This window comes from Xenopus laevis, chromosome 1S (assembly GCF_017654675.1).
Source record: "Xenopus laevis strain J_2021 chromosome 1S, Xenopus_laevis_v10.1, whole genome shotgun sequence".
Classification (NCBI taxonomy): domain Eukaryota; kingdom Metazoa; phylum Chordata; class Amphibia; order Anura; family Pipidae; genus Xenopus; species Xenopus laevis.
The window spans coordinates 142951799-143004274 of NC_054372.1; the positions used below are offsets into that span (position 1 = coordinate 142951799).

At 39.4% G+C, this 52476-nt stretch overlaps 2 protein-coding genes across 3 annotated transcripts; one reads left to right on the forward strand and one right to left on the reverse strand.

Moving 5' to 3' along the window:
• Positions 1-7529: 7529 nt before the first annotated feature.
• On the reverse strand, positions 7530-41690 carry hira.S (histone cell cycle regulator S homeolog). Of its 2 annotated transcripts, XM_018244118.2 has the most exons (25): positions 41393-41690; positions 40291-40353; positions 37911-38021; positions 37624-37714; positions 36988-37082; positions 36734-36829; positions 36024-36184; positions 28846-29013; positions 27308-27421; positions 26725-26795; positions 23061-23166; positions 22612-22827; positions 19602-19687; positions 19267-19461; positions 18283-18441; positions 16861-17059; positions 16346-16450; positions 15499-15647; positions 14867-15028; positions 13672-13730; positions 13456-13561; positions 12349-12471; positions 11363-11526; positions 10323-10411; positions 7530-8324 (listed from the first exon to the last, which is right to left on the reverse strand). In XM_018244118.2, exons 1-25 carry the CDS (start codon positions 41673-41675, stop codon positions 8208-8210), a joined length of 3288 nt encoding a protein of 1095 aa, XP_018099607.1. In that variant the 5' UTR covers positions 41676-41690; the 3' UTR covers positions 7530-8207. The 2 variants fall into 2 exon arrangements, with proteins under 2 accessions (XP_018099607.1, XP_018099608.1); XM_018244119.2 differs by lacking the exon at positions 19267-19461.
• Positions 41691-44943: 3253 nt separating this feature from the next.
• mrpl40.S (mitochondrial ribosomal protein L40 S homeolog) lies at positions 44944-49656 on the forward strand. Its single transcript, NM_001095356.1, is given in 4 exon segments — positions 44944-45049; positions 47324-47398; positions 48512-48667; positions 49156-49656. Coding segments are annotated over 3 exon segments (477 nt in total). The 5' UTR covers positions 44944-45049; positions 47324-47387; the 3' UTR covers positions 49466-49656.
• The last annotated feature ends 2820 nt before the right edge of the window (positions 49657-52476 follow it).

Below are 52476 nucleotides of genomic sequence, written 5' to 3' on the forward strand. Positions count from 1 at the left end.
TTTATGTAACAGAGCACAGGCCATACGAGCCCAGCGCCTTATGTCCCAGATCTGGATATTTGAACAGGTGCCTGGAACTATTTGGCTCCGGCATTGGTCCCCTAAACTTGTGCCTGGCATTCTCTGCTTCAAATTCTTACAGGCAGGAGTCGTAGGACGTATCCCTGTTATCCTGGTTGTCTAAATACATGCCTCACTGTAGGCTCCTGTTTAGGCTTTTGGCAGAATTACCTGGTTCCCTATTTTAGGGGCTGAATAGGTGCCTGGCACCCAACCCTTGTTCTTAGTGGCAGCAAGGTCACCTGGCCCTGTGGCTCCTGTTGAGAGTCCTAAATTTGCCACAATTTGGCTTGTTTTGGTAGCCAGAACAAGCACCACAAGGACTGCCCACCAATATTTGGTTTCTAATCGAATCAATGTGAAGAACAACCTACATTGTTTCAAATGAAAGTTCTTTTCCTCTAGTCTAAAGGGGTGGGTAAAAAGGTCCCCTGATATTTGTCTATAATGTATGTATGTATATTTTTATTTGTAAAGCGCTCCTCGAAGGCAAAGCACTGTACAGCAAAACAATAAATTAATAGTAACAAACAAGGGGTCATTGGAATAAAAAGTAACAATAAGTGCATTATTAGAAATACAATTCACATAAATATAAAAAATATAATTACAATACAGATTAAGTGCTCAGTGTCAAGGAAACAAAAGGCTAGAGGACCCTACCCCGTAGGGCTTACAGTCTAAATGGGAGGGTAACATACAGACACAATTCAGAGGGGTATTAAGGTGCTGTGGGTTACAGTTTGTTACACTGTTATATAAGTGCCAGTTCAGGTGTTATCCAGGTGCTCTCAGAGGTAGTCTTTGAGTTTTGTTTTAAAAACACTGAAGGAGGATTCTCTCCTGACAGATTCTGGAATGGCATTCCAAATGTAAGGAGTCGCAAGAGAGAAGGGTTTGATACGGGAAACAGCAGTGGTAGTGGGGGTACAACCAAGCGGTTGCTCTGAGAGGAGCAGAGCTTTCGGCTATAATGCCCTCTAATATACTTTTATGTGTAATCATGTCCCCTTGCATGCATCTTTTCCAGGGAAAACCCCAAACGTAACCTCAATATTTAAGTCTTCCATCCCTCTAACCAATTTAGTTGCAAGTCCCTGCACTCTCTCCAGCTCATTTTAAGGACTGTAGCCCAAAACTGCACCACTTACTCCAGATAAGGCCTTACTAGGGACCTATACAGAGGCATTATTATGGTTTCATCCCTTGAGTTTATGCCCTATTTATGCAAGACAGAACTTTATTTGATATTGTGGCCACAGAATGATACTGCCCAGAACCAGACAACTACAAAAACCCCTAGATCCTTCTCAGTTAAGGAAACTCCCAACACACTGCCATTTGGTATATAACTTGCATTTATATTATTTTTGCCAAAGTGCACAACCTTGCATTTATCAACACTGAACCTCATTTTCCAGTTTTCCAATTTAGTCAAATCATTCTGCAAAGCAGCAGCATCCTGCATGGAACCTACTGTATAGTTGTGCCCAATTTTGTATCAGCAAACATAGAATCAGTACTTTCAATGCCCACCTCCAGGTGATTAAAGGGGGACTCCGGCTTCCAAGCCAAAATTTGATAGAGGCCCACATAACACAGAAACCGCCAATACAGTTAGGTCCGTAAATATTTGGAAAGAGACAACTTTTTTCTAATTTTGGTTCTGTACATTACCACAATGAATTTTAAATGAAACAACTCAGATGGAGTTGAACTGCAGAGTTTCAGCTTTAATTCAGTGGGTTGAACAAAAAGATTGCATAAAAATGTGAGGAACTAAAGCCTTTTTTTTTAGCACAATCACTTCATTTCAGGGGCTCAAAAGTAATTGACTCACAATTGACTCAAAGGCTATTTCTTCTGCGCCCCTCCATGTCAGTACACACGGGCAGTATTGCCCCTCCCAGACCTGGATGTAGGCCAATCAAAATTAATCATGACCTATAAGACCACATGACTTCCTCCTCACCACTGTTATTTTTTGTCCTACTGGACAGGGAGGTAGGATCTCCCTCCTCATTTTTTTAATTTTTTGGTGAATTTTGAAAGAAGTCAAACACAGTTTTTGTTTTTTCTTTTGTGTTTTTTGTTTATTTTTTACCTCTGTGTAGACACAGAGGGATGATTCCCAGGTAATGGAGAAGAATTGACCTGATGCCCCAAGAATCTGTATCTGTAATCTGTAAATTAATGGTTTATTGGGAAGAAATGTAGGTATGGGCATACCCATGGTCCTAGCCCGGTAAAATAGCCCCCTGCTATATGCCCAGCAAGGATTCAATCTAGTGCTTTTTGGGAAGAGACACAGGTGTGAGCTTTTTGGCCTCCCCTTTTCTTTTGAGTTACGTGAGGCTTTACAAAACTTCTGCAAAAGGGCCACATGGGTATGGATATGGTCTAGTTCTAACAGCCTAAAGCTGTTGAGTATGATTCTTCAGTATCCACTGTGTGTTTAAAATGTTCAGTGCACTTGGAAGTCTGCATGCTAATTATGTTCCTCAGCTAAAAGCATCAGGGCTTTGACTGGAGTTTCCATCCTGCTGACTGGTAAGGTGCAGATGTTCCTTTTGGTCCTTTTGCTATTGCTGTTTAATATTTTACGTTTTGTATTGGTGAACCTGCGTCCACCTGACTGGAGTATTCCTGCTGACAATCCTGAGCTATCTGGTAAGGTGCCTCTGTTCCTCTGACTTCTTGTATTATCCGAAGTCTTAAGTTATCTTTGCTCTTGTTACACAAGGTGCTGAAGCAATGTGGTACCTGAATCTGGTGAGTATGATTTCTCAGTATCCACTTTGTGTTTGAAACATTCAGTACACTGGGAAGTCTGCATGTTAATTTGCTTATTATGTCCCTCAGCTGAAAGCTATCAGGGTTCTGGCTGGAGTTTTCATTCTGCTGCTATCAGATAAGGTGCAGATACTCCTCTGGTCCTCTTTGCTTTTGTTGTTTCAAAAAAACATTTCTATTGTCCTCTGTGCAGACACAGAGGTTATATTTGCCTTTTATTACACAGGGTGCTTGCAGGGTTGGCTGGAGGCTTGCACTGCTGAACCAGTATGGTAGCCCCTTCTTTCCTTACAATGAGTCTAACAAGCAGCCTGCCACCAGGGCTCTGACTCGAGTATTCCTTCTGTCTAACTCCTAGTATCTGGTTGGGTGCTGGTGTTCCTCTGACTTCTCTGTGCAGACACACTAGGTATGTGTGTTTTTATTATACCTGGTATTTCCAGAACTGGCTAAGGTTTATTCTGCTGTAGTAGCATTGTACCCCATTTTTTCCTAGGATATTTCTGCACTTAACAGGCAGTTTTCCTATTATATGGTGCCTTTTTGTGTGATGTAAGCTTTCTCTTAGAGATTCTATTCCCATCTGGTGGTTTTAGTTGGGAGCTCAGTTGTAGTTCAATTACATTGGTGGCGGTATGTTTCCCTTCTTTAATTGTTGGTATGTTGAATGGCACTTACTGTAATGTCTGCTAGCACCTTAATGGCCTTAAAGGCAACTTATAGTCTATGGCCCTTTGTTTGGGTGGCCTCTGGCCTCTCACCATGGAGCTTGGTTGTATGGCCTCTGGCTTTCATTATGGCCCTTGTTTTGGCCCTTGGCTCACATGGATGCTGACCTTTACCATGGTCCTCCAGCTCATGGGTCTGTTGGCCCTTTACCATGGCCCTCCGGCTCATGGGTCTGCTGGCCTTTTACCATGGCCCTCCGGCTCATAGGTCTGCTGGCCTTTTACCATGGCCCTCGGCTCATGGGTCTGCTGGCCTTTTACCATGGCCCTCGGCTCATGGGTCTGCTGGCCTTTTACCATGGCCCTCGGCTCATGGGTCTGCTGGCCTTTTACCATGGCCCTCGGCTCATGGTCTGCTGGCCTTTACCATGACCCTCGGCTCATGGGTCTGCTGGCCTTTTACCATGGCCTCGGCTCATGGGTCTGCTGACCTTTATCGTGGCCCTCAGCTCATGGTTCTGCTGGCCTTTACCAGGGCCCTTGTTCTGCTGGCCTGTTGCACAAGCCTTTGGCTCCTGAGGCCTTTTACCAGGGCTCTTGGCATGTTTGTTTGATGGGCCTTTTTACCAGGGTTATGGTGGCTGCTGGCCTTTTTCCATGGCCCTTAGCTCAGGTGTTTGCTTGCCTTTTACCAGGGTTCTTGTGCTGTTGGCCTTTTTCTGTGGCCCTTGGCTAAGGTGGCCACTAGTTGTTATTATTGTCCTTGGGGGCTTGTGGTTGCTGAACTAGAACAATTGGTCAGCACTCACCCAAACCACAGTTTAACAAACAGGTGCACGTGCAGAGTTGTCCAGTCCAACTGGCTAAATATATCATTAGCAAAATCACAGCACCATCCAAATCTTGTATAATCATAAAAGCCTTTATTGTATTACTGGCTAGGATCTCGAACAAACAACATTTCAGGCCTGCAAGTTGAAAAATGGCCATGCAGGCTTGAAACGTTGTTTGTTGGAGAACCCAGCCAGTAATACAATAAAGGCTTTTATGATTATACAAGATTTGGATGGTGCTGTGATTTCGCTACTGGCCTGTGGTTGCTGGCTTTCATAGGGCTGCCAGCCTTGTGACCTGTGGTGCATTTGGCCACCGGCTATGCGGTGGCCGGTGGTAGTCGTAGCTGCTGTTCTTTGCTGTGGCCCTTGGTGGGCATGTCTATTTGTGACAATCCTTGGCAGGACAACAGCCATTGGTTTTGTCTTGTCTAAAATCCTTGCATGCATGGTTACACCAGCTGTTGGCATGGTTACACCAGCTTTAGGCATGATTGGGTATTTGGTTGGATCTAACATAGGTTGCACCATCAGCTGGTGTTTGCTCTGCATTTACAGCCCATAGCAAGTTTTAATGCTGATTGGTATTCAGCAGCTGCGATTGGTCATATGTTGTTGGTTTTATAGCTGACCTTTGCTTCTGCCTTGCATGCATTGTTTTTGGACATCTATGCCAATGCTTATTATCAATAAGGCTGGCTTGTGGACCAGTGTTTTAAAAGGTTAATAACTGGCTTGTGCTCCGTTGTTGCATGTGTAGAAATTGACTTATGTACTATTGCTTGTGTGGTAGAGTTTCACTCTGGTGTTTTGCATACACTGCAGCCGACAGGTATCATGGCCTGGCCTTGCACATCTATGTTGGCATACAAACTGTAATAGTTGGCTTGTCCACCAGTGGTTTGCATGTATGGAGGCTGACTTATTTGCCAGTGGATTGTGCATCATTGCTGGTTGGTACCAGTGTTTGTAGGCTATAAGCTTCTTGCATGCCTAGTTTCCGATTGTGACCCCAGCTGTTTGCTGGTTCAGTAGCCTATTGGATTCAGTAGCTTCAATGTATGGTGACAGGTTCGTTCAGTCCTTGCATAAACTGTAGCACTTTGCAGCTTGATATGTAGTGGCCTCTGCTTTTGTGGGCGTTTTCTAGCACTGTAATTGGCTTAGAACCCATTACTTGCTTGTGCAGCAGTTGGCTGGGGCAACAGCATATCTGACTATTAGATGGCCTTAAGTCACATTTGGCTGGTCCAGCAGCTGACCCTTGTGCTATTGTATGTCCAGTTCAAATTTTGTGGTTGGTGGAGCTACTGGGCTGTACCAGCATGGCCTTACAATGGTTACAGTGGAATGCTGGATTAGGATATCCCAGAGTTAGCGTTCATCTGGTTAAGTCTTCATTAAGTGTTTATCAGCATTGAGTTGATGGATCTTTGGCTGATTTCTGGTGTGGAGATGACTCTGGTCAGCACTGGTGTGAGCTGCTTCCATTAAGCTGCAGGACTAGGCTAGTGCTGGCCAAGTCTTTTTAGGTCCACCCACTAGTGCTAAGGATCGTGTATTTCTCCAGAACTGTTGATAATTGCATCCAAGTTGTGGTTAGTTTCTGATCTAAATATATTGGTTTCCTGGTGGTTTCTATGGTGTTTTAGTTCAGAGATGATTGATGCCATCATTCTGGTTATGTTATAGGGAGCCTTTTGTTTAACAGTTGCAGGATTTTAGTTCTTCCCCAGGTGGGCTTTTATGTCCGATAGCCATATTGCAGGCATCCCTCTAGTCGCTGAGGAACCCTTTAAGCAGAATATGGCTATTCTTGATTTGCAATGCTTGATCCTCAAGTGCCGGTCTCTGTAATTTAGAGATTTTTTGTAGCTCTTGTTGTCAATTGCTTACCAATTGACAACAAGAGCTACAAAGAGCTCCTAGGACATGTCAATGTTCTTGTGCCTTTTATCTACCTTTTCAGGGGCTATACATTTTATCAGCTCCCCTGTTGAATGGCTGTGATGCTGGCATTATTACTCAGGGCCTCCTTAGCATCAGTTTGGTTATTGCCTTATGTTGGTTATTTATTTTGGTTACTGTACCGCTTTGGCAAATGTTTAACAGTGTGAGGAGGAAGTCATGTGGTCTTAAAGGTCATGATTAATTTTGATTGGCTATGTTATCATACCTCCCAACTGTCCCTTTTTCAGAGGGACAGTCCCACTTTTGACTGCTCAACCCGCAGTCCCTCATTTGTACTGGAAAGTCCCTCTTTATCACCACTCTTTGTAGTCTATCTTTTAGCCAGTTGTCTATCCAGGTACAAATACTATGTTCAACATTACTTAATTGAACCAGTAACCTTCTGTGTGGCACTGTATCAAATGACAAATCTGAGTAGATCATTCACTGCCATCCCAAAATCAAGGTCCCTGCTCACTTTCTCATAAAAGGAAATTAAATTAGTCTGGCAAGATCTATCACGCACAAAACCATGCTGACACAAACTCATAGAACAGGTATGGGATACATTATTCGGTTGTGGTCCGATTTTGGCAGCTCACCCCGCCATCCTGGTTTTTTATTAAAAAGTTCAGAGTTTCTGTTTGATCGCTAGCAACGACACATTTTTAAAACCTTAATAAAATAAGAGGCTTTTTGGCAGAGAGCACAAAACAGAGCAGCTGCACTTCTATATATTTGTAACAATTTAGGATAGGCAAAGATACAATTTTAACTCTTTAAGATAAGCAAGTCTCTTGGGAGAAGAATCTTACAACTTAAATGGCAATTTCACCTTCATTAGCAAAACTGTTAACACATTAACACATAAAACATGGCCCTAAAACTCCCAAAATTGTGTTCAAAATTTTGTGAACTGGTCATGGTAATTAGAGGATGTGGCCATAAAATGGGAGTGGTCAAAACAATTTTGCTGTGCTATGCGTGACAGATCTTTTTGTCATTCAATTTTTCAAATGTTGGGAGGTATGATTTATTTAATGTTTACATGATTGTCTAGTAGACTTAAGGTATGAAGATCTGTTATCCAGAAAGCTCCAGGTCCCAAGAAACATATTTTCACATTGAGTTTATGAACATCATTCTTCTTTGGGAATGTTATAATGGATATCTGCACCAGTAACTGTTCAGTACCTCTCATTGCTCACAAACCAAAGCAAACAGCTACCAATAATTTTCGTTTTAATTCAGCAATTAGAAAAGGAATGAAAAAAAAAAAAAACAGTTTTACAAATGTAACATCTGAATGAGGACAGTTTAGCTGTAGAATCGCTGACCAACGCAGTCATGATTTGGACTTCCTACATTCAGTGGACAAGTAGCTTTTTGATTGTTGGCCCATGGAGAGTATCACAAGTTAGCAAAGTCTAGTACAAAAATAGTCTTGTTGGGCAGCATAGACTTGTATTATTCTTTTTGTATTCAAAGATGAAGATTGGCTGCATAACAGCTATCAAGTTTCAAATAGTGCAAGGTCTTGTCAGTATCTGGACAGAACCCAAGCTTTGGGGGAAATTGCTTTTTGAAGTTTATTAGTAATGTACTATGTGCTTTCTTGCAAACAATGGCCAATATTCTCAATTATAACATTTTAAGCCCCCGCTCTTTTTCAAGTAAACGTGAACAAAATGGAATGCCAGGGCTTCCAATGTATGCGAAGAAGGGCTAAATGGGCTGTAGCTGGTTCCTAGTGGACTTTTCATACTTAACCATATTTCCTTAGGCACCACTGTTTCTTGCTTTGCAAGTTGCTTAGCTTTTCTTCTCTCCTAACCAGCTGGTATTCACACAAAGGAGAAAAAAAATAATAACCAAGGAGGATTGTGAAGTCAATCAAGTAATGCTATTTGTCCCTCAAAATGTCCAACTGCTCTTGGTACTCTGTGAAAAGTCGCTGAAAACGCAGGTTCTGTCCAATCAGAGGAAGAAGCTCCTTCAATAGCTCTCTCTTCCACAAACCCTGACAAAGAAATATATAGATTAAATACATGTTTTTGTTTTTCTCTGCAAATTCTTTGCTAGCACTTCTAAGGGTAGTGGCACACAGCAAGAGTTGTTGCCCGAAATTTTTTTGACGAGGTTGTGGGCAACAAATCTCCCAAAAATGACTCTCCATTGGCAGTAATTGAAACAGTTGGCAGTATGTCTAACGTATAGCTAAATCACCCGACATGAGAATAATGGAACAGACAATATTTAGCAAACATGGGTCATGGCTGACAAGCGAAGGAGAACCACTGTCACACCTGTTACTACTGATTTTTGAATATTGTCATCCTCAAAGTCCTGTCCAGATATATTAAAATGTGAGATTAGATTTTACTGCAAACAGGTTTGACTAGTAGCCTGGGAACATGGTGCTGTAATTTATTATGGCCAATTCCTTTTACAAATCTCCGCCTTAGATACAAATCAATGTGAAATGCAACTAGGAGAAAGAAGGAATGGCCTGTAGGCAGATAAACTGCTCAAAGTCATTTATTCTTTAGCCTCTGGGCTCGAAACATGTTGTGCTAAGGAATAAATCACTTTAAGCAGTTTATCTGCCTACAGGCCATTACTTCTTTCTCCTAGATTAGATTTTACCACAGAAAAATTCACCTACTTTCTATGGGATTTTTAGAATTGTATTAATCAATGGGTGAGTGGTAGAGTTTAAAGGGATACTGTCATGGGAAAAAATGTTTTTTTTTCAAAATGCATCAGTTATATAATAGTACTACTCCAGAAAACTTCTGCACTGAAATCCAATTCTCAAAAGAGCAAACAGATTTTTTTATATTCAATTTTGAAATCTGACATGGGGATAGACATATTGTTAGTTTCCCAGCTGCCCCAGTCATGCGACTTGTGCGTGCACTTTAAGATGGAACTACTTTCTGGCAGGCTGTTATTTCTCCTACTTAGGGCTATTCCACACGGGGAGATAGCCACGCGTTTGCGGCGACAAAGCGCCACGCCAGTCGCCGCGACCGGCGCAGGCGACAGTTTTGTATGGGCGCCTATGTAAAAACGCCTGTGCTAACCACACGAGGCGATGCGCTTTTCAACAGTCGCCTGAAAATGCCTCGCCAGGCTTTTTCAGGCGACTGTTGAAAAGCGCATCGCCTCGTGTGGTTAGCACAGGCGTTTTTACATAGGCGCCCATACAAAACTGTCGCCTGCGCCGGTCGCGGCGACTGGCGCGGCGCTTTGTCGCCGCGACCGCAAACGCGTGGCTATCTCCCCGTGTGGACTAGCCCTTAACGTAACTGAATCAGTCTCAGTGTGACTTGGCTTTTACTATTGCGTGTTGGTTTTGATCTACCAGGGAGCTGTTATCTTGTGTTAGGGAGCTGTTATCTGGTTACCTTCCCATTTGTTCTTTTGTTAGGCTACTGGGGGAGGGGGTGATAGCACTCCAACTTGCAGTACAGCAGTAAAGAGTGACTAAAGTTTATCAGAGCACAAGTCACATGACTGGGGGCAGCTGGGAAACTGACAATATGTCTAGCCCCATGTTAGATTTCAAAATTGAATATAAAAAAATCTGTTTGCTCTTTTGAAAAATGGATTTCAGTGCAGAATTCTGCTGGAGCAGCACTATTAACTGATGCGTTTTGAGAAAAAACATGTTTTCCCATGACAGTATCCCTTTAACATTTGACAAACACTCTTTTAAAATCATATAATCATAGGAACGCATAGAAAATGGGTATGTTTTTCTGTGGTAAACTCAAATCTCACTCACATTTTATAAATCTGCCCCTTAGACTTTATAGATCTATTTTGATGTGGAACCACTATGTATAATGTCTTAACATATGTCTATACTTCCCTTGATCTTTTTCTCTTGTGTTTAATGCATAAACCTCTTGCAAAAATATAAGTGATGTGTCGATTAATCTATTAAAACAGCCACAATGAGAAGAAAAAGAAAATAGCTGGTCAGTGCATTGTCATACTTCACCTGACTTACCAAAATTCTTGATTCCCATTGACTATCACTAGAACGATGGACAGGGCCTAGAAGGTCCTGGCATACTTCTCGTAGCCTCTGTTCAAAACCTGATTGATATGAAAGACATGTGTCTGTTAAATAGCTTAAAAGGAAAATATGACCAACCCCCCCTTTTGACGTAAGCTTATTTAGTTAAAGGAGTACTAAAACCCCCATACCAAAAAAGCCCCCCTTTAAATGCCATTGACCCCCCTCACCGCACTATGCATTAGTCAAAAAAACAACCCCTTAAAAGTATCTGACCCTAAAATGCAGAGCAGCGCAGTGGATCTCCCAGGCACCATCTGCTGTTGCTTTGTATTCAACAACTGCCCGCACAAAGCCCGCGGGAGCATGTGCAGTTAGGCCAAGACAGGAAGTGACTTTTTAACTGTGCATGCTCAAATCGGCATTGAGCCCAGAAGAAGATACAAAGTGGCAGAAGATGGTGCCGCTGCTCTGCATTTTAGTGTCAGATTTTTTTGAAGGGATTGTTTATGACGAATGCACAGTGCGGGGGGCAATGGCAGACAGTTCAGGGGAGCTTTTGGTACGGGGGGGTTAGTTCTCCTTTAACCCCCCCCCCAGTCACACTGTGATACAACTCCACCCTCATCCTTCTAGGACTTGAAGCCCCTTTTTTCCCCCCTTATTGCGTGGTGCACAGATTCTCTGGGACTTGAAGGACTTTAAATCCCCCTTCAATCCATGACTTCACAATGGAACAAGGGGTTGGGTCTCACTGTAAATTTAGGGGATGGGGACATGGTTTCTTTAAGCACAGATAGAATATCAGTATTCACTTTTGAGAAATCATGTATATCTATGTAAAGAAATACATGTTTATTTTTAGAACATCAGACGGTGTTTATACACCTTTTATACATAAGGCCACTAAAAGAGAAGTGTTTTTTTTAAATCCAAATATATTTGGATTACTTTTACAAAACAAATAAAATACAGAGATTATCTGCAGTTTTCTTTCATTCTGTTTTTTTATTTTTAAAGTTCGGCCTTACCTTCATTGACCAGGTATTGTGCATAGATGAGCAACCAGTGCCTGTATTCCTGGCTAGATTGCAGCATAAGAGCAGCTGCTACCTGGTTCTCAAGGTAAGCCATGGTGGTTTCTTTCTGCACAAGGTGAGGCATCGTGAAAAGGTGAGCAGCCTGTCTGCCAGCACTGAAACAGGAAAACGACATAGCTGCACAAAACCTTATTAACAGATTATAGAACCATACTGTGTAAAACCTACTTTCATTATCCTGAAAAGCTTCTAAAATGATTTCAACTATAAGGGCAACTCCTAGTGCACAAATCCATGAACAATCAATATATTGAAAACTTTTATCAGCCTCATCAAATTCTTTTCCAGCAGTTACAGAAGGGCGGAGAAAGAAATGTGCCTACAGTTGCAGTACAATGCTTAGTCTTCTGTGCTAATGGCCTATAACTAGGGATGCATCGAATCCACTATTTTGGATTCAGCAGAACCCCCGAATCCTTTGCGAAAGATTCGGCCTAATATCGAACCGAATCCTAATTTGCATATGCAAATTAGGGGTGGGAATGGGAAAAAAATTACTTCCTTGTTTTGTGCAAAAATTCACGCGATTTCCCTTCCTGCCCTTAATTTGCATATGCAAATTCGGATTCGGTTCGGCCAGGCAGAAGGATTCAGCCAAATCCGAATCCTGCTGAAAAAGGCCGAATCCCGAACCGAATCCTGGATTCGGTGCATCCCTACCTATAACAGGCTTATGTACTAAAATCTAATCTTTAAGATATATTATTTTATGTAATGCTAAATGCCAGCATTATACTATGCTGACCATTTTCAAGATAAAAGTTGTACTTTTATCACTTAAATTTCACATATGTGTTTTGTAGTCATTTTAAATCCAGCCCATTATGCTGAGCATGTTTCTATATTAAATATGGCACAATCTCAAAGCTGGCAACATCACTAGTCCCTCATATTGTTTTTTTTCTTAAAGCGCTTACTTAGACACTCGTCCTTGAATTATGGCTAATGGTCCAGAGCACATGACAGCATCCTGCGAGGGCATGCAGCTCCGGTAATCTGCACACTGTGCCAAGGAATCCTGCTTGTCAGAGACCAGACTCCTAGAACAAAGAATCAACAACAAATGTTACAGTAAAACAATAACCTAGACGGAAAGAAATTTCCTGTAGGTTTTTCTACAGGAACCACAGTATCTGACCAACACTGGTTTTCTAAAGGTGGAAGAGCATGGTAGGAATACATGGCCTTGGTCTAAACTAGGACATAAAGACCATTGTTAAGATAAGAGCTGGTAAATTCTAACAAACAATAAGGATTTTGAATAAAAGTAAGGTAAAAAGGATTATCCAATGGCATGGACACCTGCTTGTGTCTAGATGGACAGTATTGCACGTGACCCAAACCCACTGACCAACATTTCTATCTCCCACAGGCCCCAAATTCATAATAGTAGAATTTGCCCACATAGCAAATCTACCACAAAAGATTAGCTGAATACCAAACAAAATCCAAACCCCAATATGTGTACTGATATTTCAGAAAGACAAGTTATCAAGTGCTTCAAGTCATGCAGCCAATTCTGAAGTCCTGATCAAAAAGTGGTGGACAAATCACAAACCAATTTGCTCAGCCTTTCTATTCTTTTTTGTAAATGTTAGAGAACCAGTTTTCACTGATTGAAAGGCACAGACTAAAATAAATATCAATTCCTCATCCTTCAGTTGCAGCAAACTACACGTGTAAAATAATGTGTTTCACAATTTGCCCGCATAAAAAAAAAAACAGAAATGGACAGTGATGCACCATCTTTACTTTTCTTCACTCGGTGTTGCATTGTCTTATACCATACACCTGATGGCAACAGAAGAAATAATATGGAGAGTCAAGTAGAAAATGAGCAAATGCAGCCAAAAACACCGGTCTTCTTCATTTTTGTGACATGCCAGCTTCTCCTACATTGGGGTTGAGTAACCAGTCCAACAAACACCAAAAAGTTGCTAGTTTGCAGGTAGTTTAATGTCCCCTTTCAGGGTACTTCTAACTATACTACTGTAGATTCAAGAATAATTTCAACTTTTTCTTACCACGTGGAAAGACTGGGACTGAAGCAATATGCTTTCCCATTGGACAGACTCAGCACGGGTATACCTCTCTTTGTCAGTAATGTCTGAGAAACAGTCAAATCGTTACCTGTGGAAAGTCAAACTACACATTATGACATGGTGGTGGAGACATGCAAACAATCTGTTGTATGGCTTGGGGACAATTTAGCAAGAAAAAGGTTGACAGAGTGCAATTACCTGATAAAAGTGGTTGTAAAGATTCATTTTTGATTATAATGTTCTGGTTCTGGACATCCCTGTAGGAAAAGTGACAATGTAAACCAATAAGCTCTATTTTAAAATAGTAAACTCTATATGAATAACCCATTTACCACTATATGTGCAATAAATGGATTCTGTTACAGACTGCTGTATTTAGCCAGTTATCACATTGCACAATATTTTTTTAGTGTTATTACTTTCTCCCACTCATAACACTTTGTTTTCAGTTTCCGGGGATACAAAATGCCACTTCTTGTGCAATGATGAGATTATATACTAATACAGGGAAGCACTTTCTTGGTCCAGCCCACAGCTACTACACATTGCCTTTTCATTCTTACTTCATTGCACTGGTTAAAACTATTGGTTTCTACAAGAACTTTACTAGATAATCGACTATAGCCATCAATTTTGGGACAAAGGAACAGCAACACCAAAAAATTTAAGTTTTGTATGCAATTACATACAACACTCTGCTTTGCTGCAATGGTAAACATACTGGGGCTCATTTATCAACACTGGGCAAATTTGCCCATGGGCAGTTACCTATAGCAACCAATCAGTGATTAGCTTTTTGAAGCCAGCCGCAAGTAGGACAATGAATGCAGCAATCTGATTGGTTGCCATTGGTTACTGCCCATGGGCAAATTTGCCCAGTGTTGATAAATGATCCCCACTGTATAAAGAATTTGGGATAAATGACACATTAGCTCTGTAGAGTACAAAAAGCTCTTGTTCTTACACAGGAAGATAAATAGGAGGTAAATGCAATATACCGTGGTGCTTGAAAGTTTGTGAACCCTTTAAAATGCTCTATATTTTATATGAACCTAAAACATCATCTAATTTTCAAACAAGTCCTAAAAGTAGTTTCGAATATTTTAATACCTGCTATTATATAAAAAGACTATTGCAAGAGTAAAGATTTTGTTTCTATGTTATATTAAAAAATAAATAAATAAATAATGCGTATACTGAACAAAATTTCTAAACCATCAAAAGGAAAGAATGTTGCCCCAATTAAAAAGGTAACTGAATAAATTGATGCTTAGAAATAAAAGAGCACTTCTGCTGAGTACAGAACTTGTGCCAACCTCCTGTTGTGAGCTAATTTTATGTTATTTCTTCTGCCAATGGAATTAGAGTTTAGGGCTCATAGTTGTAACCTCACCAGACAGAGAGAGCAGCAGCAGCTGTGAGAGCCATAACATAGGATCCTGTACACTGCAGTGTGGAAATAGGAGAGGGAAGAATGATGGGTGGGAAGATTCTCCTTCCACTGCCTGAGAAAATGGACAACATTCTTTTCTCGCAGGCCACGCACACCACCTCTCTAAAACAAATAATGAGCATGTTTGTTAATATAGTCAATTATACAGAATAGTTTATGCTATATATAATACATTTATTGGTGTTTTGACAACTAAGATAAGCTATAGTATGAAGTAGAGACAAACCTTAAAGAACCAATATGGTAACAACACAAACAAATCAAAACTAAAACAAAGGGAGGGCACAGAGTGTACAACACAAACACAATGAATACATATATTATTAAAGAAAGTTATATTCATCGAGCATTGAGACAAGTTTCAACCATGTACCATGTGGTGCAACATTTCAACCAGAAAAGTGTCCCATTAGTTAAATGAACAGCAGCATGACATCAGCTAGTAAATTCTTGAAAAGTACTAAGGGCGTATGATCAGTAATAACTAGAAGATATGAGTATAACTTTCAGTGATCTATATTTAGTTAAGTCCTTCTGCATGTTTCTATAAAATACTTTCTAATGAGACTAACTTGCTGCCTGCTGCTGCTACGATTCGACTTGTGAGCACCGCTTCCCATTCTTTTCCTTCTCGGTGACACTTGAGCTGGCTGAGTTTGTTTCCACCTACTGTTTTCACTTCATTCTCAACTTCAATGTACATGGAAGGGTCTGAGCTTAACTAAATAGAGGAAAGAAAGAAAACCAGAAATAAATCATTGTTTAGGAAGGACAATTTACAGCAGAATTTAGACTTAGCTTCAGTAGAAGTTGTTTGCATTTAAAAAAAAATCCCAAACATATTGACAACAGTCCTAAAAAAAAAAGTAAAGAGACAAAAAAAGTAATTACATTTCTGGCTTACAGATGCCTTATTGTTATTATTTACTTTCATTTTTGCCCTACCTGCCTTTTAACAATGTCATAATACTCTCATATGACAGGATGTACAGTAACCGTATGACTATGACATTCAAAGAATAGTTTCCCTTCCTTTGTACCATATCTTATCGTTTCTTTGCTACCTCACCACTGATTTAAATATGCCCACAACTGCCAAATAACACAATCACTTTATATACATGAATTTCAATGGATTTTAAAGACCATTATACAAACATTTTTAAAGTGTTGTTTATATTCAATTTGATAAGTCCTTTGTTTTAGCAAGTCTGAAACAGCAGCAGGTATTTTTAACAGGTTAAAAAAAAAAAAAAAAGATGAACAGAATTTTTTTCATAGCATTGTAAGTCTCCATTTCAGATATACATTTATATTTTAAAACTATACAAGGTCCTAATGACTGCTCCAGGCATCACTTCATCACTAATTCCATGAATGCTATTAGGACAAGTTCCATTTTTTTGTTTTTGCACTCACCTGTAAAGTAAAAGATTTTTGAGGAGTGGGGGTTGGAAGCCTAAGGGTTAACGAGGATGTCGTTACACATGTTAATTCCTTTTCAGAAGTTGATGCCACCTGAGACTGAGGAATCAAAAGAGATTATTTTAAGTTTGAACTGTGGCAACCAAAGAAAAAATATATATAATCAATAAACATATTTATTCATGCCATACATTTTCCCACCAGCACATTACTGCCAGTGGAAAGGAAATAAGTACAGATTTACCACAGGGGACAAAACATCCTGGGCGCCATTTCCCGTAAAACGATCACTGTACGTGAAAGGATTTGTAATCATCAATGAAAATCACCATCAGAGGGTGTGCACCTGATTAAAATTGTATCTGGGTGAGTGCTGACTTTGGTAAAGACACTCTTCATGCCCATTTAAAGGAACAGAATGAATTATACATTTTAGGAAGTACAAAAACACACTAAATTTTATGCACTGTCTGTGCATCAGAAAAAGCCCCAAAAAACACAGAACTAACCTGCACAGTGAGTGAGACTGACATTAGTCTTTGCGACTCTTTGCGTGGCCTCCCTTTCTTCCTCTTCTCTGCAAGGTCAGCATCAGCCTCCCCCTTTCGTTTGGAGAGTTGTTTGGATGCAGGAATCTTTTCCTCACTGTCACTGCTGCTCTCAACCACTCGTGGCTTTGAATCCTTTGTAACATTTTGCTCTTTTAGTCTGTACAGAAATAAAGTTTTAACCCTGGTTATCTTATAGGCTGTGTCTCATCTAAGCCTGAAATTTTTTTTTCCTGAAAATAGATTCCATGAACTAAAATATCCCCTTGCCTCACCACTGAAAATAATTTTATTAATGGTATGTAAATGCTCAAAGTAATGTAAAATTGAGAAAAGTGCTCTTCTGAGCACTTTTGCATCTAACATATTTTCTACTTTTCAAGTGATAGTTTTTATTCTGCCACTCTGGTTGTTCTGGTACGTAGTAAGGCTGCTGCATCCATTTAGGATTCCTTCACCTCCTCTAACCCAATGGGCCCCCTACCTTGGGATTTTTCTTTGACCGTCTCAGCTCAGATTACAAGACACGCCCACTCCAGTCTAGCCACCAATAAAAAGATGGCGTTGCTGGTTCCCATAGCAATTCTGCTCAGGCAGTTTGCTATTATTTCTCATAACCCCGTCTCCTGAGCTTGGCTTAAACGTTACAATCCAACCGTTACTTATTAAAGTAAGTGCTGCCTGTGTAAGCCTGCATTCTTGATTGCATTGACTTTACATGTTCTGTTTGCAAAGGAAATGTCACCGATTATGTGTCACTGATTATGTGTCAGAGCAAAAATGGCTGCCAGGTGAAAGCTGTTATTTGTGTTTGAAAAATGTTATGGTGCTGGCAAACAGAAGGTATATATGCAGTAAAAATAATGCTGTTTGGGTGGAGGAGATACATGGTAGGTAAATATAGGGGTTATATTCCTTTAAATAAGTAAAGCTTACCTAAAGAAGTAGGGCACAAATGTTGCACATTATATGTTTTTAGCTTCTATACCAAGGCAACCACAGCTCTTTAGCAGGAGAGATCTTACTGAGCTTAGGTACCTACTCACTATAACACACACACTATAGGGCTGATTAGTAAATAATTCATATTACTGGTACATTACAGCGCAGATGATATGCGACCAACCCTAAATTTGGTTTAGCTTCTCAACAGCTGTTCAAAGCACACCGAGATGTGCATGGCGTAGACACTTCTAACAGAGTCCAGGATAGAAAACTACTGTGACAAATCTGAAGGCCTGGATCATTACTACTATAGAGATGCGGAACCTTTAGGGTGGTTCAATAAGTTCAGTTTTTAAAATATGGCATTTCTAGCCATATACATTTATAAATTTCGGTTTCCCTTTTAACTTAAGCAGCAAATATTACTTTTAGCCATACCGATCTACAGCGGTCTGGTTCAAATGAGCAACTCCTGCTGTTCCTGAGGTGGCTTTTGAACGTTCAGTAAATCTGGAGTCAAGTGCCTTCATGGGTTCAATCTTTGGCTGGGCAGTGATGCTAGTGGGCGCCACAGGACTGGAAGATGAAACATTCCCGCTAAAGTGGAAAGGGTAAATTGTTAAACTGCTCATGCATGTAGTAATCATACACAAAAATAAAATTTTCTATTTTCTCTGGCAGTAAAAGCATAAAACTCATAACAACAAAAAAGAGAGTTTATCACATACTGCATCTCCAGAAGTGACGAAGCAGTATGTACCTTAACTTTAGATATGAAACCCACCGAGAGGGTTTAAGGAGACATATGGACTGATGATCTTATTTTTCAAACAGAAAATAAGTAATGTAATACATTTTAAATGTTGCTGCAGTACAATAGCAATTAATGGCAAATAGTTAACAGTGAATCAATCCATCCAAATAGCGGGATACCCATTTCAAATTAAGACATTGGATGGTTATAAAATACACAGTGCAAAAGTTGAAAGTATGTGTACCAGGGATGCACCGAATCCACTATTTTGGATTCAGCCGAACCGCTGAATCCTTCGCAAAAGATTCGGCGGAATACCCAACTGAAACCTAGTTTGCATATGCAAATTAGGGGTGGGAAGAGGAAATTTTTTTACTTTTTTGTTGTGTGACAAAAAAATCACGCGATTTCCCGTCCCATCCCTAGTTTGCATATGCAACTTAGCAGAAGGATTCGGCCGAATCCTACTGAAAATGGACAGATCCCGAACACAATCCTGGATTCGATGCATCCATAATGTGTACAAAGCAGTTCTACTATTCATATTTTAGCAGAATGTACATGTTCCTTTCAAAAAATCTCCCTATTTCTTGTTTTATACCTTTGCCTGCAAGGTGCACTGTGACCAACACAGAAAAATAAAATCTAAACTCAGCCTCCAACATTACCTCTCTTTGTTGGCTGTTTCCTCGGCTGGTTTTGTGTTATTTCCTACAAGTTCCACATTAGACTTGAGAGCCCCAGAGGAGCTGGTTGTGTTGGAATCCAATGATATAAGCTGCTGGTTGCTTTGTGAAGACATCATTGAGCCGGGAAGCGAACCAGATATTGGAATACTATTGAAAAACGCTGTGGAAAAGTCCCTGTGAAAAATACCCCAAAAGGCTGAAAAATTTGGATCTGAACCAGCATCAACCAAGATGGAATGTAATTTAATTAAAATTAGTTTCCCCTTACACTGCAGCACTTGTAAACCCAGGTTTATTTTTTTAAGAGAACATACCCAGTGTCTAGCTGAGCAATGCAGAGTGGAGTGATCCTTCGCCGTCCATCAGCTGTTCGTGTCTCCACTTGCTTTTTCAAGAGGTTCTGTTGGTTTCAAAAATAGGTAAATAATTAACTAGGCCAGACTGTCAAGCAACACAATTCCATTAAAAAGCATAAGCTTTTGTCCAAAGAGAATAATCGCCAAATTCCAAAAACATATTAATGTATTTTTTACATATAATGTAGGATTTAGCTTCTCACCCATGAATTTAGTTACCTTAGTCTTCAGCCACCACATAGATAGAGGCTAAAGATGTTCTAGTACATACAGTCATGTGAATGTAAGTACACCTCATGGTTATTTTTGACTGTTGTGACTTACAGATATGCAATCAAATTTCAACAATATTTAAAGTTCATAATAAATACCATACTCCATTTACATTTTATTGTTAGTTTTGTAATTTAAACACATATAAATGAAAATTTCACATGTGAAAAAAGTAAGTATACCCCTACATTTATCACTAGCTCAAGTTCATCCTGAGAACAGAACACAAGATGATAAGAGAGGTTTCAAAAAACCCTGCAATGTCATCATGGGACCTACAGCTAGTTCTTGCCACTACATATGTCAAAATCCACTGGATGAACACGAGTCTAAGACTTCTGGAACAATGTGTTCTGGACAAACATGGTAAATATAGTTATCTGGCAACAGTACCAGAAGACAGCAGTTATCAGAAGAACATGATACTAACTGAAAAGCATGTGCTAAAAATATTATGGTATGGTATTGTTTTATTAGGCCAGGGGAGCGGACTATTATAGAACCCACTAGGAGTTCCAACTTGTACCAGTGGCTGCTCATAATAATATAATGTGATACGATCTGCAAGAAAATGTAAGCTCAAGCAGACCTTGCAAAATGGCAATGACCCTAAACATTGCAGTGCTGTCCAACTGGTGGCCGCGACTACCCCTTGTGTGGCCCCCCACATGAAAGTCTGCCTGCTGTGACTGCTTACCTTCTGTAAAATTTAAAAAGGTATCAATAATGAGATTATCTGGCCCTTTCATTGTTTACACCTCAAATTCAGACAGTAATCCCTTGTATTATTCACACCTGTAATCCCCCTGTATTGTTCACACTTGTAACATATTGTTCACATTTCATAAAACTGCCGATAGCCTTTCTTGTCTCCTGCTGTATTCTACCTTCTCTATGCTCCTTGTGTGTGCCATGCTCTGCCTGCCCTATGCTCCCTGTGTGCACCATACTCTGCCTGCCCTATGCTCCCTGTGTGTGCCATACTCTGCCTGCCCTATGCTCCCTGGGTGCGCCATACTCTGCCTGCCCTATGCTCCCTGTGTGCGCCATACTCTGCCTGCCCTATGCTCCCTGTGTGCGCCATACTCTGCCTGCCCTATGCTCCCTGTGTGCGCCATACTCTGCCTGCCCTATGCTCCCTCTGTGCGCCATACTCTGCCTGCCCTATGCTCCCTCTGTGCACCATATTCTGCCTGCCCTATGCTCTCTGTGTGCGCCATACTCTGCCTGCCCTATGCTCCCTGTGTGTGCCATACTCTGCCTGCCCTATGCTCCCTGTGTGTGCCATACTCTGCCTGCCCTATGCTCCCTGTGTGCACCATACTCTGCCTGCCCTATGCTCCCTGTGTGTGACATACTCTGCCTTTCCTATGCTACCTGGGGCCCCTAAAGTGTTTAATCATGTGCTGGGTGTTGCTGTGCTAACTACCGAGGAGGAGTAGGCATATGAGTTTAAGGGTATGTTTTAATATGACAATTTTTTTACATATGAGTGATATCCCAGCAGTGAGCACCAACCATTAATTTTTAGAATGGGTGTGGTTTAAAGCGGGTGTGGTTTAAAAACAGGGAGTGGTCACCACTGGCTTCCATTATCGGCCCTCCACCACGTAGGCCAGAAAAAAATCCGGCCCTCAGTACCACAGAAGTTGGACAACACTGCAATAAGGCATGGCTGAAAAGCATAAATGTAGTGTTCTGGAGTCATAGCCAATCAGGATGCTGTGGGGTTTTGTTTGCAAGAAATCAGTGTAAAAACATTGCACAGCAGAAACATTTCTGGATAGAGCAGTGGGTAAATATTTCTCCAGTCAGAAACTGATGCTCAATTATAATAAACACCTACTTCTGCCAAAAAGGAAAATACCAGGTACTAGAAGCAAGAGTTTGGTTACTTTTTCCAAAAAAAGTATATATTTTTTTCTTGCTTTTTTTCAGTTGCAACACCTTTATATGAATGAAGATGTAATATTTATATGTCCATATATATATTAAAAAGAAAAAAAAAACTTTACTTGGGGTGTACTTACTTGTTTATATGACTGTAGGTATGTATTTTTGTTTTAATTTTAAAAAGAAGTAGTGCACCAGCTCATACTTATGTATATGTAAAATAGTATAACTGGCCTATACACCTAAATCATTTCATTCAATTAAAAAGGTCTGCATGCTGCTTAAATGTGAAACAAACAATTTAAAGAATGAAGTGTCAATGTCTCAGTTTTGAATGCAGAATTGTTAAGTGGTTATCTCCTGGATAATAATTTTGTTTTCTTGCTACATAATGTAAGCTAGACACAGGCTGCCAACCTTATTATACAGTCAATTGTTACATGTGACATTTGGCAAGTCTGTTCATACACAGGAAAGGCAAACCTTCACAGATCAAATTGGTTGATATATAGACTGATAATTTGATTACCTTGTCCATGGTCAAATATTTTACTATTTTAAGGTTTTTATTTTGTACCTGTAGAGAGATTAAGTAGCTGTACACACCTCTAATGCATTTTTAGTCACCAAAGTCTTATTTAGGGTGAGTTCACTTCAATATATAAAAAGACAAGGGGTTACGACAGCCAATAGTTTGCTTGGGTGAAAAACCCAAAGATTTGAATAAATGTTTGTAAAAATAAACTATATAAACAATGGAATAGCATTTAGCAATGGGAAGTCTCAATTCAAGACATCTTACCTTTCTTATGTCCTCCAAGCTTTCCCCATTCATCATGCTGGCCATGTTATGAATAGGAGCCTCCATCTGTGCTTGCACCATATGTTCCCCATCCTGTTGCAGCTGCTGCCTCTGCTGGAACTTCAGCATCTCTGGGTTCTCTATAACAGTATTAGGTAGCTGGGGCTCTGTTGTGATGGCCAGACTCTTCCCGTATGTACTTTGGTGGATATTATTCTGTTATGTATTTAGAAGCAGAAGCAATGAATCCTCTGGATTATCAGTGATTAATGTATAAACAAGAGAAGCTTGAATTTGTTAATTTCTTCTGACACCAAATTTTAGTCGTCTGAATTTAGGAGAGAGTGCATTGTTCAAAAAAAGATAAGCAAACCAAGCCTCTTCCTATAAAAAGGCAAGAAACACAACACACAGAGGCATACAAAAATCTGTGTAAATACTCTTAGTACCTTCTCTTCCTCACTTAATGGGTCACCAAGCTCATCCTGGGAGAAATCGAGATAAGCAACTGATCCATCCATAGAACATACCAAAATGCCCAACCCATTTAAAGTCCTGCAAATCAGAGAAAAAACACAGATCAATATTCAGAGATGATAGCACTGAGGTTAAAGTATAAATAATAATTTCAATGAAGAAAAAGCAGGAATTGGGGGCTGATGACAATTTAAAGCCTTGTGGCATGATAAAAGCTTCTAATGGTGTGAAAAACTATTTGCCCCCTTCCTGATTTCTTATTGTTTTGCATGTTTGTCACACAAAATGTTTCTGATCATCAAACACATTTAACTATTAGTCAAAGATAACACAAGTAAACACAAAATGCAGTTTTTAAATGAGGGTTTTTATTATTTAGGGAGAAAAGAAATCCAAACCTGTGTGACAAAGTAATTGCCCCCTGAACCTAATAACTGGTTGGGCCACCCTTAGCAGCAATAACTGCAATCAAGCGTTTGCGATAACTTGCAACGAGTCTTTTACAGCGCTCTGGAGGAATTTTGGCCCACTCATCTTTGCAAAATTGTTGTAATTCAGCTTTATTTGAGGGTTTTCTAGCATGAACCGCCTTTTTAAGGTCATGCCACAACATCTCAATAGGATTCAGGTCAGGACTTTGACTAGGCCACTCCAAAGTCTTCATTTTGTTTTTCTTCAGCCATTCAGAGGTGGATTTGCTGGTGTGTTTTGGGTCATTGTCCTGCTGCAGCACCCAAGATCGCTTCAGCTTGAGTTGACGAACAGATGGCCGGACATTCTCCTTCAGGATTTTTTGGTAGACAGTAGAATTCATGGTTCCATCTATCACAGCAAGTCTTCCAGGTCCTGAAGCAGCAAAACAACCCCAGACCATCACACTACCACCACCATATTTTACTGTTGGTATGATGTTCTTTTTCTGAAATGCTGTGTTACTTTTACGCCAGATGTAACGGGACGCGCACCTTCCAAAAAGTTCAACTTTTGTCTCGTCGGTCCACAAGGTATTTTCCCAAAAGTCTTGGCAATCATTGAGATGTTTTTTAGCAAAATTGAGACGAGCCTTAATGTTCTTTTTGCTTAAAAGTGGTTTGCGCCTTGGAAATCTGCCATGCAGGCCGTTTTTGCCCAGTCTCTTTCTTATGGTGGAGTCGTGAACACTGACCTTAATTGAGGCAAGTGAGGCCTGCAGTTCTTTAGATGTTGTCCTGTCTTTTGTGGCCTCTCGGATGAGTTGTCTCTGCGCTCTTGAGGTAATTTTGGTCGGCCGGACACTCCTGGGAAGGTTCACCACTGTTCCATGTTTTTGCCATTTGTGGATAATGGCTCTCACTGTGGTTCGCTGGAGTCCCAAAGCTTTAGAAATGGCTTTATAACCTTTGAAATTGAACTCAGGTGTGATAAACCACAGTTAAGTTATTTTTTAACAAGGGGGGCAATCACTTTTTCACACAGGCCCATGTAGATTTGGAGTTTTTTTCTCCCTTAATAACGTAAACCTTCATTTAAAAACTGCATTTTGTGTTCAATTATGTTATCTTTGACTAATAGTTAACGGTTTTTGATGAGCAGAAACATTTAAGTGTGACAAACATGCAAAAGAATAAGAAATCAGGAAGGGGGCAAATAGTTTTGCACACCACTGTATCTCTCTTGAGTCTGAATCACTGAGCTGTGATGAAACCCTAGAGAAAGAATTGAGAACAGGAATGCAAGTTCTCAAGTTTACAGTAACAGTTACTAAAACCAGTGCTGCAACTAATAATGTAATACATGAATCCAGCTTTAATCTCAAGGTTCTTAACCTGTCCAGTGTGTCAGGTTATTTACTTTGTCGTGTGCTGCTAATATTCTAATAGGAAATCCATTAAAACAACCAGACTTCATATGTATTTTTGAGTGATTAAGTAACTTGAGTGTTTTAGCAGAGGTCATTATCAGTATTCTACCTATGGCGAGGTATTATTTGGCATTTTGTAGTCATGAGAAAATGCACCATGTGTCACTGTTAAACTACACTGTAGAGTTTCCATTTAACACTTCAAGGTCATACTGGATTTCAGTACTAATGAATAAAACTGAATTAACATGAAAGAGGCCCTTGCAAAACTATACTGGTCTGTGCTTTTGTCAATAATTGCATTAATTTAAGCCATTACTGTATCCTGTGCTGGACATTATATTTTATAAAAACACTAAAAATATACATTTTTAAATACTGAAATACTAAAGACCAACATTGTTTTAATCTATACTATGTTTAAAGTTAAACACCATGTCATACCTCCACAAAAAGGCAGTAAAGAATAATGTAATAGAAAACATAAATCAAAAAACTTGGAAAAGGGGGATTTTTGTGTATACACAAAAGAGGCCAAGAGATTAGTATCCATTTACAAAGAGGCAGGTTAGATTATAGCCTAATTAAAGGGATTAGGTCATGATTTTTATTTCTAAATTACATAGTTTACACTGCAAATAATTCACTATACCGTATAAAGTTTTATTCCTGAACCAACAACATTGTATTTTTTTTTCTTTTAATATTGGTGTGTAGTCATCTTAGGTCTTTTTGCCTGATCCTGTCCTTTCAGAAAGAACCAGAACTTCATGATTCAATTGCTTTTAGGCAGGCTATTTTTCTTCCTACTCATGTAACTGGAAGAGCTGCAATGGGACTTGGATTATTACTAGTGTTATTCTTAGATCTACCAGGGAGCGGTTATCTAGTGTCAGGGATCCATCTGGTTACCTTCACATTGTTCTATTATTAGGCCACTGGGGGAGGGTGATATCACTCCAACATGCAAAATATCATCAAAAAGTGACTGAAGTTTATCAGAGCACAAGTCACGTGACTGGGGGCACCTGGGAAACCGGCAATATGTCAAGCCCCATGTCAGATTTTAAAATTAAAGATGAAAAAAAAAAATCTGTTTGCTCTTTTGAAAAACAGATTTCAGACCAGAATTCTGCTGGAGCAGTACTATTAACAGATGCATTTTGGGGGAAAAAACATGTTTTCCAGCAACAGTATCCCTTTAAACATAGTGAAGATAAAATGGCATTGAACTTAGAAGTAAAAAAAAGACTTTATATAAAAAGATACAATCAAATACTATGACTGTGTGTAACCTGCTTGTAAACCGAACAATAATCAAAGAACTCAACCTCCCTATAACCAATAAAGCAAGGAAAACTGAAATGCAGTTAACAGTTAAGTACAATGACACATAAGGGGAGATGAGTTGCCTGTGACAAATCTCTCCTTCTGCGGGCGACTATATCCAAATACTTTGCCACCGGTGATTAATTGAATCACCCATGGTAAAACATATGTGGCACATCATTTTTATGAAGTTGCCCAAACTTTTTCCTCATGTGTCATTGCCCTAAGACAAGATAAAAATCAAATGGCCAACAGAAAGAAAGAGGGAGGAGTTTGTTTCCATCAGTTTTGCCTTGCTGGTCTGGATTCTGTTATATTTGCAATCATTATATGCCAATACATTGGTTAGTTTTAGAAAATAATTAAAAAAATAAACAAGCCCAACAAACAGCTAAAACTTGCACAATGAAAATATCGCATAGCAGCACTGACATAGGAACTGCTAAAACAAAATAAATCGTTCTTACCAAGAGATGTCCATTATGGATTTGTCAAAAAGTTCATGGATTACAACCAAAGGCCTCTTGAGACAAGTGAGCTGCAATGAATAGTATATGTGCTTAGTACACCAGCAATACTGACCAAATATATGTAAATAAAAGTACAGACTTAAGTTGGTCACTTGTGGTGTTTTCGTGCAAACTGGGTAATTGGTGATATGGCCACATAAGTAGTTAGCTAAATTACAATGACACAGCCCTTCAGCTTCAGTTGTATAACCAGAAGGCAACAGCTCCAGGTCAGTTTATGAACTGCAATGGGTGCAGCCTGTTAAAAGACTTTCAGCTCCAATCAGACAAGTCACAAAGTGATTTGCCAGATAATCCTGCACTGTTCATGGTTATCGTAGTCTGCGTTATATATAAAAATATCTATTGGCCCATTTTCACAAACATTTTCTTATTTGTGTCTCTGCCTTGGTTCCTCTTTATTAAATAAGATGAAAAAAGTAAAACTACCCATACCTTTCCAAACTGTTCAAATCTATATATATATTATTGTTTTATGCTACTTGTTTGAGTAGTGTGCCAGCAAGGGCATCATACTCACCCATACTGACAAGGACCGATCCTTACTTCCAACAGCACAGCAGCAGTAAGGGCAGCTGGTCTTTGTGGAGCTACCATTTTTTTGTTTCTTCTTAAATATTTTTGGATTGAATTTCTGAAATAGAACACACACATTAATAAATGTTGTTCTTAAGTGTACTAAAAGTAACCATTGATTCTTGTTACACTGTAAATGAAGCAGAGCACATCTTACAACAAAATCACCACATTTGGTGCTGCTAGTCCTGGCCCTTTTCCTTTACAACCACTTTATATTTTATCAACCATTTGCTTCTTTAGCTTATTTAAGGTTACTTTTTAGCCATATGTCCTATACTATGTACATAGTTTCCCTAGTTAAAACTAGACACAAAAAAATTGTCTGTTTACAGTAGTGATGCATGGGTTGACTATTTGTCAACCCGTACCCAACCCTAACTCATCCTTGCCCTAAAAGTCATCGTTATTTAAATAACTAAGTCCAACTCCACCCTCTCTAGTGTCACTGAAGTGGCTGGGTATAGGCACAAGTATCCATATGAAAGTTGGAGAAGCAAGTGAACACCGATGTCCTGGGTGGAGAGGGTGTTGGAAAAGATTGGCCAGCCACCTTCCCGGAACCTGCAAATAGCAGTGATTAAATGGCCTGAACGCAAACCCTATTTTCTCTCTGCCTAATTCAGTGCATCACAGAGAGAAAACAAGTAGGTTTTGTATGAAAAACACACATTTCAGAAAATTGTATTTAAAGAAGTTTAGTAATGTTTATAGACACTGCTGCTGCTTTGATTTACTTGTTTACTGGTACATCACAACCAAACTATTGGGTTATGATGCCTTAGGCTGCATCCCTGTACTGTTATTTGGCCAATAAGCAACCTTTAGCAGCAGAGTGCTAAATTTAGTACAGGTATGGGACCTGTTATCCAGAATGCTAGGGACCTGAGGTTTTTCTGGAGGTTTTCTGGATCACAGATCTTTCCGTAATTTGGATCTTCATACCTAAAATCACATCTTAAATCATGTAAACATTAAATAAATCCAATAAGCTGATTTTGCTTCCAATAAGGATTCGTTATATTTTAGTTTTGATCAAAATGCGTAGTTACAGTTTACCATGTTCTATTATAAGCATTGTCCTATTATAAGCAATTTTTCAATCAGGACTGTAGCAACCACATAGTAGTAACAGAAAAAACATATCATGAAGAACATATGCAGCTCAAGTCAGAATATTACTATATACAACACACTAAGGGGCAGATTTATCAAAATGTGCATTACAACGCACCACAGAAAAACTCACCTATGTTATTTTTATTCCTATGGGATTTTTAGAATGTTATTTAGCATTTCATAAATATGCTTTTAAAATTCCTATAGGAATTAATAGAAACTGAGTGAGTTTTATTGTGGTGAGTTCTAATCTCAAACTTTGATAAATGTGCCCCTCAATGTTAAAAGTGAGCTACCCATCTAAAAAGAGGTCTTCTCTGCTTACAATGCATATTTTGCATGACCCATTTCTTATTTGCTTACCACCACCGTGACAGCTTTGCGATGTCCCACAAAGTCCATGTTTGTCTTCCAGCCATCACGTTCAATGATTTGGGCCGTGGGGCCAGAGTTGTTCATGGCATGAGCCGATACCAGGTAATGTCCATCTGGAGACCAGCTAAGTCGCAAGACATGGGTTGTTCCTCCACACTATGGGAATGAGGGTGTTACAAACTGACAATTATCACAATCTGACTGATGCTGCTCAGTCTTATGACTGCTTTATTTTAGTGGTCATGATTTTTAGCAGGTTAGATAGAAAGTGTTGAGACTTTTTGGATTGCAACTGAATATTGCTTACACTCCTTATGGGGCAAATTATTTTTAGTCATACAGGGTTGTCTATATCATTTATTAGTTTGAATTACTCTGCTTATATGCAACACCTATAGCCTTTAAAGCAATATCAGAATATCACAAATTGGCACTCTAGCAAGAAGTAGGGTCAAGGAGAATTGGAACCCAAGGCAAAAGTGACAACCTGTGACCACCCCTCCATTAACCTGGCAGAGAAGATGGTACAGAGTAAGCTTCTATGCACACTAGAGTAAATCACTTTGTTCAAATGCCTCTGCTTTTTCTTACATGCTGTCATGTGACTGTGATATCATGGCACCACCATTAGCTAACAGAATTACTAAAAGGGGTGTCCAAGTGCAGCTAAATCCACAGGTAACAGGCATATATGGGACACCAAGGAACAATGTTCAAGCCAATAGCTAATATTATATAGGCAACAAAATAGCAATAAACTTAAATATACATATATAATGGGACTGCAACCCCTAACTTTGTTCCAAACTGTTACTTACTTGGCAGGTGCCTCTGCTGTCTACCTCTAATTCCAGCCCTGCCAGTTATATTACTTTTCTAAATTGCTGGTGAACCATTATGCAATGTTAACAGCTAAAGTCACATTGCACTAGTATGCAGATTGGATTTATTATGTGTAGTGTTATTCACAGTCACTTTTTACGCTCATTACCTTACAATGTATATTAGTGATCTAGCTTATCTTGGTCCAGAAACATTTTTCTCTATACTTGACACAAAAGGGACATGCAGAGTGGTTAAGCAAACTTGCAGGAGGCAAAGGCAGAATATAAATTTTTTTCTTTGCCTAATGAAAGTTGGACTAACTTTAGTTTAATCTTGTTTGTTTACATTATCTCTTACAATTCTATCTGCTTTTTTTCCTGGGACATGGGTCTCTTTTCTATTAAACAGAAACCTTTTTTTGCTTTATAGAAGGGAGTCTAGTTATACTCTAAGGATCAAAGCCACTATCCAACACCACAAAGCATGCTCGATTATCCCTTTGAAAGGTTCATTAATATTTTCTACACTGCTGCTTGAAATGTCTGCGAGACAATGAGAGGGAAATAAATAAGGGGGGTTTATTGAGAGGAAGTAAATGGATGCAAGACATATCAACGGAGCAAATTTATTTTCTGAAAAGTATTTGCTTTTTCTGAAAAGTATTTTGAATGTAATGCCAGCAACATGTTGAAAGAGAAGCTCACTGTTGCATCACAAGTTATTTTAAAGGGGTTGTTCACCTTCCAAACATTTTTTTCAGTTCAGTTATTTTTCAGATTGCTCACCATAAGCAAAGCCTTTTTTCAGTCACTTTCCATCTTTTATTATTTACAGTTTTCCCAAAATTTCAGTTTAATGTTCCTGCCACTAGTATTTCGATCTGGCAGCTCAGCGATCCAGAATTCTGAACTGTTACAATTTGCTACAATTAGTCGATACATTTCTCAGCAGTACCTATGGAATATTAGAAACTATTGTATCAATTCTAACAGCTGCCTTTAATGAAACTCAGGGATTCTGCTCAATAGGGACAAAGATAAGAAATGTATCAACTAAATGTATCAATTTAAAACAGATAAAGGGGTTGTTCACCTTTAAATGAACTTTTAGTATGATGAGGAGAGTGATATTCTGAGACAATTTTCAATTGGTTTCCATTTTTTATTATTTGTGGTAAGTGGTTTTTAGTCATTAAGCTTTTTATTCAGCAGATCTCCAGTTTGCAGTCCCAACAATCTGGTTGCTAGGGTACAAATTACCCTAGCAGTCATGTAAGTATTTGAATAAGAGACTGGAATATGAAAAGGAGAGGACCTGAATAAAAAGAGGACAATAACAATAAATGTGTAGCCTTATAAAGCATTTGATTTTTTTAGATGGGGTCAGTGACCCCCATTTGAAAGCTGGAAAAAGTCAGACGATAAAGAGAAATAATTAAAAAACAAATAAATAATAATGACCAATTTAAAAGTTTCTTAGAATTGGTAATTCTATAACATACTTAAAGTTAACCACCCCTTTAAAGAGTCGGCAACCCCCCACTCCCAGAGCTGCTTTAGAAGGTGAAAAATTAAAATTTAACACATCAATATTAGAAAAACTGTCACAAAAAGAAAGTAGTTGGGAAAATTGTTCTTTCTGGTGAACTGTCTGAAACCAACTGATAGCGATAGCGGGATGTTGCTGCCCCATAAAGAGCACCTTTCTGTGATCTCCCTCCAGAATCGGATTGGACCCCCAATAATATTGTGCTTACCTATAAGTGTTTATCCACTGTAATATACAAAGTTGTGGTTTATGATCTTTATCTGTTCTATTATTTTGGCAGCTGGGATCATACTTGTTATGTTTATGCGAGGGCAAACAACTGTACAAATATAATATATAATAAGGAGACATGAGACCCCTTCCTTGATCCATAGTCATAGCGACATGAAAAGGATTTACCATCCTAATGTCCGTTAAAGTCATATCTCACAACGTACAGGGTCTCAACTCCCCATCCAATAGACGAGCAGCATTTTAGACCTATAATCGTATCTTCCCTGAAATACTGTGTCTGCAGGAAACACACTTTACAACAGCTTCTTATCCACAATTCTTCCACAAACACTATGCTAGGGTTTTTTCTCTCCTTCACAACAAGTAAACAGAGTGGTCGCTATATTTTTTCATAACAGGTTCCCATTCATCCTTAGGAAAGCCACCCTAGATAGCCAAGGCCAAAAAAATTACAGACCAATTTCACTAACACATTAACTTGGACATAAAAATATTAGCAACTATATTAGCTTCCCAATTAAGATATCAACTATAGTAATCCATAAAGATCAAATAGGATTTGTCCCATCCAAACAGACTTACATGCTGGCCAAGGACAAAATATGTATTCCTTGGCTAGACCATGAAAATGACTCTCAGCTCTTAATGGCTCTACATGCTTGACTGATGCTTCAACAAATCAAAAAGAGTGAGCCAGGTCAGTCAAAGGGTACTATATACGCCCGCAGGTTTGAAAAATAATTACAAACTCACAATAAATATATTGAGAAGCTTGAGGTAATTAGAACCTTTAAATATGGGGCACTAAGCCTCAAGCCACCATGCAAACCAGTTCGGGTGTTATAGTAAAATAGCTGCAAAATAGTAGACACTTAAAACGTAACCTTTAATAAATATCGTTAAAAACACAAAACCAAAAAATATACAGGGCTGTGCCCTCAGTGACACAACACCACTACAAAGCGTGTAGACCCACTACCACAAAGTAGTATAGGCAGTGCAGGACATTAGCCTTAAAAAACAACAATTAAAAGCTGCATCAGGTGGTATACGGTGGAGTGACAAAACGCCAGTCAGTAAGGCGATCGATACATGTTTGAGGCAGCCTAGTAGCTACGATTTCACCCTCCCCTTAATTTTTCCATCCCCCAGAAGACAATTCTGCCTACCTACGTTGGGAACGGATGGGAGCTTCTCCCCCACCGTCCACCTATGCTGCCCGACGCGTTTCGCCGTGAAAACGGCTTCTTCAGGGGCATAGGTGCTGGACTGGTGTCTGTGACCGGTTTAAATACCTCTCCGGTGAATTTTCGGCCGTCGCGCATCATAATGACGTCACTTCCGGTCGCGACGCGAACCGGAAGTGGTCATCCGCGTCTGCCCGTAGTAGCGTCTTACCTGAACTGCGCATGCGTTAGCCGGGTTTTGCCAGTACTAGGATGAGACGGGCGGAAGATGAATGTCTAACTCAGGCTATTGACGCCTGTCATATTAAATGCGCATGTGCAAGAATAACATTGCCAGTGCCTGTGCTGACAATGTCTTTGGCTTCATTCAAGTTATATAATGATTTGATAGCCTGCCTAGATTACTCGGAGAGTGTATAGAAAAGTACTGTTACGTATATTTGGGTAATAAATTCAAAATACAGAATCAATATAGAAATAACTGGTCAAATTAACCTGTCGTTTGATTAAGTTACCAATATAAATAATATTATACCATGGGATTAAGTTAGTTATATCAGAGGAAGGGTAAGAAAGTAAATCCTTCATTGAGTCCCAAAGGGGCCCTGCTTCTCATAGAGTAGATCCATTCAGCTTCCTTACGTAGTAGTTTTTTGTCAAGATCACCTACTCGTGTAGTATGAACAATTTTTTCAATGCCCATAAAATGCATGACCTTAGTATCACCCGCGTGGATTTCATTTATATGGTTGGCTACTGATGTGTTCCTTTTATTTCTAACATCTCCAAAGTGTTCCATAACTCTCCGTTTTAGTTGTCTCGTCGTTTTACCTATGTAGTCCATGCCACATTCGCATCGCATCATATAAATGACCCCTTCAGTATCACAATTTATGAAATCCTTGATATGATGCTCCCAGTTGTCCGTTTTTCTGATCACTGAATATGTTTTTTTAATGAATGGACATGCGACACATCTGCCGCATTTATGACAGCCTTTAGTTCTATTGGCCAGCCAAGTGCTTGATGCTGGGGGTACATAGTGACTATGGGTGAGACTATCGCGAAGATTACTGCTTCGTCTAAAAGTTATAAGTGGTTGATCTCCTATTGCTTGATTCAGTGTAGTATCCTGTTGAAGTATGTGCCAATGTTTATTCACTATATATCTTATTTCCTTGTGCTCTTTACTGTAGTCTCCAATGAGTCTAACACATCCTGAACTGTGATTTTTTGATCGGGTAGTTTGCCTTTGATTTATTAGTAGGGAGTTGCGGTCTGATTCAAGCGCTCTCTTGTATGCCTTTTTAAGGGCATTATGACTATACCCTCGTTCTTTAAAACGTGCATATAGTTTTTTGGCCTCTATTTTAAATTCTTCTGTTGTGCTGCATAATCGTCTAATCCTCAAATACTGTCCCACCGGTATTCCTGAAATTGTATTTTTAGGGTGTTGACTGTTTGCGTGAAGCAAACTATTGGTGGCTGTCTCCTTCCTATATACTGAGGTCGCTAAGTTATTATTATCGGTCTTATCACGAAATATACGGATATCCAGGAAATTTATCGTATTAGCATCAATTTGAGCAGTTACTTTTAAATTGATGTGGTTGATGTTAAGCTTCGCTACAAATTCATAAAATTTATGACTGGTACTCGTCCATATTAGTACTATGTCATCTATGTAGCGAAGCCAGAGGGAGATGTGTTGTGTGTATTCTGATAAATCCTCACTGAACACCAGATTATTCTCCCACCAGCCTAAAAAGATGTTAGCATAAGAAGGAGCGCACGTACTTCCCATTGCGGTCCCCCTTTGCTGGTGGAAGTATTTACTATTAAAGGTGAAATAATTATGTTTCAGTATAAATTCTAGAAGTTCAACAACAAAATCATTGTGTGCAGTGTACTGGTGTCCACGTTGTATTAGGGTATCCTGGACTGCTTTCAAACCAAATTCATGTGGTATACTAGTATATAATGATTCGACATCCAAACATGCTAAATGATGTTTGGAATCTAGGCTGATGCCATCTAAGCGTCTGATTGCGTCTGTGGTGTCTTGTATAAACGATGGCAGGCAGCTGACGAATGGTTTTAAAATCTCGTCAACGTATTTGCTAGACGGTTCTGTCAGGCTGCCAATCCCAGAAACTATGGGGCGTCCTGGCGGGTTTGTGGGATTTTTGTGAATCTTGGGAATGGTATAAAAAGTTGGAATCACAGGAGATTTAACCGTCATGTATGCAAACTCATCTTTATTAATTATCCTTTTTTCAAAAGCTGTCTTCAGAATTTGGGATAGCTTTGCTTGGAATTCTCTGGTGGGATCTTTAGAAAGCTGCATATAACAGTTCTTATCCCCTAGTTGTCTCATGCATTCTTTCACGTATGTACTTCTATTTTGAATAACGATATTTCCACCTTTATCGCTAGGTTTGATTATGATTTCACTATTGGCCTGTAAATGTTTCAAACCTTGTTTTTCTTTCCAAGACAAGTTATTTTTAGAGTGTGTTTCCTTGCTATTTTTATTTTTGAGGTTTCTGAGGTCCTTAATACAGGCCTCAATAAAAACCTCAACCTTTGGACATAATGAACCTGGAGGTGTAAAGGTACTTTTGGGTTTGAACGTGGTGAATGGGCCTTTGATATAATCTATATCCCTGTCATTTTCTTCTAATAATTGACGTAAGTCTTCCAGGGCTCTGCGTTCTTCACTGGACCATTCTGATTGTTTAGAGGTTTTGGCGAAATGCTTAAATAACAGAAGTTTTCTCCCAAAAAGGTGAAGATCCTTAATCCAGCTAAAAATTTTAAATGTATTTGTAGGTGAAAAGGACAACCCTTTTTGAAGTGCTTGTTGTTGATATTTATCTAGTGCAAAGGAAGACAAGTTGAAAATTTGTAATGCATCAGTTTGTGCTATTTCTTCACACGGTAACCCCACCTTTGTCTGTCTCTTAGCTTTTAATTGTTGTTTTTTAAGGCTAATGTCCTGCACTGCCTATACTACTTTGTGGTAGTGGGTCTACACGCTTTGTAGTGGTGTTGTGTCACTGAGGGCACAGCCCTGTATATTTTTTGGTTTTGTGGTTTTAACGATATTTATTAAAGGTTATGTTTTAAGTGTCTACTATTTTGCAGCTATTTTACTATAACACCCGAACTGGTTTGCATGGTGGCTTGAGGCTTAGTGCCCTATATTTAAAGGTTCTAATTACCTCAAGCTTCTCAATATATTTATTGTGATGCTTCAACAAGCAGTCTGCCTATGTCTTTCTACTATGAAAACCAATAAAACATGTTGAAAAAAAAAATAGGTTGATAAAGTTTTTCTGTTACGTTTCTAATTGTTAATAGGATAGTTACTTCATCAAATGGTTTAGTGATGCTTGTTTCTAGTTGCCAGTCCATGGTCCTCCAAACCTTGATGCTATGGTCATCAGCCTGAGAAGCAATGTACTTGCCAACAGGATCCCATGTTAGTCCTTTTACCAGCCCAGAGTGGCCCCGTAATGTGGAAATGATCTCTGTAAGAAATATTGATCCTTTAATAAGATACTTGTGCAGGAAACCACAAATACTGCGGATAAAAATCAATTACCATGAATTAATTCAAGCTGCAAATTTACGTGTCACTGTCCTAGACATAGACTCCTGACCATCCCCTGACTGTGCACATGAAAGTCAAGAGCATGTGCTGATCACCTAGTATGGGTACCCCCCCAAGAAATATTTTATAACTTGCATTTAAAATATGTAGACCTGTGTATAAGTCCCTTAAAAAATATGGAAGTCTGGGAATCATGTTCTAATAGGGTCTATTGACAAATTAGTCAAGACATATTTTTCTTGAGAATTTTCTAGCAAAGTTTTCATATAGTCTACTAGCAAACGCTATTGGAAAACCAGAAGCTAAGAATTCAGGAAGCTTGCATATGGTGGTTTGCTGTGTGCTCAAAAAAAGCAGCCAGTATAGCAGTATAGGGTCCGAATGTATAGTAAATAGCACAATGATGCCATCATTGTTGTGAAAAGAACATTCTCAAATCAACCAGAAATAAATGTATTATTCCTACCTGGGAATTTCAAGGCATTCCATATAACCACTGTGTTATCCACACTGCATGAAGCTAACCAAGCATCATGGGGAGACCATGCTACGTCCATCACATCTGATGGGAAAGATGCACAGCACAAGTATGAAAATAGGTTAATTGAACCACATGTACAACAGAAGTTCCAAAGACCGTAACTGTTGCTTGGAATCATTTTGATATGCTACCCTATGAAAGAAATACAGCCTTCATGTTCTTTATTACCTATTACTCACCTCCAGAATGACTTCTGAGAATGGAAAGACAACGCCACTGCTCAACATTAGCCAATTTGCTGCTGGAGCCAAAAACAGTGCTGGGTCCAATGTATCTGAGAAATTAGTAAAAAAACACTATTTTTACCATCATTACACCCCTCACCAAATGATTTTGGTTACAGTAAAACAAAGATTTAAAAAAAAAATAATTATTTCCACTTGAATTCTCTCAAATGAATCATATTTGTAATAAAAGCATGTGCCAAAATACATTTTAAATGGAATGTTAGACATTTTTACAGTGTTTGTATTTTGCACATTATTTACTCATCCACTATTGCAGAGCTTGAGTGATACTGGCTCAAACTACTGTAAAGTATTAGAGTAACTTGGTTAAACATACTACGCATTTGACTGCACTGGGAAAGTGTTTCCACTTTATAGGTGTTTATGTGAGTGCATCCAACTTGTGGTATGTTTCATTTAGTGATAGTTTGGGAACAGCCATCAGTAAATAACTTCTGCTGTAGTTCGTGCAAGCATATGGTTTTTCTTAACTGCACTGTGCTTAGGATAGGAATTTTTTAGGCATGTTAATCTTATTCAGCAGTAAAATGTTCACAGTCCTAGAAGCAGTGGACATCCTCAGCTCACCCTGATCGTTTCCACACCATGATAAGCTTGTCGTCCCCTCCAGATGCTAAATAAGCTCCATTGTTGGACCACCGGACGCAGTTCACGCACGCTGAAACAGAGTGTATTTAAGATTATTCCTGTTCCATGTCACAGCACTTGTTGAGGACCACATATTGCTGGCACTGGGTCCTTTCTTCGTATCTCTATTTTACCATCCCAGGGATGTGTCACCATCTTATAACTTTTTCCTGCTCTCACTAGAGCTTTGAACCCCCAGGGCTGTTATATGCCCTCTTGATTGGTACCTAAGTGGTTGTCCATCTGGCAGAGCATCTTGGGAATATTTTCATTTTTTTCATCTTCCTCTTTAAGCATAGGAGGCATATTCCAGATAACGACTTTTCCAGAATCTTGTCCTAAGGAAAAAAAATCAGACATACTTCATTGTATTTAATGGATGCCAAGCCTGTGCTTAGACCCTGCATTACTTGTCAACCAAAGGATGAAGCGGGGGGCTTACGTTTAACAGTGGCTGGAGGATTGCAGGTTGGGCACAATTACTCTGTAAAAGTGCACAAAATATATTTAAGGGGATATGCAATATAAGGTACAAAGTTTGCTGTTTCTAATCACCTACTACACAATATTATAATTAGTGGAGGGCACTAAGTGCTAGGACCAAACTGCTCAAATAGTTACTACATATAGGTGCCAGAGTTGTAGCCAATCCCCGCAATAAAGGTATGAATACAATAAACTAAAACACTTTACTATTCTGCACACTATGTGTTCTAAGACTCATGGGACAGTGATAGTATTGCAAAAAAACACTTTTACTTTTCATATCACAAAGCAAGTATAAAAGACTTTGCATACAACAGTGTTATCCATAGTAAAAATGAACAGCACCACCCAACAAACCTAAAAAAAAAAAAAAAAAAAAAATTCCCCCCAACAAAGGCATGTTCTAAAACATGGGAGTCTCTCTTGCTCGAGTACCCCATTTCCCTAAAACAGAAACTGTGTTTGGCAGTAATGAGTTCTGTACTCTATATCACACTGTTGTATGCAAAGTATTAGGTACTTGCTCTGTGACATGAAAAGTAAAAATCTTTTTGACAATGTTACCACCTTCATGCGAGTCGCTTTAAACATCTAGAGGCCTATTTTACTAATTTTTGAAATTGAGAAAAAAAAAACAGGAGCTCCAAGAAAAAAACTGCGACAAAACTCTGGTGACTTTTTTTCTCGAATGCAAGCTTATTTAAAGGGGAACTCAACAGAAACATACCTTAAGCTTTTTGAAAAGTAAACATAATTTCAAGCAACTTTGCAATATACATCAATTAAAAAATATGCAGACTTTTCATGATTTTTAATGGTTTCTGACAGTTCCCTAAGCCTAACCGCCTGCTCTTCTGCTGATCTTTCGGACTACTTTGCTGAGCTGCCTGACTACTGTTACTTTGTATCAACAGCCAGCTGTCCTTATATCCATATCCTCCAAAGCCCACAAATCCCTGCACATGCATGCGGTCTGTAAACTGTGGAGAAGTTGTTACAATTTGTAACATCAGTGCTTAGTCCCTCCTTCCCTGCCAGGATTTCAAATGATGCAGAAAGACAAGAACTGCTAAACAGCTGGATTGCATCATAGAAAAGGCATTTATTCATTCATTTTGAAGAAACAGGTAAATGTGATGGGTATATTAGGGGTTTCTGTGTTATGTGGGCCTCTTTATCAAATCTAGGTTTGGAAGCTGGAGTTTCCCTTTAAGAAAAAAATGCGACAGAATATTCCCGCTCGTGTTTCTTCTCATTAAAAAAAAAAAGTTACACATCACGAAGTCACATTGTTCAATTAATTTTAATGAGGCTAAATAACTCGAATGTTTTAATGAACCAAGAAAATAAATATATAATTAAAGATGTTAGAGACAATTCCCATTGACTCCTATTGAACCTAGCCAGCTTTTATTTATTTTTTTCCTAGAGACTTTTTGTGGTTTTATTCTTTAATAAATGCCGACAATTCGAGGTTCCAAAGAATATTCTTGAGTATAATTGTACTTGCATTTTTCTCGAATCGTGATAAAAATGAAAACGCGACTTTTGACAAATCAGCACCCTAGTGTAGAGTGCTGCGTGGGTCCATTTTTTGGAACCCGTACCCGAAATCAGCAACTCGGACCCGCATTCTTACACCATTGGACACACTACCCGACCCGCAAGTACCTTATCTGCAACCCGGACCCGCTGACCATCAAGAATCAGGAAGTGCTGTCATTATAAACCGGAAGTGAAATCATTGGAAGTAGACGTGATCAGAAAAAAAGGAGTAAAAATCGATTTTGAGAAGACCCGCAGCCCGAACAGTGACCAGCAAAACTGCCGACCCGCGTCTATACTAACACCTGGAACTTCTACCCGCAACCTGCAGGGTACCACAGGTTTTTGCAGGTAACCCGCGTGTACCCGACCCGCTGCAGGGCTCTACCCTAGTGTGCATAATTATTAGCAGTTTCTAATAATTAATAGTAAGCAATCAGGAAAATGTACTTCTCATCTGTTTATTTGCTTCTATGGGTTACTGAACCTGGGCAAACTATCTGCCATTTATTACATAAGTGGTAGACTGTACCTAAATATATGCTGGACAACATTACACATTTGTTAAATGCATACCTTGACCTCCAGTAGCAAACTTTGTGCCATCAGGGTGAATGTCCACTGAAAAAATGGGCTTGCCTTGAAAACAAACAACAATTTACAGTTACTATTAATTCTTGCAGCATGTTTACATAACTTGATCTGTACTGAGCTCACTAATGACTTAATTTAGCATGAGGCTAATGATGACGAGACAGGCTGCTCAGTAGTTGACGTTACTTTATAAAATGTTATATTACAACTGTCTATATGCAATTTCATTTGGGGCTTCTTAACTCCATCCTTAATAAGATGGGTTTAATTAAAGGCTCAATAATCACTCAGGAAGCAATACCATGAAAACTTAATTTTCTAAGATTAAAAATCCTGGTCAAAACAGAAAAACTGCAACTGTTGAGTTATGGCTGATGGGTCATTTTGACTGAATATGAGTTATGGCATAAGTGTTATAAAAGAAAGTAGTTGTAAGAAGCTACTGAAAACTGCAGCAGGTATTTCCCCCTACCCTTTAACCTCTTCACAATACAGCTATGTTTAAGTGATTTAAATTCTGAAATATCTGTGACTAGGGATATATAAGTGGGACGCTGCTTGGTGTGACTAATGCTAATGCTTGTTGTGCTGCCATTTCTGCATTTCTTTGCTGCAGCTATAACTGAGATACATCAGTAGCACATGGTTTGTGCCAGACCAATTGAGTGAGTAGAACAGAAGAGAGATGAGCAAGGCCCAGGTTTGAGAAGCTCACTAGACAAGCTCCTTTTCCATTGCACTGATGCAGATCCAGGAGCTTCACAGACACTGATAACTCATGCTCCCCAAATTCTTGCTCATTTTTCTTTCGGTTTTGCCACTTTCCATTTCGTTGCTACCCATACAAACACCATTTAGGCTCATTTGTATTTTCAGCAGCCGTTGTGCAGGAATCTTCCATTTAGAGAAATCAGCTGTTGCTAAACTATACATCTCAGCAGCCAGCTATACATAGTGGATACTAGAATAGTTCCAACTGCTAGACGACCACAATAAGATGCAAGCTCCAGGTGGTAGCGATAACTAGCATTGACCTAGAAGCGCCTCAAAATCCCTTACACCCCAGGGACCTTTTCGCCCTTACCATTATGATTAACCCAACTTGGTTTCAGGAGCTTCATTGTCCCTCTGTGCCCCGGGATGTGTGTCAGCTCCAATTGCCCATTGAGCCGCGGAGATTTTCCCCGCCTGTTTGCCGGCTTCTCCCCGCCTCGGAGCCGCCTCTCAGTGTCTCTCCATCCCGCTCCGGCACCACCACCAAGACCGGAAGCCCGCGGGACGCACAGGTCGAAAATGTCCCGCCGGAAACATGGAGCTAACAGCACGCGTTCCTCTATAACCAAGGGGGCAAGAGGCCGAGGGGTCATGTAATGTGGATTCACCTCTGCACTGATATATTGATTTACTAGCGTTATAAAGACTGGAAAGCAAAAAGTACCAGTCAGTTACTGAGATCTCCACCCCTAAACAGTTTTGCATAACGAAAGCAGCTTTCCTATTTACATTCATTAAATACTTTCAGTCAGTGGTACATGTCGTTTTGGTTGAAAGCAGTATTTGTTTATTATACACAGTTCTTCTCAGGTCCAGTTAAACAGATTGGGTTGGCAACTGACCCATATACTACCTGCCTGCCAGGTAAAAAAATGGTCTTTGAGGCCAATGTTATTAATAGGGAAGAAAAGTATAAATATTTTAGAGTATTTGTTTTACAGGGTGATCCTGACTCCATTGAGGCCCCCCACACACATCTTTTTGGTGCCGGAGTGTTAGAGTTGCCAACTGTAAGGTTTTGACCAGAACAGTTCTGTTCATTGGGTGTATTTAGAAAGATTCTTACTTCGGTATGAGGAAGCGTATATTACAGAGGGACAGTCCCTCTTTTGACAGCTTAACCTGCAGTCCCTCATTTGTACTGGAAAGTCCCTCTTTTCTATGCACTGAACAGCCAGAAAAAGAAACAAAGTTTCTCACTTAATTGGCTTTTAGCAGAGAGCCCAGAACACCTAACAGGTGCAAATAAGATACTTTGTAACAATTTTGAGAGACAAAAACACAGTTTAGATAAGGAGAAATATTTTCAAACTTTCATAACCTGCCAAATTTTGTAAAACAAACATGGTAATAAGGGGGTGTGGCCACAGAAAGGGGTATGGTCAAAAAATTGCTGCGCTACGTGCGGAAAAAATTTTTTTTGTCCCTCTTTTTACTTCCAAAATGTTGGGAGGTATGGTATAATACATTTTCACTATAGTTCCCCTTTAGGACAGGGGTCTGTAGGGGTCATTTCAAAACCTTAAGGCTGCTCTTCTACAAAAGCAGTGTCTTGTTGTAGGAGCCCTACATAGAGTTGCCACCTTTTCTGGAAAAAAATACCGGCCTTCCTATATATTTATCTTTTTTCCCTATTAATAACATTGGGATCAACCATCATTTTTACCAGCCAGGCCGTTAAAATACCGGCCAGGTGGCTTGTAACTACATATTGCATACAGGTAACTTAACAATGGATATTACTGTAACATTATTTCCAGCATCTGATGTAACAAACTGATTGCTTTCTCGTTAATGTAACCAGTGTTATTAAGCTTGTATATTTATATGAACATCACTGAATATATTTGTATGAACATCACTGAATATATTTGTATAAATATTTGTAAATCTGGAATTTACTGATATTTAGTGGAATCTATTTTTTCCTGATATTTGGTAAACATTTTTTCCTCTACACATACAATGTTTCTTGTGCTTCTAGCTGCCACACAACCCCAAAGAATAGTGAATCCACCCACATGATTGTTGGCAAGGTTTGTTGATTTTTTTTAACAAATGCTGCTCCTTTACTTCATCAGTCCTGCAGCACCTGCTTGCAATAGGCCGTTGGCTTGTCTAAATATAGGTTGACTTATTTTGGAAATGTTAACAATGTTTTGCATTATGTACTGCATGAGTGATACAACAGAATGTTTAAAACAGAAGTGTCCAAACTTTTTGCAACAAGGGCCAGATTTATTGGGGTGAAAATGTGTGGGGGCCGTCTATTCGGCCTGACATCCATTCTGAGGTAGCTCAGAATGGATCATTCACTCCTGGAGATGGATGCGTTCACGGCATTTAGGAAGTGGAGTCTGTTTGGACTTATTCTCCACGCCTCATTTAAAAAAGGAATCGCGTAGCCATAGCAGTAATATTTGGGCACGTTAGTCATTAGTGAAATGATCTGCCACTTGGTCTATACTGCTGCCTGTGTGCTGAAGGTGTTAGCAATCGTCACTACGTACTGGCACGTAGTGACATGCCGCTTTCGCATACTTCTTTAGTTTACCGTACTGGCGGATCAGTACGTCTATTGCACCTTCAGCCCTAAAGAAGTATGCGAGAGCAGTATGTTACTACGTGACAGTCCGGTGTCACACAGGCAGCAGTATATACCAAATAGCAGATCATTTCATTAATGTGCCCATTAATGTGCTACGGCTATGCTATTCCTGATTGCACTGTGCTGGCGGGCCGCATGATGGAGACTGAGGGCCGGTGTAAATTTGAAAATGGGCCCCAATTGGCCAGCAGGCCGGACTGTGGACATGCCTGGTTTAAAACATATTCAAGTACCTTTGTTTTATTTTTCTCCTATAGACATTCAGTTTGTAGGACATTGCCTGAAGGGTTTGAGTTTGGTTTGGCCTAACGCATACCTCCCAACATTTTGGAAGTAAAAAGAGGGACAAAAAATCTTTTCGCACGTAGAACAGTAATTTTTTGACTACGCCCCTTTTTGTTGCCACACCCCCTAATTACCTTGTTCATTTTACAAAATTTGGCAGGTTATGAAAGTTTGAAAATATTTCTCCATCTAAACTGTTTATTTGTTTCAAATTTGTTACAAAGTGTCTTATTTGCACTTGTTAGCTGTTCTGTGGTCTCTGCTAAAAGTGAGAAACTTTGTTTCTTTTTCTGGCTGTTCAGTGCAGAGAAAATAGGGACTTTCCAGTACAAATGAGGGACTGCGGGTTGAGCTGTCAAAAGAGGGACTGTCCCTCCGAAAAAGGGACAGTTGGGAAGTATGCTAACGCTAAGGATTTTGTCAAAATCTGAAATCCTGCAAAATCTGCTGAGATCCCAAGAAATCCTGGATCATTTAATAACACAACCTTGCCCCAATTAAAACTCTTTTCATTCTCATGGTTGCACAATTCTTTAATAAACGTAATACATGGTAAAGTTTGGATCTATCAAAGCTACTGCTGTATTATTCTGCCAGAAGGGTTATGCATCAGTGTTCCCTTTTCACATGCCAGTGACAGGAAGAATGCGCAGGGCGCAGGCAACGAGCGTTGAAGTACTTTTTAGCCAGGGCATGCAATTCATGGACAAAATACTTGACTTTATAGTTATGCTTTTTTGCTTTTTGCTTCTCAAATGTTATTCAATCTACCGCGCAACAACCCCCGCCCAGACACATCTGCACAGCGGAGACGTACAATCTTACAGTGGCATTCTCCGTACAATTGAATAAGGCGGAACCTGTTCTGCGCGTCCTTGTTTCCGCTCGAGCCGCTTTTTTACAGACACAGGACACTGAACCGTGTGTTTGAGGTTTTTAGCAGATAGCTTGAGGTTACAGAAGGCCTAGACTAGAGCTGTGTAATAGTCGCGGCGCCAACATTTCTCTACAAGACATGAACTCGTCTGCGTGTGGCTCACTGTTGCAGGTGTGCAGACAAGGCAGTAGGAGCTGGTGAGTGTTACACGGCTGAGCAGCTCGTGTATTGTTTGATTTATGCCCTATTTCGTCCTGATAAGACCTGCCCTTCCATGCAGGGAATCATGTAGAACTGTTGGCTAATACAGGCCTAATATACAATATATACAAAAATACACAAAAAATAGCTAGAGGAGCAAGACTGACCTTCAGTGGCTTGTACTTTTTATTACTGTATTTATTTAATTTACCGGGTTTTATAAAAATGTATAAATAAATATGATATATTTCTGAAGAAAGATATTTTAAGACTGGAATTAGTACCATCACCGCTTATTACTGCAGCTCTGCATCTCTTGTTTGTGTCCAGCAGGGTTGCCAGGTCTAATTTTCAAAATCAGCTACAAAACCAGCCCAAACCGAGCCAAGAGGCACTTCACAAGTAGCCCAAAAAAACAGCACAATTTGAGGAGAGAAAAAAAAAAGTCTAAAAATAAATGAATATATATGAAAATTAGCCTTTTTCAAATTTTTACTGATTCGCAAATTTTTACATGAAGCAAAATGGGACAGATTCTCCTGTTACCAGGGGAGTAACTCTAATCCAATACGTGTACAGTTGTAGCAGGAAAAGCTGGTTATTATTCCTCTTATTGGTTACCGCCCAGGCACTGCAAAATCAATCAATTCAATAGAATGGAGGAAGCAGAGGTGCAGAACTTCGCTGCAGTATCCTTTATTAGGAGTGTATCATAACGACATGTTTCGGGCACAAGTGCCCTTTGTCAAGTAACTACAGGGGAATAAATACAGAGCCCAGGAGGTATAGGGGACCCATAAGGCCCTAATTCATACACAATTTCAATAAATATTGTTAAAACAGCTCAACCTCTTTAGTGGCCAGCAGATTTTTTTGCCCAAAAATTGTCTGAAATTGAGGAAAGTCACTGGAAAATGTGAGGGATGGTAGCTCAGTAGCCCAGTCGGGCTACTGAGCCCTAAATCTTGTAACTCCCGTCTTCTACACAAGTCAGTCCCATTGCATGCTTGGTATTCTAGCCTTACATTAAACTTGGCAGTTGGCAAATTGTTAAACAAAAACTACATTACCCAACATGCATTGGGAGACACAGGCTTGGCACATTAGGGCAAGAAAAAACTTTGGCTGGTTTCCAAAGTACAAACCAGCCAAGGCCCAAAAAGTAGCCCGAATCCATACCTTGACTAGTTTGTACTTTCAAAACCCGCCTAGACTTTAAATTCGTAGCCCACTATAGCTGGAAACCCGCCAATCTGGCAACCCTGATGTCCACCTGCCTTGCTGGTATTTTACTGGCCTGGCCAGTAAAAATGATGGTTGCTCCCAATGTTATTAATAGGGAAAAAAGATAAATATATAGGTAAGCCGGTATTTTTTTCCAGAAAAGGTTGCAACCCTAACCAAAACCCAGATAGCTAAATTTCTGGGCCCCTAAATCCCCCCTATATATAAGAGGCAGACCCACCATTCCCATCACTCCCCTGAAAACAGGTGACCGTGTGCAGCACATTAACATGGATGGTTATAAGTTCAATAGACGGGATACTGGGAAACTCCAGGTGGGCCCTTTTCTTGTTGGGCCCTTTTCTTGTTGGGCCCTTTTCTTGTTGGGCCCTTTTCTTGTTGGACCCTAACGCTTGCCTGCAAGCGAACCAACATCATAAAAATGGATACAAAATTATAGATAGCCATGCATTCCATTGTGGAACACACAGCCATTTTTAGTTTTATTCACAGTGGCTCAAATGATTGACAGAAGGGAGTAAGTAGCTGTGTGTGGTGGACAGGGGTAAGTGGGTTGGAGGATTTTAGTGGGGCCGTAGCTGAGGGATGTGCGCTTGATTTGGGTACCCCAGCACTGTCAATAGAGATTCAAGGGAGAGGTGGGAGTCTGCTACTGACTCACTTCTTCATTACTGTAGCAGCAGACTGAAAAGGGAGGCTTGGTTTCAGTATAACTAAAATTGCATATTCATTTATAACCTTTATGTATTCTCTTATTCAGTAATTACAAATATTTCTCACATGCAAAACAACAGTACCCAAAGTTGTTTGTGTCATCTGTATATTTTGTTAATCAGAATTGATAATAATAGACCAAGATTTTTACCTGCAGTAGTGCAGCACTTCATGTTACACATCACCTATTTTAGTTTAAGTTTTACAAAGTTGATGCGAATCAATATTCTTTATATATTGACCTTCTGGTAAAGTTGAAGATACAGGTACTTGTAACATAATGCTTACTTTCAAATGTGTTTTTCTTCTAGTCCCCCATGGATATGGAGACGAGAGAGTCACTGGCAAACGTCTCTGCTGACACTACGCTCTACCATGCCAATGAGGTAAACAATTTGGTTTCTTGAGAGCATGTCTATTTTAATAACACCTGACCTGTGACTGAATAGCAGCAAAAACCATGTCATTTGCATTTTCTTCTGTTTCCTTTATGGAGAATCGCATTCACTTTGCTTCTTCATTTAACACCATGTTTAACACCAAAACATTGGTGATGTTTTTTAGATGTGTATGATTCTTCTCTCTAATCAAGCAGCTCGATTTTATACTTGTCATATTGGCCACACAAGGTTACATAGGAGACATATCATAGCACATGAAAACGAATTATTTTTGTAGTCCTTTTCCTGTGAAATAACTGTTCTAATCAAATTCATGTTCGAATGATTCCCTTAAATCTGTAATATTTTGCATTTATGCATGCAACAGTGTGTCTCCAAACTTTACAGTTATGCTCACCTATATGATTGACCTTCTGTGTCTCAGCTGAGTCCTGCCACTGACATTAAAAGAAGCTGGTGAAACATCTAATCAAATGTGACAACTGACATGCAGAAGTTTCCATTTAAGCAAATTTGAAGGCATCTGGGACAGAAAGTTGTGTTTTTAAAATGTCCTGTATAACATTGTTTCCAAAACCAGTTGGGACACTGTAAGATGCACATTTAACCTTTATATTTAATTGCAAACTGTACAAAGACAACAAATGTTGAAATTAAGTTTTTCTGAAAGATCCCCGAGAGCCTGCGTGTCTCAGAAGTAAAGGGAAGAGGCCCGTTACTTTGTGAAACATTGTGCTGGCAAATGTTGCAAAAGTATAAGAATCAATTAAAAAAAACTGTCCTGACAAATTAATCAAGTTCATTCTAGAAATCATGGACATCGAGGAAGAATCTGGCTTATCAGTGCACAGTTCAATAGCCAGCATCTGTGATAAGGGGGTGCATGAGTGCATATTAAATGTAGGGGTTAATTGTTCTGCAAACCTCATTCTGTCAATATATTTAACAGTGTGCCCTGAATATTTTTTTTGGAAACTGTCTTGTATACAATATTCATTATAAGCCTCAGAGAAACCACTTATTAGGCACAGCTGCACAAATAGCAGTCTCTTGTTGTTTTCATATTCTAAATATCTTTATAAATGCTCTTTGTTCCAGAGCGGAGCCAAAGAAGAAGAAAAAAGCAGATCCTAAAAGGGAACAAGCAATACGTGAACGTATGAAGAAAAAGTTAAAGAAACTGGAGCGAATCCCTCCTCAACTCATCCCCATTGAGGATTTCATAAAGCCTTCAAAATTTCTAGATGAAACGAGGTATGAGGTGCTATGTGTATACAGCTTGAAATGAATGTTATATATATACTCGCACAGTGTTGTGTGCTACAACTTTTGGCATCCTCTGCCAGCCCTCGTATATTGATACATGACGGCTGTGGGTGATTTGCGAGTTGATTTTACTGACTTCTCTATTTATGGATACATATAATGCATACGTATTTCTGTCTTCTGTAATGTTTATGAGAAAGATGATGAGCCTGGTCTTCAGCTTAATCCCTTTCAGACCATTTAATCAATATAGAGCCACAATTTCTGAGTGGAGCAATTATTATTGTATTTAGGGTAGGCAGTTTCCTTCCCGATTCAGCAATAAGTAGAACTGAGGCCCTTTTTAAAAGGGAAAAAAAACCGCTGTGGTGGAATATGTATTTACATATACCCAATTTAAAGGTACATAACATTTTGTAAAGATGATGTGAGCAGTTTGTTTATTAAGCATATGCTGCTTTTGCTCATTCTGACAGAGTGAGGACCCCACCTAAGATAACCCCAGAAGAGCAGGAAAGAAGAGCGCTGTTAATGAAGACATGGGCATTAAGCAAGCAAAAAGAACATGAAGCAGAAAACACGGGACTGGAATCACTACTGGAGGCTCAGGAAGAGGCTCTGCGTGAACTGCGGCTTGAGTCAGAGGAGTTGTACAATGCATCTATACTCACTGATCCAGGATTACTTCCATTAGAGAGTCAGGGACCCTGTAACACTCCTCCTATAACTCAGTATAATGCACCTGATGGGAAGTACAATGATATCACTAAAGTGTACACACAATAAGACTGCATAAGGACTGTATGCATTTAATAATATCAGAGGCAATGCCTTATCTCAGCAGGGAAGCCTACACTGTCTGTGTGCAAACTGAGATAGGAGAGACTTAAAAGCTGCCTCAAAGAAATTTCACTTCAATCTTCTATTGTCAATGTATGAATATTGCTAGCAAAAAATAAAGGTAACATTATTTAAAATTAAACTCATCCACTTTAAATTGCAGTAGCAAATTGAAGTAGCCATGCACAGTTTTAAAATGTTTTCACTACATATTGAAGAATAACATCCAAATTGCCAAGCAATCCTTTGCAAATAAGCATTATTAGTAGTTATATATTTATTTGGACAAAGTGTGTTCCATTGTAGTATCCTTTGTGGTAGTATCATTGCACACTAAAGGTGACTATACACACCCAGATTTGGTTGGGCAGCTTCGCTGTTTGCAACCATACAGACTGGGCAGGCATGGATGCAAGGTTTGTGCTTGGTTTTAACAGAAAATCTTGTAAACCTGTTACATAGTTACATAGTTAAATTGGGTTGAAAAAAGACAAATTCCATCAAGTTCAACCCCTCCAAATGAAAACCCAGCATCCATACATACACCCCTCCCTACTTTTAATTAAATTCTATCTACCTATACCTATACTAACTATAGAGCTTAGTATCACAATAGCCTTTGATATTATGTCTGTCCAAAAAATCATCCAAGCCATTCTTAAAGGCATTAACTGAATCAGCCATCACAACATCACCCGGCAGTGCATTCCACAACCTCACTGTCCTGACTGTGAAGAACCCCCTATGTTTTTTTAGATCAGAGTTGCCACCTGGCTGGAATTTTACTGGCTTGGCCAGTAAAAATGATGCTTGATAATGTTATTAAAGGAAAACTATGCCCCCCCAAACAATGTAGTGCTCTGTAAAAAGATATTGCATAAAACAGCTCATATGTAAAACCCTGATTCATGTAAATAAACCATTTTCAAATAAACTTTTCTAGTAGTATGTGCCATTGGGTAATCATAAATAGAAAATTGCCGTTTTAAAAAATAAGGGCCGCACACAAACATACCAACAAACCATACTTTTTAGGTCACATGAGCCAATTAACAGACAGTTCTGTCTTTTGCTTCAACACTTCTTCGTGTTACAGTGAGTATTTCTGGTCAGGTAATCTGAGGCAGCACAGAGACCATCACAAAATGGTGGTTCAAGGCAAGAGATTTAAAAGGGCAATATTTACTTAAATATATATACCAGTTTGATAAGATTCTTTTAATATGCCACTTAATATGATATAAACTTGCTTAAGTGTTCATTTGGGGGGGGGTATAGTTTTCCTTTAATAGAAAAAACAGCAAGAATATAGGAAGGCCGGTATTTTTTTCCAGAAAAGGTGGCAACCCTAATCACAGATGATTTACCAAGTTGGATAAATTTATCTGCCAATGCCCCAGGGGAGCAGGTGCATTGGCAGATTAGGAAATGAAGAGAAGCCATAGCCATTATGAATGAAAAAATAAAATTATACCATCCACGTGTATAGCCACCTTAACAGCAGTTGGCATTTATCCTGCAGTTGGAATAAGAAAACATCTAGCAGGCTGCTATATATGACTATATGCCTAAATATATTTCCAGGGGAATCATCATGGAAACATCAATTAAATAAAAGCTTATAACCATTTCTAACCGTTCGTCTTGATTATGGCCAAATCTTTCTACATTTATGCTTTTATTGACAGTTGGCTAATCTATCATTGGCCTAAATTATGTATGAGCATGTTGTTTAAAAAAAAAAGAAAAAAAAAAAAAAAGGTAAGGCACCCTAGCTGTATTTGGTGGTGCATTGCAAGCACACAACTCCATATACAAACAATCACTGAAAGCAATTACCAATGTCTTCTCACATCCAGGTGATAATTTATATGAGTGCAAAGCAGTGTCTGGCCCACCTGGATACCAGGAAAACTCACGGTGGGCCAAGGTGTCAGTGGTCCCTCCTGCTTCTAAACATTTGCCTTATTTCATGGCCATTCCCTATTTCTATGAGAATAAAGAGGCTAAATAGATGGGAAAATATGTTATAGTATGGAAAGAAAAGAATAGGAGAATAGAGGTTGACTAAGGAAAGGAAGAAAATAATACTTAAGGTGGCCATAGACACACGGATCCTATCGTACGAATCGAGGATTCGTACGATTTTCGGATTGTGTGTGGCGTGTGCCGACATCTTTCATCCGGCGGAGATCAGTCGTTTGGTCGATCGGTCAGGTTTGATTTTGACCCGCCGGATCCCACGGCACATCGTAATTGGATCGTTCGGCCATAAGGCCGAACAATCAGATTACCCCCGATACAGCCATGTTTGTTAATGGCATATCGGGTAAAGATCCGCTCGTTTGGCGATGTGGCCAAACGAGTGGATCTTTGCATCTATGGCCACCTTTAGAGTGGGCCCCTGGTCTAAGGGTTTTTGGTGGGCCCCTGGTGTCCCAGTCCGACACTGGTGCAAAAATATATTAATTAAAAATGCAATTGGTACTTATCCGAGGACATTTTTTTTTAAACGGTTACACAAAGGTACTCAAAGAGAAAAAGTATCAGATTTAGGGAGTATGCTAAGGGAGCAATGCTGCAAATTTTGTGCTAAATCACACATGCAGAAATGGCTGGTCCACAAGATAAAGTTGATTACATAAGAGACATGTTGACTGTTGGTGGTTGTATTAATCTGAGATAATTCATAACTGTTGGGAAAATTTGTCAGGGGTGCTGCTAAATCAAAACTTGCTTCCTACAGCTGTCAGTAAGCACTTCCATTGGAGTGTAAGCTCAAAGGTGAACAACCTTTTTAAGAAACACCATCATGTAGTTTGCTATTTATACACAGTATGGTATCGTATACTTCTGGTTTTCCCATAAAACCTGCAGACTGACCCTCTTGGGTATTATTATGTTTCAAAAAAACAGGATTTTTTTGTTACTCACCGTTAAATCTGTTTCTCTGTGGT

Coding starts and splice junctions, on each gene's coding strand:
- hira.S (XM_018244118.2), bottom strand. CDS start 41,675: ATGACCCCTCGGCCTCTTGCCCCCTTGGTTATAGAGGAACGCGTGCTG. Junction 37,083..37,623: donor ATGGTGTGGAAACGATCAGG/GTGAGCTGAGGA, acceptor CTAATTTCTCAG/ATACATTGGACCCAGCACTG. Junction 19,462..19,601: donor ATTGCTCAGCTAGACACTGG/GTATGTTCTCTT, acceptor TATTTTTCACAG/GGACTTTTCCACAGCGTTTT.